Genomic DNA, 72,089 nt, shown 5'->3' on the forward strand with positions numbered 1-72,089 from the left:
ATAAGCCGCGGTTTATACAATGACGCGGCTAATTTGTGGATTTTTCCCACTTTCACAAGATTCATGCCGCCAAAAAACTGAGCACCATCACACAATGTGACGTAAATCGAGCGCGCTCAAACTTCCCATCATTCTGATTACAGGAGTCATTTTGTCACCCTCATCATAGCAAAGACACGGAGAAATGCATATGATGCAGCTTTCAAGTTGAAGGCGATCGATCTGGCTGTTGGAAAAGGAAATAGAGCTGCTGACAGCGTGGAGCATTGTCAAAAAATCCACTATCATCAACGGGTTTCGAAAGGCTGGACTGCTGTGTGTTGAAGAGGGCAGCGATCCAACATCGGATGAAGCAATTCTGAGGCTAGTCAACTCCGACACCGAAGGAGATGACTTCAGTGGTTTCAGTGCAGAGGAGGAGGAAGATAGTGACCAATGACTTTCTTGGTAGGCTACTGTTTACTGCTATTTAAAAAAAAGAATTGTTACAAGCCGTGTTTCGTTAAAGCCTATTTATTTTTGTTACAAGCCGTGTTTCGTTTAAAGGCTGTGTAAAGTTCATTTGTTTCAATGTACCGGTAGGCACCTGCGGCTTATAGACATGTGCGGCTTATTTATGTACAGAATACATATTTCTTTTAAAATTCAGTGGGTGCGGTTTATATTCAGGTGCGCTTAATAGTCCAGAAATTACGGTATTTACATGTTGAATGCACCGAGCTGTCTGTCTAAACTATTTGCACAAGGCTCGAACACCCATGCATACCCCACAAGACATACCACAAGAGGTCTCTTCACAGTCCCCAAGTACAGAACAGACTATGGGAGGCACACAGTACCACATAGAGCCATGACTACATGGACCTCTATTCCACATCAAGTAACTGACACAGGCAGTAAAATTTGATTTAAAAAACAGATACAAAAAACACCTTATGGACCAGCGGGGACTGTGAAGCAACACAAACATTGGCACAGACACATGCAGACACACTCACACACACGATAACATACGCACTATACATACACATGGATGTATGTAGATATGTGGTAGTGGTGGAGTAGGGGCCTGAGGGCACACAGTGAAATCTGTGAATGTATTGTAATGTTTTAAAATTGTATAAACTGCCTTAGTTTTGCTGGATCCCAGGAAGAGTAGCTGCTGCTTTGGCATCCATGATAAATACAAATACAAAAGCCAGAACTGGACAAGAACCTGTCACTCTTAGCAAACAGGGGGACAGACACCTACCTGGAGGTGACAGCATTTCCCCCCCCTTAGACACAACTATGACAAAACACCCACAAAAACAAGTCACAGCTCCTCCAGTTCTGTCGCGCGCTGGGTCTGTACATAGTCAATGGCAGGTTTCGAGGGGACTCTTATGGTATGTACACCTACAGCTCATCCCTTGGCAGTAGTACTGTACATTCACTGACCTCAACCCAGAGTCTCTCAGAGCGTTTAGTCAGCCCACTGACACACCTCAGATCACAGCAAAATCATAGTCTACTTGAACAGAGCAATACTCAATCATGAGGCATCAAAGCTAAAGGAACTGCATATTATTCAGAAATGCTATACATGGAAGGAAAGTAGTGTAGAAACCTACCAAAAAACATTTAACTTCTTCGGGCTAGGGGGCAGTATTTGGAAGTTTGGATGAATGAGGTGCCCAAAGTGAACTGCCTGTTACTCAGGCCCAGAAGCTTGGATATGCATATAATTGGTAGTATTGGATAGAAAACACTAGAACGTTTCCAAAACTGTTAAAATAATGTCAAAAATTCTGCTCACCCTTGATTACTATGGCTGTCAATGGGAATATAAAAGGAAGACATCTCCGATTGCAGTTCCTAGGGCTTCCACTAGATGTCAACAGTCTTTAGAAAGAGTTTCAGGCTTGTTTTTTGAAAAATTAGCTCGAATTTGTAGTTTTTCTAAGTGGCTCCCATTTTGGCTGTAGTGTTTGTAGCGCGTTCCGGTGAGTGCGCGTACTTCGTTATTTATCTCCGGTAATGGTCTCCGGTAATTCTCTGTCTTAAATGTAATCGATTATTTACTTATTAGGGTACCTGAGGATTGATTAGGAATGTTGTTTCATATGTTTGGAAGATGTTTATTGGTAACTTACGATATTCTTTTGTATGCGTTTTGAACGAGGGAAACCGGTGGATTACTGAGTCTGGCACCCCACTGAAACAGACTTTTTTTGACATATAAAGGACTTTATCGAACAAAGGGACCATTTGCTATGTAGCTGGGACCCTTGTGATTGCAACCAGATGAAGATCTTCAAAGGTAAGTGATTTATTTTATCGCTATTTCTGATTTCCGTGACGTCTCTGCTTGGTTGGAAAATGTATGTAATGCTTTTGTGTGCGGGGCGCTGTCCTCAGATAATCGCATGGTGTGCTTTCGCCGTAAAGCCTTTTTCAAATCTGACAACGCGGCTGGATTAACAAAACTTTAAACTTTTCAATGATGTATGACACTTGTATTTTCATGAATGTTTAATATTAAAATTTCTGGAATTTGAATTTCGCGCTCTGCAATTTCACCGGATGTTGTCGAGGTGAGATGCTAGCGTCCCAATTAGAGGTCGACCGATTAATCGGAATGGACGATTTAATTAGGGCCGATTTCAAGTTTTCATAACAATCGGAAATCGGCGCCCAAAAATACAGATTTCCGATTGTTATGAAAACTTAAAAATAAATGACATTTATTTAGTATTTTTATACCTTTATTTAACTAGGCAAGTCAGTTAAGAACACATTCTTATTTTCAATGACGGCCTAGGTACGGTGGGTTAACTGCCTTGTTCAGGGGCAGAACGACAGATTTTCACCTTGTCAGCTCAGGGTTCCAATCTTGCAACCTTACAGTTAACTAGTCCAACGCTCTAACCACATGCCTCTCATTGCACTCCACGAGTAGCCTGCCTGTTATGCGAATGCAGTAAAAGCCAAGCTAAATTGCTAGCTAGCATTAAACTTATCTTATAAAAAACAATCATAATCACTAGTTATAACTACTAATCCAGGTTAGCAGGGAATATGAACCAGGTGAAATTGTGTAATTTCTCTTGCGTTCATTGCACGCAGAGTCAGGGTATATGCAACAGTTTGGGCTGCCTGGCTCATTGCGAACTAGTTTGCCTGGAATTTTACGTAATTATGACATAACATTGAATGTTGTGCAATGTAACACAAATATTTAGACTTAGGGATGCCACCCGTTAGATAAAATACCGAACGGTTCCGTATTTCACTGAAAGAATAAACTTTTTTTGTTTTCGAAATTATAGTTTCCGGATTCGACCATATTAATGACCAAAGGCTCGTATTTCTGTGTGTTATTATGTTATAATTAAGTTTGATTTGATAGAGCAGTCTGACTGAACAGCAGTAGGCTCGTAATCATTCATTCGAACCTCACTTTCGTGTGTTTTGCCAGCAGCTCTTCGCAAGCACAGCGCTGTTTATGACTTCAAACCTATAAGCCTAATGGCTGGTGTAACCAATGTGAAATGGCTAGCTAGTTAGCTGGGTCTGCGCTAATAGCGTTTCAAACGTCACTCGCTCTGACACTTGGAGTAGTTATTCCCCTTGCGCTGCAAGGGCCGCTGCATTTGTGGAGCGATGGGTAACGCTGCTTCGAGTGTGGCTGTTGTCAATGTGTTCCTGGTTCGAGCCCAGGTAGGGGCGAGGAGAGGGACGGAAGCTATACTGTTACACTGGCAATACTATAGTGCCATAGTGCCTATAAGAACATCCAATAGTCAAAGGTATATGAAATACAAATGGTATAGAGAGAAATAGTCCTATAAATTCTATATTAACTACAACCTAAAACCTCTTTCCTTGGAATATTGAAGTCTCATGTTAAAAGGAACCACCAACTTTCATATGTTCTCATGTTCTGAGCAAGGAACTTAAATGTTGGCTTTTTTACATGGCACATATTGCACTTTTACTTTCTTCTCCAACACTTTGTTTTTGCATTATTTAAACCAAATTGAACATGTTTCATTATTTATTTGTGTCACGTTCTGACATAATAACAGAACTATCTTTCTTTTAGTATGGTCAGGGCGTGAGTTGGGTGGGCAGTCTGTTTGTTTTTCTATGTTGGTTTTTGAGTTCGTTCTAGTATGGTTCTCAAACCGAGGCAGCTGTCAATTGTTGTCCCTGATTGAGAATCATACTTAGGTAGCCTGAGTTTCACTTTTGGGTTGTGGGTGTTTGTTTTCCGTGTGAGGGTTTGGTCCACACGGTACTGTTTTCGGTTTTGTATATTCACGTCATTGTTTGTTGTTTTGTTTGAGTCTTCTATTGTCTTTATTAAAAAACATTATGGACACTATGGATAGAATCTAACCACTTCTGGGAAAATTGTAACATACTAATCAAACAACAACTATCCAAAACTGAGATGTATGGATAAACCACTTCTCCAAAGGCCACCAGCAAAAACAAGTGCATGATCAAATTACCAATTACATTGAATGGACTACAGAACAAAATACAAACCCTCCAACCCAGAAAGGCCTGTGGTGTTGATGGTATCCTATTTACTGCAAATCTACCATTCCAGTGTTTTACTTGCTATATTGTATTTACTTTGCCACCATGGCCTTTTTTTGCCTTTACCTCCCTTATCTCACCTCATTTGCTCACATCGTATATAGACTTGTTTATACTGTATTATTGACTGTATGTTTGTTTTAATCCATGTGTAACTCTGTGTCGTTGTATGTGTCGAACTGCTTTGCTTTAGCCCACCCTTTTCACCTACCTCATCCCCATACTGTTTTTATTTATTTACTTTTCTGCTCTTCTGCACACCAATATCTCTACCTGTACATGACCATCTGATCTTTTATCACTCCAGTGTTAATCTGCAAAATTGTAATTATTTGCCTACCTCCTCATGCCTTTTGCACACATTGTATATAGACCCCCCCTTTGTTTTCTACTGTGTTATTGACTTGTTAATTGTTTACTCCATGTGTAACTCTTTGTTGTATGCTCACACTGCTATGCTTTATCTTGGCCAGGTCGCAGTTGCAAATGAGAACTTGTTCTCAACTAGCCTACCTGGTTAAATAAAGGTGAAATAAAACAATTAAAAATAAATAAATCTTGGCCAGGTCGCAATTGTAAATGAGAACTTGTTCTCAACTTGCCTACCTGGTTAAATAAAGGTGAAATAAATAAATACAAATCCTAAATTTAAATTATACAAACCACAAATTTCAATTGGGTATACTTTTAACTTTTCAACATCATCCTCAGCTCTGGCATCTTCCCCAATATTTGGAACCAAGGACTGGTCACCCCAATCCACAAAGGTGGAGACAAATTTGACCCCAATGACTACTGTGGGATGTGCGTCAACAGCAACCTTGGGAAAATCCTCTGCATTAACAGCAGACTTGTACATTTCCTCAGTGAAAACAATGTACTGAGCAAATGTAAAATTGGCTTCTTATTGGACGACCGATTTTCAAATGTCTATTATTTACTGAATATCTGGTGCTTTTGGCCCCAACCAAGGAGGGCCTACAGCAGCTCCTTGATCTTCTGCACAGATTCTGTCAGACCTGGTTCCTGATAGTAACTCTCAGTAAGACAAAATTAATGGTGTTACGAAAAAGGTCCAGTTGCCAGGACCACAAATACAAATTCCATCTAGACACCATTGCCCTAGAGCACACAAACTTATACGTACCTCGGCATCATCACTAAACATCACTACAGATAACTTCCACAAAGCCGTGAACGATCTGAGAGGCAATTCAAGAAAGGCTGTCTACGCCATTAGAATTCGACATGCCTGCTACTCATCCCCAGAAGATAAGATATGCATATTAGTAGTAGATCTGGATAGAAGACACTCTGAAGTTTCTAAAACTTTCATGTCTGTGAGTATAACAGAACTTATTTAGCAGGCGAAACCCAGAGGAAAAACCATTTAGATTTTTTGTTTTTGTTGAGGTCACTCTCTTTTAAATGGGTTTTCATTAGGAATCCAGATTTCTAAGGGACCTTCTTGCAGTTCCTATCGCTTCCACTGGATGTCAACAGTCTTCAGAAATTGAGGTTATTCCTTTGTGTAATGAAGAAGTATGGCCATCTTGAACGAGGGTCACTTGAAGTGTACTGTTACATAGAGGCGCGTGACCAGAAAGCTAACTTCAGTTTGTTTTCTTCCACAGATCATCCCGTCTTCAATTTTATCGATTGTTTACGGTTAAACATACCTAAAGTTGTATTACAAAAGTAGTTTGAAATGTTTTGGCAAAGTTTACAGGTGACTTTTGAGATATTTTGTAGTCACGTTGAGCAAGTTGGAACCAGTGTTTTTCTGGATCAAACGCGCCAAATAAATGGACATTTTGGATATATATCGATGGAATTAATCGAACAAAAGGACCATTTGTGATGTTTATGGGACATATTGGAGTGCCAACAAAAGAAGCTCGTCAAAGGTAAGGCGTGATTTATATGTTTATTTCTGCGTGTTGTGTCGCGCCTGCAGGGTTGAAATATGCTTTTCTCTCTTTGTTTACGGAGGTGCTATCCTCAGATAATAGCATTGTTTGCTTTTGCCGAAAAGCCTTTTTGAAATCTGACATGTTGGCTGGATTCACAACAAGTGTAGCTTTAATTTGGTATCTTGCATGTGTGATTTCATGAAAGTTTGATGTTTATAGTAATTTATTTGAATTTGGCGCTCTGCATTTTCCCTGGCTTTTGGCCAGGTGGGCGTCCCACATATCCCAGAGACGTTAAGGGACACATCAACAGAATTAGACTCAGACCAAAAAATTGTGACTTGACAAATTGGAAAGAATTCACACAAAAACAGTAAACTAGAATGCTATTTGGCCCTAAACAGAGAGTACACAGTGGCAGAATACCTGACCACTGTTACTGAAAGGAAATCTTTGACTATGTGCAGACTCAGTGATCATAGCCTTGCTATTGAGAAAGGCCACCGTAGGCAGACCTGGCTCTCAAGAGAAGACAGGCTATGTGCACACTGCTAAAAAATGTGGTGGGAACTGAGCTGCACTTCCTAACCTCCTGCCCAATGTATGACCATATTAGAGACATATATTTCCCTCATATTACACAGACCCACAAAGTATTTGAAAACCAATCACATTTTGATAAACTCCCATATCTATTGTGTGAAATACCAGTGTGCCATCGCAAGCAGCAAGATTTGTGACCTGTTGCCATAAGAAAAGGTCAACCAGTGAAGAACAAACCCATATTTGTCTATTTTCCCTTTTGTACTTTTTGCACATTGTTATAAAACTGCACATAGCAATAACATGACATTTGAAATGTCTCGATTCCTTTGGAACTTTTGTCAGTGTAATGTTTACTGTTAATGTATTATTGTTCATTTCGCTTTTGTTTATTATCTATTTGACTTGCTTTGGCAATCTAAACATATGTTTACCGTGCCAATAAAGCCCTTTGTATTGAGAGAGAATGCTGACCCAGCCTCTCCCTCAACCATGGTTTCCTCTGCTGTGTTTGTTGTGTGTCATGGCCAGTGTGTCTGTGTGCGTGCATGTGTGTGAGGTCATATTATGGGTTAAACATGCACATGGGGGGGGGGTAAAGAAACTAGGCTGTGATTCTACTGAGCTGCAGTTGCCTGTCTGAACCAGACAGGTCTGTTCGAGGAATAATATGTTAATCTTCTTTACATAAGACTTGTCCTATATAATACATTTTGTTCCTTTAATGATGGTTTATAAACTGTTCCTGCAGCCCTTTAAAGCTGTGATATGTAACTTTCTGACTGACCTGACCAAATTCACATAGAAATCTGTTATAGGTCTATCATTCTCATTGAAAGCACGTCTAAGAAGCAGTAGATCTGTTCTGTGTACACCATTTCTATGCTTCTCATGCTTAAGTTTGTTTTTGCGTTTTTTAACTTTTGGTTTTGGACATCAGGTTCAAACAGCTGAAAATGCAATATTTTTACATTTGGAAAATATATTTCACAGCGGTTTAGATTGTACAATGATTCTCTACACTGTTCCTTCTTCTTTTGTCACATAAACTGAAATTAGGCAAACTGTTTTGAATTTTAGCAACCAGGAAATGTCGGAGCAATATCTGCGTAGTGCATCTTTAATGTTACAGAGAAAATTGAAGATTAAATTAAAGGGGGTGGGTAATAGCTGTGGAATACACATTGAACTGAGAGCATTTGGCGTCTTTGGCAGAAGAGAAACATATCCCTCGTTCTTCCTTTGACTTTAATTACTTTTTTTATTACTCTTTCTGATAATCTCTCTCTCTCTCTCTCTCTCTCTCTCTCCACAGAGCGTATTCTGAGCCCAATGTCTCTTCTCTGGAAGCCCTAGCACCGGTGTCTTCCTCTCCTGTCAGTGGTGGCGTCCCCTGTAGGAGCATGTCGGCAGCACAATCTCAGAAGGATAGCGAGGGTCCCTGGGGACTGGACTCCCTGGGCTTGAGCCAGAGAGAGCTGGTACTGGCTGAAGCCCTACAGATGGAGTATGATGCCCTGTCCAGACTCAAACAGGACAAGGGGGGGGACAACCAGGGGACCAGCAGCCAGGGTGGTGGGAAGGTACCTACCCTACCCCCCTGGGAGGGCCAGAGGCAGGTCGATCGCCCCCTCCCACCCCGCCCCAGCCTTAGTCCTCCTGGAAGGAGTTTGCTAAGAGGATTATCTGGCTCAGACCTCTCCCTCCACCACCTCCAGCCTGGGGGGTCCCACTCCCCACAGCTCTCCCCAGCCAGGGCCAGGGAGCCCATCTATATCCTGGAGAGTCCAGGGAAGGGAGACTACTTGAGTTCCAGCTATGGGGAGTCAGGGTCTAGCTTTGATTCTTCTCTGACTCTGCCTAAAGGCTTCCCCCCTCGTCCTGATGACCCTCCTCCTGCTGTACCCCCCAGGACCCATCTACTCCCTTCCTCTGAGCCCTGCCTGCCCCCCCGACCCACTACGACTCCCCGAGATGTCAACCTGTTCACCCCCGAGGTGGACCAGCCCAAACTGTCGTCAGGGGAGACGCTAAACTACGAGAGCCTCAACGACGCTCTCTCCAAGCTCAATGGGGATTTGCCATCGCCAAGGGGTAGGCGGGCCAACGGGGACCAATCAGGGAAGCCGTTGGCTCGGAGCAAGACGCTCCCCCCTCAGGTGCCCCCCCGCACCTACTTACCTATCCAAAAGAGCAACAGGAACCAGCACAGAGTGTCGGCCGACCCGGTAACTACTCACCCTGTGACAGGGTTACAACAGGTTCATGACAGCTTCATTACGTGACTTAGCATGACATAGCATTAATCCCCATCTAACGTTGTTACCTCATACCCTCATTCCATTTTTCCACAGGGAAACCTAGAAACAAATAAAGAGGCCTTGAAATGTCTAGTTTTGTTTTATCCCCAGTTTACTTCAATCCAGTCAAGTCCAGCACAGCTGTTTTCCATTACTTTGAGTTCTGTTACTCTGAATGCTCCATTACCTTCAGTTGTGACTCTGATCGTTCCTGTGTCTCTGTGTGTGATTGACAGGTGTCTCTGTGTGTGATTGACAGGTGTCCCTGGGCACCAGGCTCAATGGTTTTGGCTATGAGCTCTTCCAGGTGTCAGAGGAGAGAGACGAGGAGGTGGCCGCCTTCTGCCACATGCTCGATGTGTAAGTGTTTGGCCCAATCCCAAATCGAATCCTATGTACTTGTGTAGGATTTGATTGATATAAGCCACATGGTGAAACTTCCACCCACAGTATTAGAATGCAAGATGGAGCTATTGCCATATTGCCTACACCTGTCAAATCCTCTCAGAACTCCACATAGGGCGTATTGTTTAGGGGTTGATTTGGGATTGGGCCCAAATGTTACCCTCTCCCTCAGTCAGGCTGTTTAGAAACATTCCTGTGTCGTGGTTTTGTTGTGGTTGTATTGTGGTCAGGTTGTGGTCAGGCTGTCTACATGCAATTATCACCATGACTTTGATTTGTCAGGCTATTTATTACCTGTTAATAATCATGACTGTGTGTTGTCAGGCTATTTATTACCTGTTAATAATCATGACTGTGTGTTGTGTTCAGATTGCGGTCAGCATATCCGTGCAGTGACCAGTCTAAGAACACAGGGTTTGTGTGGACACCCTCAGTGGGGCCTGAAGAGCTGCAACAGGGGTTAGGGGTCAGCGTCAAGGTTACGGTCATCAGCGACCACTTTAGAGAACCACTCACCTTCACCTGCGATGGTAAGACACACACACACACACACATACACACACAATGCTGACACCACAGGTTCAACAGCACAGAGATCTCACCCCTATTCTCATACACACCCTTAGTGAATGTAATGTGTGCTGGCCTCAGTCCTGTCCAGACCACTGTGGTTCTCCAAGATCAGGGATCCGGGATAAGGGATTAGGAAAAACCTGTTGTTGGAGATCCCTTGATGTAATTATGCTGACCTCTCAATTAAACATGACTGACTCATTCATCTGTCTGAGAGGGAGAGAGAGATTTAAGGGATGTTTTTCTCTCTGTTTCTCTCTCCAGCTCACCCTTTCTCCATTAGTGTGTAAGACTATGTGCTGTGGGTACCGTCAGGTCATGACTCATGATGAGGGCAGAGAGTATGTTTTCTCTCACTCAGAGAGATCAAACTGGCCAAATGAACAGTCACTCTATTGCCTCATTCTTCGGTCTCTCTCTCTTTCTTTCTTTCTCTCTCAGGGTCGTCTACAGTAGACCTGTTAATCTACCAGACGTTGTGTTACGCTAATGAAGACCTCGACCACATTGATGTCGACCACTACCTCCTCAAAATCTGCGGTCAGGCCGAGTTCCTACAGAAGTAAAGACAACCATCTAGACTTTGGCTACACACTCCTAGACTTTGGCTACGCACTCCTAGACTTTGGCTACGCACTCCTAGACTTTGGCTACGCACTCCTAGACTTTGGCTACGCACTCCTAGACTTTGGCTACGCACTCGTAGACTTTGGCTACGCACTCGTAGACATTGGCTACGCACTCGTAGACATTGGCTACGCACTCGTAGACATTGGCTACACACTCGTAGACCTTGGCTACACACTCCTAGACCTTGGCTACACACTCCTAGACCTTGGCTACACACTCCTAGACCTTGGCTACACACTCCTAGACCTTGGCTACACACTCCTAGACCTTGGCTACACACTCCTAGACCTTGGCTACACACTCCTAGACCTTGGCTACACACTCCTAGACCTTGGCTATACACTCAAATTTTATTGGTCACATACACATGGTTAGCAGATGTTAATGCGAGTGTAGAGAAATGCTTGTGCTTCTAGTTCCCACCATGCAGTAATATCTAACAAGTAATCTAACAGTTTCACAACAACTACCTTATACACACAAGTGTAAAGGAATTAATAGGAATATGTACATATAAATATATGGATGAGCGAAAGCCGAGCGGCATAGGCAAGATGCAGTAGATGGTATAGAGTACAGTATATACATATGAGATGAGTAATGTAGGGTATGTAAACATTATGTAAAGTGGCATTGTTTAAAGTGACTAGTGATACATTTTAGTGATACATTTGAATTATTAAAGTGGCTAGAGATAGAGTCGGTGTTGGCAGCAGCCACTCAATGTTAGTGATGGCTGTTTAACAGTCTGATGGCCTTTGATACACCTGTACTGACCTCAGCTCATAGTCTCAGCCCTGTGTTTGTGTGTGTGTATGCATGTCTCAACCTTACGTTTCTGTGTTTGTATTTCAGAGGCCCAGACTATAGGAATGTGTGTGTTTAGGTTTTGTCATGAATGACAGGGCAGTGAGTTGGGGGTAGACTGTGGGAGGGAGAGAGCTGGAGTGTGTGTGTTTGTGGTCCAGATATACACACACATTTAACTGAAGGACTCAGTTGTGGTAGTTTTTAACAAGCGCTGCTGATGTCTGTGGGCCGACTTAAACCGCCCCTAAAACACAGACTCTTCTAGACCCTTTTCCCACACATACACACACTCACAAACTCACGGACAGAAACGGTATGTCTGTGGGCCAGCTTAGCCACAGTGGGTTTCCCCTAAAACATGACCTTTCCCCCCGCACCACACACATACCCTGACACACACAACCTGACGTGCACACACCCTCCCTCTCACTCCCCTATGAAGTCTTCTTTCAGAGGAATGCAGCCAGACAGGGTTGAAATGTATTGTACAGCAAGCTTCATTCCCGTCGTGTGTGTGTGTGTGTGTGTGTGTGTGTGTGTGTGTGTGTGTGTGTGTGTGTGTGTGTGTGTGTGTGTGTGTGTGTGTGTGTGTGTGTGTGCGCGCGCGCATGTTTTCTGGCTCTGTGCACCTGTGTGTTTCATTTCTGTCTCAGAGCAGCGGCACATATACAGTCGTGGCCAAAAGTTTTGAGAATGACACAAATATACATTTTCACAAAGTCTGCTGCCTCAGTTTGTATGATGGCAATTTCCATATACTCCAGAATGTTATGAAGAGTGATCCAATGAATTGCAAAGTCCCTCTTTACCATGCAAATGAACTGAATCCCCCAAAAACATTTCCACTGTATTTCAGCCCTGCCACAAAAGGACCAGCTGACATCATGTCAGTGATTCTCTCATTAACACAGGTGTGAGTGTTGACGTGGACAAGGCTGGAGATCACTCTATCATGCTGATTGAGTTCGAATAACAGACTGTAAGCTTCAAAAGGAGGGTGGTGCTTGGAATCATTGTTCTTCCTCTGTCAGCCATGGTTACCTGCAAGGAAACACGTGCCGTCATCATTGCTTTGCACAAAAAGGGCTTCACAGGCAAGGATATTGCTGCCAGTAAGATTGCACCTAAATCAACCATTTATCGGATCATCCAGAACTTCAAGGAGAGGGGTTCAATTGTTTTGAAGAAGGCTTCAGGGCACCCAAGAAATTCCAGCAAGCGCCAGGACCGTCTCCTAAAATTGATTCAGCTGCGGTATCGGGGCACCACCAGTACAGAGCTTGCTCAGGAATGGCAGCAGGCAGGTGTGAGTGCATCTGCACGCACAGTGAGGCAAAGACTTTTGGACGGTGGCCTGGTGTCAAGAAGGGCAGCAAAGAAGCCACTTCTCTCCAGGAAAAACATCAGGGACATACTGATATTCTGCAAAAGGTACAGGGATTGGACTGCTGAGGATTGGGGTAAAGTATTTTTCTATGATGAATCCCCTTTCCGATTGTTTGGGGCACCCGGAAAAAAGCTTGTCCGGAGAAGACAAGGTGAGCGCTACCATCAGTCCTGTGTCATGCCAACAGTAAAGCATCCTGAGAACATTCATGTGTGGGGTTTCTACTCAGCCAAGGGAGTGGGCTCACTCACAATTTTGCATAAGAACACAGCCATGAATAAAGAATGGTACCAACACATCCTCCAAGAGCAACTTCTCCCAAACATCCAGGAACAGTTTGGTGACAAACAATGCCTTTTCCAGCATGATGGAGCACCTTGCCATAAGGCAAAAGTGATAACTAAGTGGCTCAGGGAACAAAACATCGATATTTTGGGTCCATGTCCAGGAAACTCCCCAGACCTTAATCCCATTGAGAACTTGGCGGGTGGACAAACAAAACCCACAAATTCTGACAAACTCCAAGCATTGATTATGCAAGAATGGGCTGCCATCAGTCAGGATGTGGCCCAGAAGTTAGTTGACAGCATGCCAGGACGGATTGCAGAGGTCTTGAAAAAGAAGGGTCAACACTGCAAATATTGACTTTTTGCATCAACTTCATGTAATTGTCAATAAAAGCCTTTGACACTTATGAAATGCTTGTAATTATACTTCAGTTTTCCATAGTAACATCCGACACAAATATCTACAGATGCTGAGGCAGCAGACTTTTTGGAGATTAATATTTGTGTCATTCTCAACTTTTGGCCACGACTGTTCATGTAAGAGTGTGTGTCTCATTCTTTCCGTTTGTTTGTTTTTCAGGCCCAGAGCAGCTGTGTTTCTCTCTCTCTCTCTCTCTGTGTGTGTGTGTGTGTGTGTGTGTGTGTGTGTGTGTGTGTGTGTGTGTGTGTGTGTGTGTTTCCGGCCTGCAGCAGAAAGTGTGTTTTCCCCTGATAATCTGCGGCTGTTAAAAGTTGGGACTTGCTCTGTGTGTTGAGGTCATTGCTTGTTACACAGCTGTCAATCACAGGGCTGGACAGTAGTAGGGTTTTATCTCTCTCTCTCTCTCTTTATTTGCCCTCCCTTCTCTCGCTCTTATTTATGTAGCAAAACAATCACCTCACAATGAACCCCCAGGCCCATATTGTAGTGGGTTTTCCCCTGTGTGTGTTCACTAAGTACTGCTGCATCACATCATTGTGTAGGGACATGGCTTATCCACTTGAATGGCATACTTGTCCTACAAATGTTTTTATTTTTATGAATAATGTCTTTGTTTTTCAATGCTTTGTTATTTGTATTGTTGCTGGAGGGAAACTTTACAATAACATTTCTGTCTCTCTGTCTCACTCTCTCTGTCTGTCTCTCTGTTTCTGTTTGTCTCTCTGGCTGTCTCTCTATCTCTGTTTGTCTCTCTGTCTGTCTCTCTGGCTGTCTCTCTGTTTCTGTTTGTCTCTCTGGCTGTCTCTCTATCTCTGTTTGTCTCTCTGTCTGTCTCTCTGGCTGTCTCTCTGTTTCTGTTTGTCTCTCTGGCTGTCTCTCTATCTCTGTTTGTCTCTCTGTCTGTCTCTCTGGCTGTCTCTCTGTTTCTGTTTGTCTCTCTGGCTGTCTCTCTATCTCTGTTTGTCTCTCTGTCTGTCTCTCTGGCTGTCTCTCTGTTTCTGTTTGTCTCTCTGGCTGTCTCTCTATCTCTGTTTGTCTCTCTGTCTGTCTCTCTGGCTGTCTCTCTGTTTCTGTTTGTCTCTCTGGCTGTCTCTCTATCTCTGTTTGTCTCTCTGTCTGTCTCTCTGGCTGTCTCTCTGTTTCTGTTTGTCTCTCTGTCTGTCTCTCTCTATCTCTGTTTGTCTCTCTGTCTGTCTCTCTGTTTCTGTTTGTCTCTCTGGCTGTCTCTCTCTTTCTGTCTGTCTCTCTGTTTCTGTTTGTCTCTCTGTTTCTGTTTGTCTCTCTGTCTGTCTCTCTGTTTCTGTTTGTCTCTCTGTCTGTCTCTCTGTTTCTGTTTGTCTCTCTGTCTGTCTCTCTGTTTCTGTTTGTCTCTCTGTCTGTCTCTCTGTTTCTGTTTGTCTCTCTGTCTGTCTCTCTGTTTCTGTTTGTCTCTCTGTCTGTCTCTCTGTTTCTGTTTGTCTCTCTGTCTGTCTCTCTGTTTCTGTTTGTCTCTCTGTCTGTCTCTCTATCTCTGTTTGTCTCTCTCTGGCTGTCTCTCTGTTTCTGTTTGTCTCTCTGTCTGTCTCTCTGTTTCTGTTTGTCTCTCTGTCTGTCTCTCTGTTTCTGTTTGTCTCTCTCTGGCTGTCTCTCTGTTTCTGTTTGTCTCTCTGTTTCTGTTTGTCTCTCTCTGTCTGTCTCTCTGTTTCTGTTTGTCTCTCTCTGTCTGTCTCTGTTTCTGTTTGTCTCTCTGTCTGTCTCTCTGTTTCTGTTTGTCTCTCTGTCTCTCTGTTTCTGTTTGTCTCTCTGTCTGTCTCTCTATCTCTGTTTGTCTCTCTGTCTCTCTATCTCTGTTTGTCTCTCTGTCTGTCTCTCTGTCTGTCTCTCTATCTCTGTTTGTCTCTCTGTCTCTCTGTTTCTGTTTGTCTCTCTGTCTGTCTCTCTATCTCTGTTTGTCTCTCTGTCTCTCTATCTCTGTTTGTCTCTCTGTCTGTCTCTCTGTTTCTGTTTGTCTCTCTGTTTCTGTTTGTCTCTCTGTCTCTCTATCTCTGTTTGTCTCTCTGTTTCTGTTTGTCTCTCTGTTTCTGTTTGTCTCTCTGTCTCTCTCTCTGTTTGTCTCTCTCTGGCTGTCTCTCTGTTTCTGTCTGTCTCTCTGTTTCTGTTTGTCTCTCTGTCTCTCTGTTTCTGTTTGTCTCTCTGTTTCTGTTTGTCTCTCTGTCTGTCTCTCTCTGTTTCTGTTTGTCTCTCTGTCTGTCTCTCTCTGTTTCTGTTTGTCTCTCTGTCTCTCTATCTCTGTTTGTCTCTCTGTCTGTCTCTCTATCTCTGTTTGTCTCTGTCTGTCTCTCTGTTTCTGTTTGTCTCTCTGTCTCTCTCTGTTTCTGTTTGTCTCTCTCTGTTTCTGTTTGTCTCTCTGTTTCTGTCTGTCTGTCTCTCTGTTTCTGTTTGTCTCTCTGTTTCTGTTTGTCTGTCTGTCTCTCTCTGTTTCTGTTTGTCTCTCTCTGTCTGTCTCTCTGTTTCTGTCTGTCTCTCTCTGTTTCTGTTTGTCTCTCTGTCTGTCTCTCTCTGTTTCTGTTTGTCTCTCTATGGCTGTCTCTCTATCTCTGTTTGTCTCTCTATGGCTGTCTCTCTATCTCTGTTTGTCTCTCTCTGTCTGTCTCTCTGTTTCTGTTTGTCTCTCTCTGTCTGTCTCTCTATCTCTGTTTGTCTCTCTCTCTCTGTCTGTCTCTCTATCTCTGTTTGTCTCTCTGGCTGTCTCTCTGTTTCTGTTTGTCTCTCTGTCTGTCTCTCTGGCTGTCTCTCTGTTTCTGTCTGTCTCTCTGGCTGTCTCTCTGTTTATGTCTGTCTCTCTGGCTGTCTCTCTGTTTCTGTCTGTCTCTCTGGCTGTCTCTCTGTTTCTGTTTGTCTCTCTGGCTGTCTCTCTGTTTCTGTTTGTCTCTCTGGCTGTCTCTCTGTTTCTGTTTGTCTCTCTGTCTGTCTCTCTGTTTCTGTTTGTCTCTCTGTTTGTCTCTCTGTCTGTCTCTCTATCTCTGTTTGTCTCTCTGTTTGTCTCTCCCTGTGTGTGTCTCTCTCTCTGTGTCTCTCTCTCTGTGTGTCTCTCTCTGTCTCTCTGTGTGTGTGTCTCTCTGTCTCTCTGTGTGTGTGTCTCTCTGTGTGTGTGTCTCTCTGTCTGTGTCTCTCGCTCTCTGTCTCTCTTTCTCTCTCTCTCTCTCTCTCTCTCTCTCTCTCTCCCTCTGTTAGTTCCCAGACGTTGACAGGGTTGGAGCATATCCAGCTGTGTGTGAAGTTTGACTGGGACATTCGTCTCTTCCTCACCAAGAGAGGCTCTGTCAACACAGAACTGGGCCGCACGGTGAAAACACACACACACACACACACACACACACACACACACACACACACACACACACACACACACACACACACACATGCATGCAGTAGCAGAGACGCACACACTCTTGTTTGATTATATGGTTGTGTTTTGCTTGACAGGAGGAGGATGATGAGACGGCCTCTACGATGAACCACAGCATCCTGCTGCAGGAGCGACCAATCAAACAGACAGTTACTAGGTGAGGGTAGGGGCCTACAGCTCTCACGCCACTGAACACATTAGAGATGCAACCTTTATCAAGGTGATTCCTAATCTGATTGGATAACTTGGATGATTGGAAGTAAAATAAATGTGATCTGGCTACCAAATTGGATGGATTAGTCAAGTCTTTTTGGAATATGTGAAAACTTCTTTAAAAAGCAATAGAAGGCCTTAGGCTGGGACTTTGATATCAGTGTTGTTGATATTTCCTTGTTTGAACAGGGAGGCTTTGACTCTGCTCCTGGACAACTTTCACAACGAGGCTGAGTCCTTTCTTCTATCAGAGGTAACCTTATACATACACACACATAAAAACACACAAGAAGGAACACAAACATTTTTATTCTTAAAATTGATGTGTAAGGTTGAATTCTCAATGTTTTTTCCCTCCTGCCCTCTGTAGGTGGAGCTTGTGTTGCACGTGGAACGGCTCGTCCAATCAGTGAAGGCTCTCTGCAGCTCGCTGGCTGCTGTGGAAACGCCTGACATCACTTCCGCCCTCAACCAGCTTCCAGCATGCCCCTGTCGTCTGCAGCCCAGAGTCCAGAAGGTAACACACACACTCACAATCACATCTACCATGCTTCAGATACACAGATCTAGGATCAGTTTACCCTCCCCAATCATAGCCATAAACATTATGTTCTAAGTACTAAACTGATCTTAGACCGGTACACAAGGATAACTTCATGAATTACTGTACTCCTGTAACTCCAGAACCAAAGGTTGGTTGATTGGATTCTGTAACTATGTGTGTCTCTTCACAGGATTCATCAGTGCTGGCCATCAGAGAGAACAGAGGTAAGTTCCTCACTAATTGAATGTCCTACAATAGCACTGAATAATCCACACAGAAATACTGGCTGGTAGGGGATGACAGAGAGGACAGACAGAAGCGGGGAAGGAGGATAGGAGACAGACAGGGGGATAGGAGACAGACAGGGGGATAGGAGACAGACAGGGGGATAGGAGACAGACAGGGGGATAGGAGACAGACAGGGGGATAGGAGACAGACAGAGACGGGACAGAAGAGGAACTGAGGATAGAAAAAGAGGAGTGATGAGATACTGTAGATGGAAGAGAGGAGCGGTGGTAGAGATGGAGAGAAGTGAGAGAGGAGGGACAGCTTGGTTATGGGGTCCAGGTCAGGTCTGTACAGTAGTGTAATGCAATAAAGATCGTACCGTAAGCTCCACAGCTGAGTTGCTAGTATGTTGTAAAGCGGGCGGTCACGTGTGTTTGTGATGCAGAGGAATCTGGGTTGAGCCATTGTACAGACAGTGTACCCAGATAGGGAAGAAGCTGTACTGCTAAGCAGGCACACTGGTCCGTCACAGTAGCACTACCTCATGTCAGAGCGGAAGTGTCCTTGACTTGTTGTGATGCACATCCGTGATGTATGATATCCCCACTCTCTACCTCCCACTCACACTCAAACAAACAGGAAGGATGGCTAGCTTCGTACAGGATACACCAAGCACCACCTCCATCCATTCGCCAAGCTCTATCTGTCTGTCTGCCCTTGAAAAGAGAGGGATAACATTTCAGAGAGTTGGGATGTTGTTTCCCGTGTAGAGCTGAGCTGCTGCTCCAATGGATGTATAAAGAGACACAATGTAAACAGTGGAGCCCAGTCAGCTGAGCTGTGTTGACATGGCGCAGCCATGTTCTGTGTCCCAAATGGCACCCCTAAGAGCCTTGGTCAAAAGTAGTGCACTATATAGGGAATAGGGTGCTATTTGGGGCACAACCAAGGAATGATGACAATAACTGATGTTTGACATTCCTCTGCTTTGAGAAACAGACGTCTCACAAGTCCTCAACTGGCAGCTTCATTAAATAGTAACCGCAAAACACCAGTCTCAACGTCAACAGTGAAGAGGCGACTCCGGGATGCTGACCTTCTAGGCAGAGTTCCTCTGTTCAGTCTCAACGTCAACAGTGAAGAGGCGACTCTGGGATACTGGCCTTCTAGGCAGAGTTCCTCTGTTCAGTCTGTTCTTTTGCCCATCCTAATATTTTCTTTTTATTGGCCAGTCTGAGATATGTATTTTTCTTTGCAACTCTGCCGTATCCCAGCATCCCGGAGTCGCCTCTTCACTGTTAACGTTGAGACTGGTGTTTTGCGGGTACTATTTAATGAAGCTGAGGACTTGTGAGGCATCTGTTTCTCAAACTAGACACACTAATGTACTTGTGCTCTTGCTCAGTTGTGCACCAGGGCCTCCCACTCCTCTTTCTATTCTGGTTACAGACAGTTTGCGCTGTTCTGTGAAGGGAGTAGTACACCTCGTTGTACAAGAGCTTCAGTTTCTTGAAAATTTCTCGCGTGGAATAGCCTTTATTTCTCAGAACAAGAATAGACTGACGAGTTTCAGAAAAAAGTTATTTATTTCTAGCCATTTTGAGCCTGTAATCGAACCCACAAATGCGGATGCTCCAGATACTCAACTAGTTAGTTAGCCAGTTTTATTGCCTCTTTAATCAGCACAACAGTTTTCAGCTGTGCTAACATAATTGCAAAAGGGTTTTCTAATCATAAATTAGCCTTTTAAAATGATAAACTTGGATTAGCTAACACAATGTGCCATTGGAACACAGGAGTGATGGTTGCTGGTAGTGGGCCCCTGTACGCCTATGTAAATATTCCATAAAACATCTGCCATTTCCAGCTACAATAGTCATTTACAACATTAACAATGTCTACACTGTATTTCTGATCAATTTGATGTTATTTTAATGGACAAAAAATTTTAGCTTTTCTTTCAAAAACAAGGAAGTTTCTAAGTGACCCCAAACTTTTGAACAGTAGTGTATGTAAATAGGGCAGCAGCCTCTAAGGTGCAGGGTTGTGTAACCGGGTGGAAGCCGGCTAGTGATGGCTATTTAAGTCTGATGGCCTTGCAATACAAAACAATACATACATAATCCAAAAAACAGGTTTGATATAGGATGAACCATGACTAGAATACTGTATATATAATGAGTTGACGTTGAGGGAGAGGTTATTTTCCTGGCACCACTCTGTTGTCATCAGCAAACTTGATGAATGATTTGGAGACGTGCGTGACCACTCGGTCATGGATGCTCAATTCTGCACCCTGATTATTATTAACATTCAGAAAGTTAAACTTCTAATGCTTGTGTTAAGTTGTTGTTTAGCCCTCCTTAATTGAATGCACTTAGTGTAAGTCTGTCTGGATAAGAGCGTCTGCTAAATGAAGGTGAATCTAAATGGTTTCTGAAAATGTTGCAGAGAAAGTGGTGGAGAAGCTGACGGTGGCCATTTTAGATCTGGTGGAGCTGTACTGCAGCACATTCAACGCTAACTTCCACACCACGGTGCAGAGCAACCGGCACACTGCGCCCACACAGGAAGCAGGCCTGGTCACCAACGTCCTATCCTTCAGCGTTTACGCTGCTCACCGCATCCCCATCACATGGGCGGCCAGGTAACACACACACACAGGCAGCTGTTCAGGCTGGATTTCCCTAGCATAATCTATGAGGATGACATTGTGTTATCCCTCTCCCTCCCCCTCCTTCTCCCTCCCTCTCCTTCTCCCTCCCTCTCCTTTTCCATCCCTCTCCTTTTCCATCCCTCTCCCTCCCTCTCCTTCTCCCTCACTCTCCTTCTCCCTCACTCTCCTTCTCCCTCCCTCTCCTTCTCCCTCCCTAGATTTAACAAGTGACATCACTAAAATGATCATAGCTTTTACCTGGATTCACCTTGTCATTGAATTGGCTGATCTCCTCTCTGTTATCCCATTGGCTGATTTCCACTTCCTCTTCCTATCAGCTACGAGGGCTTCTTCCTGTCGTGCTCTCTGACCCATGGAGGGGCGGAGATTTGTGCCCCCCAGCACACCAGCAAACAGCAGGTCAGCAAGTACCTGTTTCACCTGGTAGTCTGGGACCAGAGGTACGTACCCAATCACAGCCTGTCACAACAGACCTTATAGGCACCTCAAGCAACCTCACAGAGATGTTCACCAATCAGAGTCTATGTAACCTAATATTACATGATGCTTATCATTTAAAAGCAATATAGATATTTGCAATCCAAACTACCACTTCTAACAACATGTACTCACAACGTACACAACATACACAACGTACACAACGTACACATTGGCTTCCTAAAGCATGTTAGGGTTCAAGCCATCCCACTCTAGTACCAGGTGTACTGTTTGTTCACCTACTGTCCTCTATATGTATCCACTGGAAAGAGCTGTTGGTCGTGCATGTGGGTGTGTTTATGTGTGGGAGGACATGTGGGTGTGTTTATGTGTGGGAGTACATGTGGGTGTGTTTATGTGTGGGAGAACATGTGGGTGTGTTTATGTGTGGGAGGATATGTGGGTGTGTTTATGTGTGGGAGGACATGTGGCTGTGTTTATGTGTGGGAGGACATGTGGCTGTGTTTATGTGTGGGAGGACATGTGGCTGTGTTTATGTGTGGGAGGACATGTGGGTGTGTATGTGTGGGAGGACATGTGGGTGTGTTTATGTGTGGGAGGACATGTGGGTGTGTTTATGTGTGGGAGACAATGTGGCTGTGTTTATGTGTGGGAGGACATGTGGCTGTGTTTATGTTTAGGAGGACATGTGGGTGTGTTTATGATTATGAGGACATGTGGGTGTGTTTATGTGTGGGAGGACATGTGGGTGTGTTTATGTGTGGGAGGACATGTGGGTGTGTTTATGTGTTTGAGGACATCTGGGTGTGTTTATGTGTGGGAGGACATGTGGCTGTGTTTATGTGTGGGAGGACATGTGGCTGTGTTTATGTGTGGGAGGACATGTGGCTGTGTTTATGTGTGGGAGGACATGTAGTGTGTTTATGTGTGGGAGGACATGTGGGTGTGTTTATGATTATGAGGACATGTGGGTGTGTTTATGTGTGGGAGGACATGTGGCTGTGTTTATGTGTGGGAGGACATGTGGCTGTGTTTATGTATGGGAGGACATGTGGGTGTGTTTGTGTGGGAGGACATGTGGCTGTGTTTATGTGTGGGAGGACATGTGGCTGTGTTTATGTGTGGGAGGACATGTGGCTGTGTTTATGTGTGGGAGGACATGTGGCTATGTTTATGTGTGGGAGGACATGTGGCTGTGTTTATGTGTGGGAGGACATGTGGCTGTGTTTATGTGTGGGAGGACATGTGGCTGTGTTTATGTGTGGGAGGACATGTGGGTGTGTTTGTGTGGGAGGACATGTGGGTGTGTTTATGTGTGGGAGGACATGTGGCTGTGTTTATGTATGGGAGGACATGTGGGTGTGTTTGTGTGGGAGGACATGTGGGTGTGTTTATGTGTGGGAGGACATGTGGGTGTGTTTATGTGTGGGAGAACATGTGGGTGTGTTTATGTGTGGGAGGACATGTGGGTGTGTTTATGTGTGGGAGGACATGTGGGTGTGTTTATGTGTGGGAGGACATGTGGGTGTGTTTATGTGTGGGAGGACATGTGGGTGTGTATGTGTGGGAGGACATGTGGCTGTGTGTATGTGTGGGAGGACATGTGGCTGTGTTTATGTGTGGGAGGACATGTGGCTGTGTTTATGTGTGGGAGGACATGTGGCTGTGTTTATGTGTGGGAGGACATGTGGCTGTGTTTATGTGTGGGAGGACATGTGGCTGTGTTTATGTGTGGGAGGACATGTGGCTGTGTTTATGTGTGGGAGGACATGTGGGTTCTTATTGAAGCAGATGGAAGTGTTTACAGTGGGTTGTTATTTGTGGGTTGTAACTAGTCTCCTTGGCTATGTATGCATATCTATCTTCTGATCTCTGTACCTCCTGACCTTGATGCGTGGTCCCTGGGGTTATTTTAAAGATACTATTGTTGCAATATTATTTTTGCCTCTATTGTAATAATATTTTTAGTCCTCCGGTATCCGGGTGGATTTATAAACATGTTTTGGCAACCCGTGTAGGCCTGCCTAATGGTTCCTTCAGAAGTGACAACAATTTTGCAAAACCTTGACCCTAAAACAACACTTACCGAGAAGACTGCTTGACAGTGTCCAGCTTGTTGAAGCCTCTTGAGATGGAATAAACACACATAGGCCTGGCACAAATACCAAATAGGTCATGTTTCATTATGGCTGGAGTACATTGGAGTTTGGACAGGGAGTGCAGCAGGCTACAGCCTTGTAAGGTAGCCTTCCTTAAACTGTTCATGGTTTGTTGGTTGTGTGTAAGTCTTCAATGTACATTTTTGTCTTTCTGGCTGGACGACTCATCTTAAAGTCCTACTCCATTCTCCTTTTCACCTCATTTATCACCTAATTTCTTTAACAAAAAATAATTTGTTCTTAACTGACTTGCCTAGTTAAATGAAGGTTAAAAAAAATGACATGGCACAAGTTGGGGGGTGGGCCATTCCTTTTTTGTTCTCTATTGTTCTTCAAGGATCTATTCCGGGACTCCCGCCCATAGTGTAGAAACAGACCCCATAACTGAACATGTTGTCTTAGTTAGCGAAGCATGCTAGCAGGTCCACCAGTGGGTTTAGCTCAGAACCAATGTTGTTTGTTCATCACACTACTATTTTTAGTTGACTCGATGCTAGCTTCTTTCATGCTAACGAGTCTTTGAAGTTTTAGGATTCCAACAGAGTTCTTAATGTGTTATTCTCTTTCATGTGGGAGACGTGTTGAAAGCACACGGGTCCCATGTGGATGACAGAGGGCTAAATATAAATGGAGGGATTGTTTACTAGCTCTATAACGTTACTCTGTTGTTCAGTTACAGTGAAGGATCGTTTACTAGCTCTATAACATTACTCTGTTGTTCAGTTACAGTGAAGGATCGTTTACTAGCTCTATAACGTTACTCTGTTGTTCAGTTACAGTGAGGGATCGTTTACTAGCTCTATATCGTTACTCTGTTGTTCAGTTACAGTGAGGGATCATTTACTAGCTCTATAACGTTACTCTGTTGTTCAGTTACAGTGAGGGATCGTTTACTAGCTCTATAACGTTACTCTGCAGTTCAGTAACAGTTACAGTGAGGGATCGTTTACTAGCTCTATAACGTTACTCTGCTGTTCAGTAATAGTTACAGTGAGGGATCGTTTACTAGCTCTATAACGTTACTCTGCTGTTCAGTAGCAGTTACAGTGAGGGATCGTTTACTAGCTCTATAACGTTACTCTGCTGTTCAGTAATAGTTACAGTGAGGGATCGTTTACTAGCTCTATAACGTTACTCTGCTGTTCAGTAACAGTTACAGTGAGGGATCGTTTACTAGCTCTATAACGTTACTCTGCTGTTCAGTAGCAGTTACAGTGAGGGATCGTTTACTAGCTCTATAACGTTACTCTGCTGTTCAGTAGCAGTTACAGTGAGGGATCGTTTACTAGCTCTATAACGTTACTCTGCTGTTCAGTAGCAGTTACAGTGAGGGATCGTTTACTAGCTCTATAACGTTACTCTGCTGTTCAGTAGCAGTTACAGTGAGGGATCGTTTACTAGCTCTATAACGTTACTCTGCTGTTCAGTAGCAGTTACAGTGAGGGATCGTTTACTAGCTCTATAACGTTACTCTGCTGTTCAGTAGCAGTTACAGTGAGGGATCGTTTACTAGCTCTATAACGTTACTCTGCTGTTCAGTAGCAGTTACAGTGAGGGATCGTTTACTAGCTCTATAACGTTACTCTGCTGTTCAGTAGCAGTTACAGTGAGGGATCGTTTACTAGCTCTATAACGTTACTCTGCTGTTCAGTAGCAGTTACAGTGAGGGATCGTTTACTAGCTCTATAACGTTACTCTGCTGTTCAGTAGCAGTTACAGTGAGGGATCGTTTACTAGCTCTATAACGTTACTCTGCTGTTCAGTAACAGTTACAGTGAGGGATCGTTTACTAGCTCTATAACGTTACTCTGCTGTTCAGTAGCAGTTACAGTGAGGGATCGTTTACTAGCTCTATAACGTTACTCTGCTGTTCAGTAACAGTTACAGTGAGGGATCGTTTACTAGCTCTATAACGTTACTCTGCTGTTCAGTAACAGTTACAGTGAGGGATCGTTTACTAGCTCTATAACGTTACTCTGCTGTTCAGTAGCAGTTACAGTGAGGGATCGTTTACTAGCTCTATAACGTTACTCTGCTGTTCAGTAGCAGTTACAGTGAGGGATCGTTTACTAGCTCTATAACGTTACTCTGCTGTTCAGTAGCAGTTACAGTGAGGGATCGTTTACTAGCTCTATAACGTTACTCTGCTGTTCAGTAGCAGTTACAGTGCCACTCCCAGACTACTCTCTTCTAAGACAATGTTTATTTATATTATAGCTACTGCATTTCACAATTCAACTACAACTGAATCTCTCTCTCCCACTCTCTCAACCCCCCACGCTTTCTGTCCTTCTCTATTCCTCTCTTCCCCTTCAATCCTTCTCTATATCCTCCTCTCTCATTGCATTTCCCTCCCTCCCTCCACCCCGCAGGGTGTGTTTCCCAGTGCAGATCAACCAGTTGCCAAGGGAGACCCAGCTGACAGTGACTCTGTATGCCAATGCTCTGCCACCCCCTGGAGGAGTGGAAGAGAAGGGTAATAAGCAGCGCCGCAGCATCGAATCCCTGGGCTGGGTCACCATGCCCCTCTTCAACTTCAGACAGTGAGTATTAGTCCACAGGAGGGTGGGTGGGTGTGTGCGTCTGAGATTATAACCATCACCCTCTCCCTCAGCATCCTGACATGTGGGAGGAAGCTACTGGGTCTGTGGCCTTCCACCCCAGGAAGTAACGCTCGCTCCAGCTTCCCCAACTTCAGCCAGCCTGACAGCGTCATCCTGCAGGTAACTGACCTAGTCTCACACACACACACACACACACACACACACACACACACACACACACACACACACACACACACACACACGGCATATGTGCGCACGCACACACTTTTTTCCTCCTCTTCCTTCCTCTCTTTCTCTTATTTCCCTCTATTTATTTTTCAAGGTGTAGTTCCCTATTACCTAGTGTCCTCCTCTTCCTTCAAGGTGTAGTTCCCTATTACCTAGTGTCCTCCTCTTCCTTCAAGGTGTAGTTCCCTATTACCTAGTGTCCTCCTCTTCCTTCAAGGTGTAGTTCCCTATTACCTAGTGTCCTCCTCTTCCTTCAAGGTGTAGTTCCCTATTACCTAGTGTCCTCCTTTTTCACTCCCTCTCTTTTTCTCTATATCCATCTGTTACAGATTTCCTTCCTTTCCTCTCCGCCCTCCCTCTTCCTCACTCTCTCCGCCCTCCCTCTTCCTCACTCTCTCCGCCCTCTTTCCTCTCCAGACTGGCCTGTTTCAATAAACATACACCGTTGCTCCTGGTTAAAAGAACAGCCTATAAAAGGCTTATTCTCATGCTACAGGTACAGTAGGTTTCCTGCCTCCGTGTCTAACATGAACGTTGTCTGTCTTTAGACCCGTTTTACAGCTGTGGCGCAGATGGGGGACTTCCAAAGTGCTCGGTCTGTCTCTATGACCAGAATACTCTCCACACATGTTAAAGCATAGGCAGAGGGACTCTCACACACATTGGTAGTCATGCATGTAGTACACACACTACAACTGCTATCTGCAGAAGGGACCTGAAAGTAGGTCAGTTGGATCTGCTCCGTCCAAAAAACTCACCCTGGATATTAGAGTGCCCTGCTGTCTGTCTGCCCTCCCTTCTGACACACACGTCCTCCTCGCTCTCACTCACTCATTCTCTCTCTCACGCACGTAGACACAGGGTTTCTTCTCAGCAGTTTTGTATTGTAAACCCAGTCCCTCATGCAGTGCCAGCCCAGTGTGTGGCAGTGCCAGCTGGCCCGTGGCGCTGGTTCCCAGTTGCTCTTTGTCTCAGTGCTGTGGGCTGCGTTAAAATGGGATCTGTGTGTGTGTTCTAGTGCAGTCGGTCTCCTCGTTAACGTGGCGACATCATTTGAGGCTTCATACTTCATCACTGATGGCAGAACAACATATGCTTACACACACACACTCCCCCAGCATCGCATAATACACATCTGGGGCCTGGCATACATCTGTCACTCATTAATCTGAATCTCTCTCTCACTCTCTCACTCACTCACTCACTCTCACCCACACACACTGCCCCAACATCGCATAGGACACATCTGGGGCCTGGCATACATCTGTCACTCATTAATCCAAATCTCTCTCTCACTCTCTCACTCACTCACTCACTCTCACCCACACACACTGCCCCAACATTGCATAGGACACATCTGGGGCCTGGCATACATCTGTCACTCATTAATTATGAATGTAACCCCCTCTCTCTCTCACACACATTTTCTTCTGCACACCGTCAAACATTTCATTGCCAAAACAAACTGACTGGATGACACATAAGAATTGATTTTCTATCTGACCTAGTTTTGGTTATATTCCTCTCGGCCTTCCTTCTTCCTAAAGGCTTTCCCTCGGTGGCCTGCCATGACTTTACATTTCTTCTCTCTTGGCTTTTCATGTTATTTTTCCCCTCCTACTAAACTTGTTAATTCCTCACTTCATTCTGTTCCTCCCCTCTCCCCAAATCCCCCCTTCCATTTATCCCATACACCTTGTCCAGTTTCTATTATTACTCTCCATACACACGTTACCTTGTCCAGTTTCTATTATTACTCTCCATACACACGTTACCTTGTCCAGTTTCTATTATTACTCTCCATACACACGTTACCTTGTCCAGTTTCTATTATTACTCTCCATACACACGTTACCTTGTCCAGTTTCTATTATTACTCTCCATACACACGTTACCTTGTCCAGTTTCTATTATTACTCTCCATACACACGTTACCTTGTCCAGTTTCTATTATTACTCTCCATACACACGTTACCTTGTCCAGTTTCTATTATTACTCTCCATACACACGTTACCTTGTCCAGTTTCTATTATTACTCTCCATACACACGTTACCTTGTCCAGTTTCTATTATTACTCTCCATACACACGTTACCTTGTCCAGTTTCTATTATTACTCTCCATACACACGTTACCTTGTCCAGTTTCTATTATTACTCTCCATACACACGTTACCTTGTCCAGTTTCTATTATTACTCTCCATACACACGTTACCTTGTCCAGTTTCTATTATTACTCTCCATACACACGTTACCTTGTCCAGTTTCTATTATTACTCTCCATACACACGTTACCTTGTCCAGTTTCTATTATTACTCTCCATACACACGTTACCTTGTCCAGTTTCTATTATTACTCTCCATACACACGTTACCTTGTCCAGTTTCTATTATTACTCTCCATACACACGTTACCTTGTCCAGTTTCTATTATTACTCTCCATACACACGTTACCTTGTCCAGTTTCTATTATTACTCTCCATACACACGTTACCTTGTCCAGTTTCTATTATTACTCTCCATACACACGTTACCTTGTCCAGTTTCTATTATTACTCTCCATACACACGTTACCTTGTCCAGTTTCTATTATTACTCTCCATACACACGTTACCTTGTCCAGTTTCTATTATTACTCTCCATACACACGTTACCTTGTCCAGTTTCTATTATTACTCTCCATACACACGTTACCTTGTCCAGTTTCTATTATTACTCTCCATACACACGTTACCTTGTCCAGTTTCTATTATTACTCTCCATACACACGTTACCTTGTCCAGTTTCTATTATTACTCTCCATACACACGTTACCTTGTCCAGTTTCTATTATTACTCTCCATACACACGTTACCTTGTCCAGTTTCTATTATTACTCTCCATACACACGTTACCTTGTCCAGTTTCTATTATTACTCTCCATACACACGTTACCTTGTCCAGCTGCTCTATAACAGTGTTGGGAAAATTATGATTAAATGACAGAACAAATAATTTTAAATGGAACTGTAACTAAGTAAACTTATACTCTGTTTTATTATATCTGATTAACAATATGAGGTCATACGATGGGATTGTGTGACACAGACAAGGAGTAATTAAAGTTAATGAACACCATTCCAACTAGGATGAAAGAAGTGGACTGTGTAAACAGATAAGGTCGTTAACCTATGGTTGAACCGACGAAACTGAGCTCTGGGGTTTTTAGATAAGACAGTGAGTGCATTCCTAGGTTTTCTGTTAATTAGAACTGTCAGCTAAGTGGTGATCGATAATGTTGAGGGGTCAAAAGTTACCTGGGAGTGTGTTAGTAAGTTAGAATTAACTTTTCACCTCACTTTGTCCCTGTCGAGAGGAGGGGTTTCTGTTAAGCAATGAAATGACGTCATGTTTTGTATATAAACTGTTGCTCGTGGTGAAGTGGCAGCGGGCTCCGAGAATAAATTCTGTTACCTATTATTGAAAAGACTAGTCTCCGTCTATTTTATGCAAACAAGAATCTTACAAATTCTCATAAAATAGATTCAATTAATAAAAACACATCGGCGTAATTAAATTACAGTAACAAACAGTCAGTATTGTTACTCTCCATACACACATTACCTTGTCCAGCTGCTCTATAACAGTCAGTATTGTTACTCTCCATACACACATTACCTTGTCCAGCTGCTCTATAATAGTCAGTATTGTTACTCTCCATACACACATTACCTTGTCCAGCTGCTCTATAACAGTCAGTATTATTACTCTCCATACACACATTACCTTGTCCAGCTGCTCTATAACAGTCAGTACTGTTACTCTCCATACACACATTACCTTGTCCAGCTGCTCTATAACAGTCAGTATTATTACTCTCCATACATACATTACCTTGTCCAGCTGCTCTATAACAGTCAGTATTGTTACTCTCCATACATACATTACCTTGTCCAGCTGCTCTATAACAGTCAGTATTGTTACTCTCCATACACACATTACCTTGTCCAGCTGCTCTATAACAGTCAGTATTATTACTCTCCATACACACATTACCTTGTCCAGCTGCTCTATAACAGTCAGTATTGTTACTCTCCATACACACATTACCTTGTCCAGCTGCTCTATAACAGTCAGTATTGTTACTCTCCATACACACATTACCTTGTCCAGCTGCTCTATAACAGTCAGTATTGTTACTCTCCATACACACATTACCTTGTCCAGCTGCTCTATAACAGTCAGTATTGTTACTCTCCATACACACGTTACCTTGTCCAGCTGCTCTATAACAGTCAGTATTGTTACTCTCCATACACACGTTACCTTGTCCAGCTGCTCTATAACAGTCAGTATTATTACTCTCCATACACACATTACCTTGTCCAGCTGCTCTATAACAGTCAGTATTGTTACTCTCCATACATACATTACCTTGTCCAGCTGCTCTATAACAGTCAGTATTGTTACTCTCCATACACACATTACCTTGTCCAGCTGCTCTATAACAGTCAGTATTGTTACTCTCCATACACACATTACCTTGTCCAGCTGCTCTATAACAGTCAGTATTGTTACTCTCCATACACACATTACCTTGTCCAGCTGCTCTATAACAGTCAGTATTATTACTCTCCATACACACATTACCTTGTCCAGCTGCTCTATAACAGTCAGTATTGTTACTCTCCATACACACATTACCTTGTCCAGCTGCTCTATAACAGTCAGTATTGTTACTCTCCATACACACATTACCTTGTCCAGCTGCTCTATAACAGTCAGTATTGTTACTCTCCATACACACATTACCTTGTCCAGCTGCTCTATAACAGTCAGTATTGTTACTCTCCATACACACATTACCATGTCCAGCTGCTCTATAACAGTCAGTATTGTTACTCTCCATACACACATTACCTTGTCCAGCTGCTCTATAACAGTCAGTATTGTTACTCTCCATACACACATTACCTTGTCCAGCTGCTCTATAACAGTCAGTATTGTTACTCTCCATACACACATTACCTTGTCCAGCTGCTCTATAACAGTCAGTATTGTTACTCTCCATACACACATTACCTTGTCCAGCTGCTCTATAACAGTCAGTATTATTACTCTCCATACACACATTACCTTGTCCAGCTGCTCTATAACAGTCAGTATTGTTACTCTCCATACACACATTACCTTGTCCAGCTGCTCTATAACAGTCAGTATTGTTACTCTCCATACACACATTACCTTGTCCAGCTGCTCTATAACAGTCAGTATTATTACTCTCCATACTCGATGTGTATTGCGTGTATACATATCTGTGAGAGTAACAGTGATTATAAATCAAAACATATTTAGTTATTGAAGTATGTTTGCCTCATCACAGCACTTCATGCAGAATATTGGTGTTGTTGTTAGAGTGACCTCTGACCTCTTTCTCTAGGTGGACTTCCCAATGTCGTCATTTGAGGTGCGCTTCAGTACCCCCCCTCCTGCAGAGTTCAGTCCCCAGTATGACTTCTCCAGACTGGACCAGCACAGCCAGAGACAACTACAGGACGTTCTGCACAAGAAGTCACTTTTCTGGTGAGACAATTATTCTGGCTGGCCGTCTGGCTGGCTGTCTGTCTGGCTGTCTGTTTGGCTGACTTGCCGTCTGTCCATCAGTCTCGCTCTCTATCACGCTACCTTTCTACTCTCTTTCCATGAGATGACAGAACAGTCCTGTTAGACTAACATAGTCATCCACTTCATCACTTCAAGTCACTCTTACACTGCATTAGAACAGTAAGAGTTGTTGTGTACTGTATGTTCCTGTGCAAGTGTGCAAACCTAACATCGAAGCATTCAGCTCTATAAGTTCTTTAAGGGTGTTAATGGGTTCGTAGTGGACAGAACAGGAAGAGAGACAGGATATGTGGGCAGTGTGGTGCTCTGGGGATGGTATTGGGAGGGGGGATGGGGAAAGAGGAGTGGGTTTTAGTTGATGTCATAGCAGCAGCTGGTGGTGAATCTGCCCCAGATTATATTATACACCCATCCTTTCTCCTCTCCCCTCTATTCTCCCCATCCCCCTTTCTCTCCCCCCTTCTCTCCTCTCTTGTCCCCTATGTGTGTGTGTGTGTGTGGGGGGGGGGTTACTTTCCTTGTGGGTATCAGAAGTCCTCAAAAGGATAGTAAAACAAGGGAAAACCAGACAAGTGAGGACATTTCGCCAGTCCCCAAAAGGAAAAAAGCTATTTTAGCGTTACAATTAGAGTTAGGAGTTATGTTTAAGTTATGGGTTTAAGGTTAAGGGGTGGGTTTAAGGTTAGGAAAACAGGACTTTGAATGAGAATCAATTTTTTGGTCCCCACAGTGTAGTGTTTAGTCCATTAGACGTTGTCATAGTTTATGATCTTTCTTGTGTGTTGTAAGAGAGATAAACGAACCATGTTTATCTTGGACCAGTGTTTTGACTTCCAAGCATGATTCTGTAAATGGGCTTTGGAGCGTGCCTTTGAAAGATGGAAGGGAATGTGCTGTTTGTGTTTTGATGTTTGTTCAATGTTTGCTTTGTGTCTTTCCCTCCACTCTCTTGACCTCTAAATAACCAGGAATGTCTTAATGTCAACCTATGAGGCTTTTGACTAGAATGTGCACTAGGGCTGGACGATATGGCCAAAATATCATATCACAGTATTTTTCAAATTTATGACGGTATTTCATGTTTTGAATAATACAAGTTTTAAATGTGCTTGTGTGTGACCCAAGGGTGGTAACACATACATTGTAAGTGATATCGATGGGTCTCTCTCCATTCTGGTTGTTTTATACTGTTCAATTAAACTTCAACCAACTTTTTTCAGCATTTTCATCCATTTCTGCATTTCCTGCGCTAATTTAAGGTCATTAATTTAAGGTCATTTCCCCACGTAGGGCTGTGTGATATGGGCAAAAAATCTAGGCCTTATTTTATACCGAATGTTGCAGTTTAACAAAAACTTGCTTAGATAAGACAAACTAACTGTTTTCACTAATAGTGTTAGTCTGTGGGGCGGGACTAGGTCTGTGGGGCGGGACTAGGTCTGTGGGGCGGGACTAGGTCTGTGGGGCGGGACTAGGTCTGTGGGCGTGACTAGGTCTGTGGGGCGGGACTAGGTCTGTGGGGCGGGACTAGGTCTGTGTGGAAAGCCGCATGGAGCGAGAGCAGAGAGAGGTGACTCAAGTAGCGGAGTAACCTATAAAAATGGACATTCCACACAGCGTATCACATTTAACAAGTGAAACATTCAAATACCGTTATAGAAGGCAAACTATGTGTCTATGAAGGAAAATACAGTATACCTCCCAGACCCAATGTGCACACATTCAAAAACATCAACAATTGATGATTAATGGTCAGGATCAGTTTAATATTATATTGAAAAACACTAGATTTATCATTGCTGATGAATAATTCATTAAAGAAAAGTATTTCCATCCAATATCAGGCTCCAAGCAGGAAGTTGATCAGATGAGCTCATCCAATAGCAACAACTGTTGTCCAGCTGGATAAACCAATCCCAACAATGACACAGTATATTCAGCCAATGGAAACAACCGTACCAAGGATAACCCATCCAATAGTAACAAAGACAAGTATTTTTCCAGCCCTCTGCTCTGTGTTTCTGCTAGAGCTTTTGGAGAACAGAAACCTGTGTCTGTTGATTGAGACAAGGATACAAACATACACATATGAACCTGTGTCTGTTGATTGAGACAGGGATACAAACATACACATATGAACCTGTGTCTGTTGATTGAGACAGGGATACAAACATACACATATGAACCTGTGTCTGTTGATTGAGACAGGGATACAAACATACACATATGAACCTGTGTCTGTTGATTGAGACAGGGATACAAATATGCACATATGAACCTGTGTCTGTTGATTGAGACAGGGATACAAATATACACATATGAACCTGTGTCTGTTGATTGAGACTGGGATACAAATATACACATAGGAACCTGTGTCTGTTGATTGAGACAGGGATACAAACATACACATATGAACCTGTGTCTGTTGATTGAGACAGGGATACAAACATACACATATGAACCTGTGTCTGTTGATTGAGACAAGGATACAAACATACACATATGAACCTGTGTCTGTTGATTGAGACAGGGATACAAACATACACATATGAACCTGTGTCTGTTGATTGAGACAAGGATACAAACATACACATATTCCACTAGATTCCACAGCCACAAAGTCAAAATAGGCTGAAATTCCTGAAAACAGAATCTTTGGCCATGATAAACACGGGTGAAATTAGCGGAACAGAGAGGTTTGTCCGATAGTTTCCATTTACGAGAGAGGAGACTTCACTTCCTTTCTTCACACAAAGGTAATCACAATTGTTAACGGCATTCCCCCAGAAGTAAAATAGGAAGTGACAAACTTTCGCAAAATTATTTTACTTCTGGGTAACCAAGATTATCTATCTCTTTATTACGGTGGAGAGAGGCCATCTAATGCTGCTGAGAGCAACACCAAAATATACAGTATTTCCCCCTTTATTTCCAACTGTTTCACTCTCTCTTTTTACCCCTCCCTTCTCTCTATATCCCCCTCTCTTTCCCCCACTCTCAAGCTCAATATTAATGTCAGCTTAAATGTATTCTCTCTCTCTCTCTCTCTCTCTCTGTCTCTCTCTCTCTCTCTCTCTCTCTCTCTGTCTCTCTCTCTCTCTCTGTCTCTCTCTCTCTCTCTCTCTCTCTCTCTCTCTCTCTGTCTCTCTCTCTCTGTCTCTCTTTCTCTCTCTCTGTCTCTCTCTCTCTCTGTGTCTCTCTCTCTCTCTCTCTCTCTGTGTCTCTCTCTCTCTCTCTGTGTCTCTCTCTCTCTCTCTGTGTCTCTCTCTCTCTCTCTCTGTGTCTCTCTCTCTCTCTCTCTCTCTGTGTCTCTCTCTCTCTCTCTCTCTCTCTGTGTCTCTCTCTCTCTCTCTGTGTCTCTCTCTCTCTCTCTCTGTGTCTCTCTCTCTGTGTCTCTCTCTCTCTCTCTCTCTCTCTCTCTCTCTCTCTCTCTCTCTCTCTCTCTCTCTCTCTCTGTGTCTCTCTCTGTGTGTGTCTCTCTCTCTGTGTCTCTGTGTCTCTCTCTCTCTCTCTCTCTGTGTCTCTCTGTCTGTCCAGGTTGACTCCAGAGGACAAGCGTCTGTTGTGGGAGAAGCGTTCGTTCTGCCAGTCAGAGAGTGGTGCCCTGCCCCTGGTGCTGGCTAGTGCCCCCCGCTGGGAGTGGGCATGTCTGTCAGATATTTATGCCCTGCTCCGCCAGTGGGCATGTCTCAACCACCACCACGCACTGGGCCTGCTGCATGCCACGTAAGGGGACTATGTGTTTGCATGTGTGCATGTGGTTGCCAGGCAATGGTTTGGGAAACGGTCACTGGGCAATTGTCGCCAGAAGACCTGTGGTCACAATTCAACCTTGTCATGATATGTCCAGGCTGGAGGTGTTCGTGTGGACCACAGACATGCTGGCAGTTTGGGGTCATGGTCAGAGATGGGAGTGGACCTGACAGGCTTAGAATCCTGTTCTGGAACATAAATACCATGAGTTCACAACCAGCATGGCAACATACATGACATCACATGCATCATCCTGTTACGGTTTTCTTCCATCGAAAGAGAGTCAGACCAAAATGCAACGTGGTTAATACGATACATCTTTAATGAAGATGACACACATTAATACAAAACAACAAACGGACCGTGAAAACCTATACAGCCTATCTTGTGACAATAAACACAGAGACAGGAACAATCACCCACGAAACACTCAAAGAATATGGCTGCCTAAATATGGTTCCCAATCAGAGACAACGAGAATCACCTGCCTCTGATTGAGAACCGCCTCAGGCAACCATAGACTTTGCTAGAAAACCCCACTAAGCCACAATCCCAAAATAAACCCATGTCACACCCTGGCCTGACCAAATAAAGAAAGAAAACACAAAATACTAAGACCAGGGCGTGACACATCCTCTTTTAAAAATGACAGTTCAGTGATTAATGAGGTCCATTTGTTTGATCTCTCAAATATTTATTTATTTTGGATTGAAACAATGTAATAATATAATGCCAAATGTATTGAATGTGTATTAGGTTCCCTGATCAGGAGCTGAGGCATACTGCAGTACAGTGGATGGACTCTATCTCTGACCCTGAGCTGCTGGACTTCCTACCACAGCTGGTGCAGGTAACACTGTACCAATGCCTTATGATTACCATACAAACACCTCATTAGAGGGCTATGTGGAGCCTAACCAACTCTCTCAATCGGTCTCTCTCACCCTCACGCTCTCTCGCAGGCTCTGAAATATGAGTGTTACCTGGACAGCCCGTTGGTGCGTTTCCTGCTACGGAGAGCCATAGGGGACATGCGCATCGCACACTATCTCTTCTGGTGAGACTTACACACATATCAGCTCATGCATCAAGACACACTCAGCCTTCCTTTTGTCTTCACACACAACCTGATGTAGGCTCACAGACACACACAACCTGATGTAGGCTCACAGACACACACAACCTGATGTAGGCTCACAGACACACACAACCTGATGTAGGCTCACAGACACACACAACCTGATGTAGGCTCACAGACACACACACAACCTGATGTAGGCTCACAGACACACACAACCTGATGTAGGCTCACAGACACACACAACCTGATGTAGGCTCACAGACACACACAACCTGATGTAGGCTCACAGACACACACAACCTGATGTAGGCTCACAGACACACACAACCTGATGTAGGCTCACAGACACACACAACCTGATGTAGGCTCACAGACACACACAACCTGATGTAGGCACACACAACCTGATGTAGGCTCACAGACACACACAACCTGATGTAGGCTCACAGACACACACAACCTGATGTAGGCTCACAGACACACACAACCTGATGTAGGCTCACAGACACACACAACCTGATGTAGGCTCACAGACACACACAACCTGATGTAGGCTCACAGACACACACACAACCTGATGTAGGCTCACAGACACACACACAACCTGATGTAGGCTCACAGACACACACAACCTGATGTAGGCTCACAGACACACACAACCTGATGTAGGCTCACAGACACACACAACCGGATGTAGGCTCACAGACACACACAACCGGATGTAGGCTCACAGACACACACAACCGGATGTAGGCTCACAGACACACACAACCTGATGTAGGCTCACAGACACACACAACCTGATGTAGGCTCACAGACACACACAACCTGATGTAGGCTCACAGACACACACAACCTGATGTAGGCTCACAGACACACACAACCTGATGTAGGCTCACAGACACACACAACCTGATGTAGGCTCACAGACACACACAACCGGATGTAGGCTCACAGACACACACAACCGGATGTAGGCTCACAGACACACACAACCGGATGTAGGCTCACAGACACACACAACCGGATGTAGGCTCACAGACACACACAACCTGATGTAGGCTCACAGACACACACAACCTGATGTAGGCTCACAGACACACACAACCTGATGTAGGCTCACAGACACACACAACCTGATGTAGGCTCACAGACACACACAACCTGATGTAGGCTCACAGACACACACAACCGGATGTAGGCTCACAGACACACACAACCGGATGTAGGCTCACAGACACACACAACCGGATGTAGGCTCAGAGACACACACACACACAACCTGATGTAGGCTCACACACACACACAACCGGATGTAGGCTCACAGACACAGACACACACAACCGGATGTAGGCTCACAGACACAGACACACACAACCGGATGTAGGCTCACAGACACAGACACACACAACCGGATGTAGGCTCACAGACACAGACCCACACAACCGGATATAGGCTCACAGACACACACAACCGGATGTAGGCTCACAGACACACACAACCTGATGTAGGCTCACAGACACACACAACCTGATGTAGGCTCACAGACACACACAACTAAAAAGTTAAGTACAGCATTCCATACATGACACTGCTATAATGTAGGACAATGTCATTGATGCTTTGTCTTCAGTAGGGCAAACATGTTTCCACCTGCTGGACAGATTGGGATATACTTAAACAAACTCACTGGATGATGAATAAAAAATATTCTTAAAAATGAGTTAACACGATTACATCAGGGCCCATATTCATAAGAAGTAAGATTGCTGATCTAGGATCAGGTCCACCCTGTTAACCATTATGATTTAAAGGCTAAACTGATGCTAGAGGAGCACTCAGAGATGCTTCATGAATACTGGGCCTGAACACAAAGTACACATTTGTTAAATACTCACATGAATAAATGTACACAGTAATGCACAGTGGACCACATGAACAATAGTCAGATACATTTCCTCTCTCTCCCAGGTTGTTGAAGGACACTCTGCAGGACAGTCAGTTCAGTGGGAGGTACCAGCACCTGTTAGCAGGCCTGCTGTGCTGTGTGGGTCGGGGCCTCAGGGAGGAGTTTGATAGGCAGTGCTGGCTGGTCACCATCCTGGCTAAAGTAGCCCAACGTGTCCGGGACACCTCTCCCTCCAGCAGACAGGCCATCCTTCGAGAGGGACTGGAGGAGGTCAGGCAGTTCTTCTCAGTCAGTAGCAGCTGCCGTCTCCCCCTCAACCCTGGCATGCTGGTCAAAGCCATCAACATGCAGGTACTTGCTTGTGTTAGTGTACGTGCGTGTGTACGTGCGTGTGTACGTGCGTGTGTGCGTGTGTGTGTGTGCGTGCGTGTGTGTACGTGCGTGTGTGCGTGCGTGTGTGTGTGTGTGTTTGCTCCTGTGTGTTTGCTCCTGTGTGTTTGCTCCTGTGTGTTTGCTCCTGTGTGTTTGCTCCTGTGTGTTTGCTCCTGTGTGTTTTACTGTGTGTGTGTGTGTGTTTGCTCCTGTGTGTTTTACTGTGTGTGTGTGTGTGTGTTTGCTCCTGTGTGTTTGCTCCTGCGTGTTTGTGTGTGTGTTTGCTCCTGCGTGTTTGTGTGTGTGTTTGCTCCTGCGTGTTTGTGTGTGTGTGTTTGCTCCTGCGTGTTTGTGTGTGTGTGTTTGCTCCTGCGTGTTTGTGTGTGTGTGTTTGCTCCTGCGTGTTTGTGTGTGTGTGTTTGCTCCTGTGTGTTTGCTCCTGCGTGTTTGCTCCTGCGTGTTTGCTCCTGTGTGTTTGCTCCTGTGTGTTTGCTCCTGTGTGTTTGCTCCTGTGTGTTTGTGTGTGTGTGTTTGCTCCTGTGTGTTTGCTCCTGTGTGTTTGTGTGTGTGTGTTTGCTCCTGCGTGTTTGTGTGTGTGTGTTTGCTCCTGCGTGTTTGTGTGTGTGTGTTTGCTCCTGTGTGTTTGCTCCTGTGTGTTTGTGTGTGTGTGTTTGCTCCTGCGTGTTTGTGTGTGTGTGTTTGCTCCTGCGTGTTTGTGTGTGTGTGTTTGCTCCTGCGTGTTTGCTCCTGTGTGTTTGCTCCTGCGTGTTTGTGTGTGTGTGTTTGCTCCTGCGTGTTTGTGTGTGTGTGTTTGCTCCTGCGTGTTTGTGTGTGTGTGTTTGCTCCTGTGTGTTTGCTCCTGCGTGTTTGCTCCTGCGTGTTTGCTCCTGTGTGTTTGCTCCTGTGTGTTTGCTCCTGTGTGTTTGTGTGTGTGTGTTTGCTCCTGCGTGTTTGTGTGTGTGTGTTTGCTCCTGCGTGTTTGCTCCTGTGTGTTTGCTCCTGCGTGTTTGTGTGTGTGTGTTTGCTCCTGCGTGTTTGTGTGTGTGTGTTTGCTCCTGCGTGTTTGTGTGTGTGTGTTTGCTCCTGCGTGTTTGTGTGTGTGTGTTTGCTCCTGTGTGTTTGCTCCTGCGTGTTTGCTCCTGCGTGTTTGCTCCTGCGTGTTTGCTCCTGCGTGTTTGCTCCTGTGTGTTTGCTCCTGCGTGTTTGCTCCTGTGTGTTTGCTCCTGCGTGTTTGCTCCTGCGTGTTTGCTCCTGTGTGTTTGCTCCTGCGTGTTTGCTCCTGTGTGTTTGCTCCTGCGTGTTTGCTCCTGTGTGTTTGCTCCTGCGTGTTTGCTCCTGTGTGTTTGCTCCTGTGTGTTTGCTCCTGCGTGTTTGCTCCTGTGTGTTTTACTGTGTGTGTGTGTGTGTGTTTGCTCCTGTGTGTTTACTGTGTGTGTGTGTGTGTTTGCTCCTGTGTGTTTTACTGTGTGTGTGTGTGTGTTTGCTCCTGTGTGTTTGCTCCTGTGTGTTTTACTGTGTGTGTGCTCCTGTGTGTTTGCTCCTGTGTGTTTTACTGTGTGTGTGTGTGTGTGTTTGCTCCTGTGTGTTTGCTCCTGTGTGTTTGCTCCTGTGTGTTTGCTCCTGCGTGTTTGTGTGTGTGTGTGTGTTTTACTCCCATCTGTATGTGAGTTCGTGTCTGTGTGTGATCTCTGTCTCCAGTTGTGTTCCTACTTCAACTCCAACGCCGTGCCCCTCAAACTGTCCTTCCAGAACCTGGATCCTCTGGGAGACAACATCAATGTCATCTTCAAGGTAAACATTTCAAACACCACTGAATCAGAGAGCCACTTAAGACTAATGAGATGCAACCACTGTTGTTTAACTCTACTGAATCAACAAACCATTTAAATGTGCCTTTCTGAACCCCTGTTGACCTTCGACCTCTGTGACCGCTGTATCTTCTGACCTCTGCTCTCAAGTCAGGTGACGACCTGCGCCAGGACATGCTGACCCTGCAGATCATCCGCATCATGAACAAAATCTGGATCCAGGAGGGGCTGGACATGAGGATGGTCATCTTCAGATGTTTTTCTACCGGACGAGGCAGAGGTAAGGAGGGAGGGGGAGAGAACGAGAGGTTCCTGTTTTGATTGATTTAATAAAGTCAGTTAGGTCTGCTCTATACCAAATTAGCCTCTTCCCAGTTTTACTTCTGGTAGTTGGGTGGATGGGACTACCAGCTCTCTGTAACTTAGAGGGCAACCAGTGGGTCCATCTCCTCTTTACCATGTTTCTTGTAGGTTGACAATGTCTATAGGATGACAATGTGTGTATTTCTGATTTCTTTGGGGAAAGTAGAAGAAGCTTTTTCAGGCACTCCATTGAGTGCTGTGACCTGCCTTCCCTGCTGTGCTCTCATGTCATTTTTGCCTGTGTGTATTATTATCAAATCAAATGTTATTTGTCACATGCGTCGAATACAACAAGTGTCGACTTCACCGTGAAATGTTTACTTACAAGCCCTTAACCAACAGTGCAGTTCAAGAAGAAAATATTTACAATTTTGACTAAAATTAAAAAGTAGCACAATAAGAATAACGAGGCTAAATACAGGGGGCACCGGTACCAAGTCAGTGTGTGGGGTACAGGCTAGTTGAGGTAATCTGTATGTAGGTGGGGGCGAATTGACTATGCATAGGTAACAAACAAATAGCAAGTGTGCAAAAGGGAGGGGGGTCAATGTAAATTTTCCGGTGGCGATTTTATTAATTGCTCAGCAGTCTTATGGCTTGGTGGTAGAAGTTGGTGAGGAGCCTTTTGGTCCTAGACTTGGCGCTCCGTTACAGCTTGCCGTGCGGTAGCAGAGAAAACAGTCGATAACTTGGGTGACTGGAGTCTCTGATAATTTTATGGGCTTTCCTCTGACACCGCCTATTATATACAGTTGAAGTCGGAAGTTTACATACACCTTAGCCAAATACATTTATACATTTATATTAATACATTTATTTACAATTCCTGAAACTTTAATCCTAGGAAAAATTCCCTGTCTTAGGTCAGTTAGGATCACCACTTTTATTTTAAGAATGTGAAATGTCAGAATAATAGTAGAGAGAATGATTTATTTCAGCTGTAATTTCTTTCATCACATCCCCAGTAGGTCAGACGTTTACATACACTCAAATAGTATTTGGTAGCATTGACTTTACATTGATTAATTTGGGTCAAACGTTTCGGGTAGCCTTCCACAAGCTTCCCACAATAAGTTGGGTGAATTTTGGCCCATTCCTCCTGACAGAGCTGGTGTAACTGAGTCAGGTTTATAGGCCTCCTTGCTCGCACACGCTTTTTCAGTTCTGCCCACACATTTTCTATAGGATTGAGATCAGGGCTTTGTGATGGCCACTCCAATACCTTGACTTTGTTGTCCTTAAGCCACTTTGCCACAACTTTGGAAGTATGCTTGGAGTCATTGTCCATGTGGAAGACCCATTTGCGACTAAGCTTTTACTTCCTGACTGATGTCTTGAGATGTTGCTTCAATATATCCACATCATTTTCCTTTCTCATGAAGCCATCTATTTTGTGAAGTGCAACAGTCCCTCCTGCAGCAAAGCACCCCCACAACATGATGCTGCCACCCCTGTGCTTCACGGTTGGGATGGTGTTCTTCGGCTTGCAAGCCTCCCCCTTTTCCTCCTAACATAACGATGGTCATTATGGCCAAACAGTTCTGTTTTTGTTTCATCAAACCAGAGGAAATTTCTCCAAAAAGTACAATCTTTGTCTCCATGTGCAGTAGTCTGGCTTTTTTATGGTGTTTTGGAGTAGTGGCTTCTTCCTTGCTGAGGGGCCTTTCAGGTTATGTCGATATAGGACTCATTTTACTGTGGATATAGATACTTTTGTAACTGTTTCCTCCAGCATCTTCACAAGGTCCTTTGCTGTTGTTCTGGGATTGATTTCCACTTTTCGCACCAAGGTACGTTCATCTCTAGGAGACAGAACGCGTCTCCTTCCTGAGGGGTATGACGGCTGCGTGGTCCCAAAGTGTTTATACTTTCGTACTATTGTTTGTACAGGTGAACGTGGTACCGTCTGGCATTTGGAAATTGCTCCCAAGGATGTACCAGAATTGTGGAGGTCAACAATTTTTTTCTGAGGTCTTGGCTGATTTCTTTTGATTTTCCCATTATGTCAAGCAAAGAGGCACTGAGTTTGAAGGTAGGCCTTGAAATACATCCACAGGTACACCTCCAATTGACTCAAATGATGTCAATTAGCCTCAGCAGAAGCTTCTAAAGCCATGACATAATTTTCTGGAATTTTCCAAGCTGTTTAAATGCACAGTCAACTTAGGGTATGTAAACTTCTGACCCACTGGAATTGTGATACAGTGAAATAGTCTGTCTGTAAACAATTGTTGAAAAAATGACTTGTGTCATGCACAAAGTAGATGTCCTAACTGACTTGCCAAAACTATAGTTTGTTAACAAGACATTTGTGGAGTGGTTGAAAAACACGTTTTAATGACTCCAACCTAAGTGTATGTAAACTTCCGACTTCAACTGTAGGTCCTGGATGACAGGAAGCTTGGCCCCAGTAGCGCCTTACTGCCAGATGCCAAGCAGTTGCCATTGTTGGGGTTCGTTTCCTTGTTCCTTGTCAATCATTGGTGAAATTAGCATTATGACAATATCTTTAATTAAATTATTCAAAAACCTTTATTAATGCATTTGCAGACAGAAGTTGAAAACAGGAAAATAACGCATGTTTCCCAGTAAGTTCTGCATCAAAGAAAGATCCCATGATATTTTATCAAACCCGAACTCCAGCCCTCGTGATGTCACTGCCTACGTCATTGTATTTTACTCATGAGACCAAAACCATACCTACAAAGCTATATAAACACGGCTTTTAGTGTGTTATCTAAAAGCTAAGCAGTAAATGTCCAAGTTGATTTATAGTGGAATGTCTAAGTAGTCTTATCTCCTACACTCCCCTGCAGAGTTCTGTCTCAGTGACACATTTCTCAGAGGGGTCTCTTTATAAGAGAGAGAGAACTGGAAAACAACTGTGGAACAATATTAAAACCTCAAAATGTATATATATTGTTCATCTGTAGTCTAGGTCTTATAACCCCTCCCCTTCTATTAATACAACATAAGCATAATCATTTATTCTAATACATTAATCATTTGGTACAGCCCCAATCATGACCCCTAGGTCCACTTCTAACACCATACCAGGCAGTGATGCAACCGGTCAGGATGCTCTTAATGGTGCAGCTGTAGAACCTTTTGAGGATCTGAGGACCCATGCCAAATCTTTTCAGTCTCCTGAGGGGGAAAAGGTTTTGTCGGGCCCTCTTCATGACTGTCTTGGTATGTTTTGACCATGATAGTTTGTTGGTGATATGGACACCAAGAAACTTGAAACTCTCGACCTGCTCCACTACAGCCCCGTAGATGTTAATGGGGGCCTGTTTGGCCCCCCTTTGTCTTGCTCACATTGAGGGAGACGTTGTTGTCCTGGCACCACACTGCAAGGTCTCTGACCTCCTCCATATAGGCCATCTCATCGTTGTCGGTGATCAGGCCTACCACTGTTGTGTCGTCAGCAAACTTAATGATGGTGCTGGAGTCGTGTTTGGCCACACAGTCGTGGGTGAACAGGGATTACAAGAGGGGACTAAGTACACACCCCTGAGGGGCCCCAGTGTTAAGGATCAGCGTGGCAGACGTGTTGTTGCCTACTCTTACCACCTGGTGGCGGCCCGTCAGGAAGTCCAGGATCCAGTTGCAGAGGGAGGTGTTTAGTCCCAGCATAGTGAACAGCATTCTCACATAGGTGTTCCTTTTGTCCAGGTGAGAAAGAGTGCGATTTGAGATTATTTGGCTGGTTGACCAGAGTTGGTGCTCAGATTTATTTTTGTATAATTTATTTATAATTTATTTTTCTTCTTGGCTTTAAAAGTATTTTCAGACTAAATATTATTTTCAGGTTTCTGTTGTTCTTCTTTTGCTGGTCATTAGTTTGCCAGAGCATTTGCTGTATAGTCCTTGGGATAAGAATCTTTGGTTGTAATTTTGTCCAAAATCAGATTGTAGGCTTGGAGTTTTTATTTGGAGTGAAGGTTATGTTGTGGAGGGTAGTGTTCTGTTTATGTCCTTGTGGAAAAAATCCAAGTTTATCCAACTCTAAATCTATCTTTTTGTTAAAAAAAAACATGCAGAAAAATTCAGGAGCTCATCTGCTCATGACCGATCTCTCTCTCTCTCTCTCTCTCTCAATTCAAAGGGCTTTATTGGCATGGGAAACATGTTTACATTGCCAAAGCAAATGAAATAGACAATAAACAAAGGGAAACATTACACTCACAAAGGTTTTTTGACATTTCAAATGTTGTATTATTGGCTATGTACAGTGTTGTAATGTACAAGTAGTTGAAGTATGAAAGGGAAAATAAATAAACAGATAAATAAGGTTGTATTTACAATGTTTGTGCTCCTCTGGTTGCCCTTTGCTCATGGCAACGGGCCACAAATCTAGCTGATGTGACTGCACACCGCCCAATTTTTCAGTTTTTGATATGTTAAAAAAGTTTGAAATATCCAATAAATGTCATTCCACTTCATGATTGTGTCCCACTTGTTGTTGATTCTTCACAAAAAAATACAGTTTTATATCTTTATGTTTGAAGCCTGAAATGGGGCAAAAGGTCGCAAAGTTCAAGGGGGCCGAATACTTTCGCAAGGCACTGTATATACAAAGGTATGTGGACACACCTTCAAATTAGTGGATTCGGCTATTTCAGGTACACCCGTTGCTGACAGGTGTATAAAATTGAGCACACAGCCATGCAATCTCAATAGACAAACATTGACAGTAGAATGGCCTTACTGAAGAACTCAGTGACGTTCAACGTGGCACCGTCATAGGATGTCACCTTTCCAACAAGTCAGTTCGTCAAATTTCTACCTGGCTATAGCTGCTCCGGTCAACTGTAAGTGCTGTTATTGGGAAGTGGAAACACCTAGGAGCAGCAATAGCTCAGCCATGAAGTGGTAGGCCACACAAGCTCACAGAATGGGAGTCCCGAGTGCTGAAGCGCATAGCGTTTAAAAATCGTCTGTCCTCGTTTGCAACACTCACTACCAAGTCAGCACAATAACTGTTCGTTGGGAGCTTCATAAAATGTGTTTTCATGGCCAAACAGCCGCACACAAGCCTAAGATCACCTTGCGCAATGCCAAGCGTTGGCTGGAGTGGTGTAAAGCTTGCCCCCATTCGACTCTGTAGCAGTGGAAACACGTTCTCTGGAGTGATGAATGACCATTTGGCAGTCCGACGGACGAATCTGGGTTTGTCGGATGCCAGGAGAACGTTATCTGCACCAATGCATGGGGCCAACGGTAAAGTTTGGTGGGAGGAGGAATAACCCTTTGTTCCAGTTAAGGGAAATCCTAACGCTAGGCGATTCTGTGCTTCCAACTTTGTGTCAACTTTGTGTCAAAAGTTTGGGGAAGGCCCTTTCTTGCTTCAGCATGACAATGCCCCTTTTGCACAAAGCGAGGTCCATGGAGAAATGGTTTTTCGGTGTAGAAGAACTTGATTGGCCTGCACTGAGCTCTGACCTCAACCCCATCGATCACTTTTGGGATGAATTGGAACAACGACTGCGAGCCAGAATTACTCGGCCAACATCAGTCCCCGACATCACTAGTGGCTGAATGGAAGTAAGTCCCCGCAGCAATATTCCAACATCTAGTGGAAAGCCTTCCCAGAAGAGGGGAGGCTGTTATAGCAGCAAAGAGGAGAACCAACTCCATATCAATGCCCATGATTTTGGAATGAGAAGTTTGACGAGCAGGTGTCCACATACTTTTTAGTTATGTGGTGTGGTGTATGTGTCTCTCTCTCCTCTCTTTCTCCTCTCTCGCTCTCCTCCCTCTCTCTTTCTCGTCTCTCTCACTCACTCTCAGGTATGGTGGAGATGATTCCCCAGGCTGAGACTCTGAGGAAGATCCAGGGGGAACATGGAGTGACTGGTTCCTTTAAGGACCGCCCCCTGGCTGACTGGCTACAGAAACACAACCCCACAGAGGACGAGTATGAGAAGGTACAGTCAGACACATGTGCACGCATGCACAAACTATCACTCACTCAAGCACACACACCCACTCGCACACTCTCTCAACCTCACACCAACACTCTATCGTCGTACACACGATGACCTATAACCTCTGACCCTGTGATGTGTCCTGCTAGGCTGTGGAGAACTTTATCTACTCTTGCGCAGGCTGCTGCGTGGCCACCTACATCCTGGGTATCTGTGACCGTCACAACGACAATATCATGCTAAAGACCAGCGGTCACATGTTCCACATCGACTTTGGCAAGTTTTTAGGACACGCCCAGATGTTTGGCAACATCAAACGGTGAGCCCGGGAGGGCACTGTGAAATGTATACCCAACTTCAATTTCAAATCTCGATGTAGTCCCTATTGCGAGGACAGAGGAACGCAACTTTTACCACTGTCTTTGTTTTTGGTTTAGTCTTTTTCTGATTGGCAGGCAGACCGATGGTTCTGTTCCTGTTGGTAAAGACCAATGGCCCTGTGTTCTGATCGGTATTTATCTGTGTGTATTTGTGATTGGCAGGGACCGTGCTCCATTTGTGTTCACCTCTGACATGGCCTATGTTATCAACGGAGGAGACAAACCTTCCAGTCGTTTCCATGACTTTGTGGACCTGTGCTGTGAGGCCTACAACCTCATTCGCAAACACACACACCTCTTCCTCAACCTACTGGGACTGGTACGTATACGTACACACGTGTGTGCGCGTGTGTGGGGGTGTACGAACGCACACACACTGATGTCTTCCTTTGTGTCCTGTATAGATGTTGTCGTGTGGCATTCCTGAGCTGTCAGACCTGGATGATCTGAAGTATGTCTACGACGCCTTGAGACCTCACGAGTCTGAGGCTGACGCTACAATGTACTTCACCAGGTACACGCACACAGTATATTCTATATATTTTTTATTTAACTAGGCAAGTCAGTTAAGAACAAATTCTTAGTTATAATGACGGCCTAGGAAAAGTGGGTTAACTGCCTTGTTCAGCTGCAAAACGACAGATTTTTACCTTGTCAGCTCTGGGATTCAATCTAGCAATCTTTCGGTTACTGGCCCAATGCTCTAACCACTAGGCTACCCGCTGCCCCTATATAGACTTACAGTATAAACAGGCATAGACTGTGTGGTCTCTTGTCTGACTCCTCTAGCTTTCTCTCTCTTTGTCCCTCCTCTCTCTGTCCCTCTCTAGGTTGATAGAGTCCAGTCTGGGCAGTGTTGCAACTAAGTTGAACTTCTTCATCCATAACTTGGCCCAGATGAAGTTTGCCTCATCCGAGGAGCATCCTGTCCTCTCCTTTGCCCCTCGGGTTTACACCCTCAAGACTGATGGACTCATCCGCAACCTCTTTGTCTGCCGACACATACGAACGTACAGCTCCAGCAAAGGATACGTACGTCTACACCTACAGGCCTCGTAAATTAAACCTATGTGTAAATCTACAGTTGCATGTTCATATAGGCCCAGCAAGGGATATGTCCACTATACTACATACGCACATACAGCTCCAGCAAATGATTCAAGAATACGTAAGGCCACAGTCACACAATATACTACGTATACACACACAGCCCCAGAAAATGAATGCTATGTAAGTCTACAGTTAGCTACACACACATGCACCTACACTTTAGTATAAGCCCAGCAACAAATACAAAAGACAATCTGTCTCTCCCTAACCCTAACCCACAGCCTTCGTAAAGAATGTATCAAGTAAGGCTGGAGTCATGTAAGATCAACTGTATAGTGTGTGTGTGTCTCTCCCCACAGGCATTTGTGGTGAAGGTGGAGCGAGAGGGCCAGCAGGGGTCAGTGTTGGTCCAGAGGAGCTTTGAGGAGTTCTATGAACTACACAGTAAACTACGCCTCGTCTTCCCCTCATCCAAACTACCCAGGTAACACACACACACTGATCATTTACAAAACATCACCCTTCTCTTGAAACAACAACAGTAAACTACGCCTCGTCTTCCCCTCATCCAAACTACCCAGGTAACACACACACACTGATCATTTACAAAACATCACCCTTCTCTTGAAACAACAACAGTAAACTACGCCTCGTCTTCCCCTCATCCAAACTACCCAGGTAACACACACACACTGATCATTTACAGAACATCACCCTTCTCTTGAAACAACAACAGTAACTACAACTAGTAATAGAGGAATAGTAATATTAGTGATAAATAACTGTGATATTCATTGGAGACTAAATAACTGTAGGAAAATGTGTCTGGACCTTGTAAACTGCAGTGAATAAACCCATAACTGATCCAAAAGGTTTTTCCAATCAGGCAGGCTAGATGGAGTTATTTCTAAATGAACATACATTCTATGGTAGAAAATGGCAAGATTATGTTTTAATACTGTTTATGCATCGAATAAGATTTCTCAGTACTGTATCATCTGTGTCTGTGGGACTGAGTTGGGATTCTGGGGCTTGGCGCTAGCAATTGATTTATGATGGCTTGGTGATAGAGCCTGCAGTCCATTGAATGATTAGTGTCTGTGTAATGCTGGCCTGTGTGCCTGTGAACCGTCCCTCCAGTTTCTCACATGCAGATGAACACTGGACTTGTTGTATTAGTATCTGTGTGTTAAGGTGAAACTGAGAAAATAATCCAGTATAAACAAGCAGTAAATGACCTAGAGACAGAAACCTGGCGCAATGTAAATCTTGCTGTCTGTTGCTTGTTAGCACATTGTACCTTTGTATAATTCCATACATCTGTTGTTTGTCATGAACATTCAGGAGGATGTACTTTGCTATAAAGAGCTGTCACCCAAATCTGCTCGTTGGGCTCTCAACGATTATCTATGGGTGGCCGTTGACCAGCTCAATTGTCTTAATTCTTAATCGATAATAAAGATTGATTGTTTGAAGAAATAACAAAGTCTCTCTCACTTGGTTAGAATTTCCACCACAATTACGCACCACGCTTTTGAGCAGTTATTCAAATGACAGGCTTTTCACTGCAGTTTACAGCCTAGACTAGAGTTTTGTTACTCACTTAAAAACAATAACAACATTCTTCATTACATTGTGTTGTAGCCTAGGTAGAATACATTTCTTGTCCCTAAAAACTGAAACAATAGGGTGTGTTTTCTAGCTGTTAGCTGGGGACTGGGAAGGAGCGCTCAGCACAGCCTCAGGAGCACACATAGTGTAGGCAGCTACCTAGGATTTCTTTATCTGATAAACATTTTTTACTTTCACTGTGTAAATTGACTGGATATATTCACTTGCAGTGTGAAGCCTAACATTGAGCTAATGAATTATTGGCTAATATGCATCCACTTCTAAGTTAGTCTACACCCTGTCTGTCTTCACTGTTCTGTTGCGCAATGATGCACCTGGCCTTTTCACTGCCAAAGCTATTCCTTTTAATTATTGTAGAGTCCCAGGGAAGCCAGACTACAAAAGCTTGTTGGACACATTTCAACATGTTTTCTTTAGCCTACTAATAGTCTATTGGAGGGGAGATGCACGCTTGTTCTTGCTGGCTGAATATAAAATAGGCTACAGCATTCACGGGCAGGGAGTTGGAGAGGAGAAATATTTTACTACAGTAGGCCTGTCTTAACACCAGGCTACATCCTGACAAAATACACCATATGAGTCACCTGCTAATGTACCTTTCTAGACCTTCTAAACTGTCAAGAATAGACCCAAATAGTTGCATACTCAGGCCTAGGCTGTTGGCCTATGCAGTTATTTCGGCATGAGCAGTTATTCAAATTAGCCTACATCACATCAGTTTACAGCCTATGGACAATACCTGTGTATTTACTTGATAACAATAATACATTCCTCATTGCACTGTGTTGTTGTAGCCCAGGTATAATAATTGTCTTGTCTAAAAACGTAGACCACAGAGCACAGCCTGGAGGAACCCACTACAGAACTGCCATTTCCTAATCTGTCAAATGATTTGTCTTGCACTTTGACAGGTAAATATTTAGCCTATAGCCCTAATATTTAGCTAATTATTAGCCTAATATCGAGCTAATATTTAGCTTCTTACTTTGGCTACACATCACTAGACTCTATTACAGCTGTTTCCTTGTGCAACAGGCTAAGCAAGCCTCTCCACAATAGGCCATTACTCTTCTCGTAAAATCTCAGGAAAAGCTACAAAAGATAGTAGGACATTTATTTTCATTTTTATACTAGGCCTAATAGTTTATTCAGGGAAAGAAGCAGGCTTGGTCTGGCTAATTTCTGAATGTAGAACAAGCCTACAGCATAGAAAATGCATGTCGGGGAAAGTTGAGGAGAGAGTGCTTATGTGATCACTTTTGGCCAGTTATGATTACATTGTTGCACTGATACATTGCAAATAATTGCACAGGACATACAGAGATGAGCACAGTGAAAAGGAAGAACCAAAGGAATTGACAACTATTAGAAAAATGGAAATCACTTCAAACCACTTGAGCAACAAGGTAATGACATGCTGTAAAATATGCACAGGCTAAACAGTTTGTTGAATTCCTACATTTCAATACAAGTTAGTATATTATTTTTCATTAGACCTCCATGTACATTGAAGTATTGTTTGCAGTTTTCACTATGACAATGAACACACCCTGAAAGCACTGAATTGTCTGTTACCACCTTATTATAAGCAGTGGAATGTGTTGATCAGTTGATTGACAGGTGTAGGACTGTGGAATGATCAACTATAAAATTTCCTCTTGAGTGGATGCTCACCAGTGTTTTATAGTTATGTAGCCTATAGTTTATCATTACAATTATGATTATAGTTATTGGCTTGGTGTATGGCCCGGGCCTTAACTCTGACAAGAAACATTATTATCACAACAGAACTAGCCTACCAGTAGGACTAGCGAACGATAGCGAACTTAAATTAAATCAAATTACACTTTACTTTTATATTATTTTTTTTATACTCTCTGGGCTCGGCAGGCGAAGGTCGCGTCATGGGTCTTCCTGAAACATGACCCGCCAAACCGCACTTGCTTAACCCGGAAACAGGAAACACTGTTCACCTGACAAACAAGGTCAGCCTACAGGCGCCTGGCCCGCCACAAGGAGTCGCTAGAGCACGATGAGCCAAGTAAAGCTCCTCCAGCCAAGCCCTCTCCTAACCTGGACGATGCCGGGCCAGTTGCACTCCGCCCTATAGGACTCCTGATCACGGCCGGTTGTGATACAGCCCGAGAAGGAACCAGGATCTGTAGTGCCTTAGACCGCTGCGCCACCCGGGAGCCCCTCTTGTATTTTTTTTACATTTACTGATAGCCAGGGCACACTCCAACACTCAGAAATCATTTACAAATGAAGCATGTGTGTTTAGTAAATCCGCTTCATCATTGGAAGTAGGGATGACCAGAGATGTTTTCTTGATAAGTATGTAACTTTGACCATTTTCCTGTCCTGGTAAGCATTCAAAAAACTAACGAGTACTTTTGGGTGTTAGGGGAAATTTATGGAGTAAAAAGTACATTATTATTTTCTTTAGCAATGCAGTGAAGTAAAAGTTTGGAAAATATAAATAGTTGAGTAAAAATGACTTAAGTGGTACTTTAAAGTATTTTCCTTACTTTACACCACTGCCTTTGATGCCCCTCCCAGTTTCCCCAGCCGGTTTTTGATTGGGCGGTCTCGAGGAGAGGCGATGGCTGATAGGAGGAAAGACGAGCTCAACGGATACGTCTGGCATCTGGTGCACGCTGCGCCCGAGGTCGCCCAGGTAAACAGTCACCTCCGACCTTTGGTTCAGGCACTCAGTGACCCCTGTTGTGTGTCTGCCATTCTATTTAAAGGTCAATTTAAAGCACTGTGTTATCACTATATTCACTAGACCAGTGGTTCTCAATCCTCTTGGTTCAGGTGTTGACTCTGTTCAATCAGGTGTGCTAACTCTGGAATAGATCAAATACATGGAATGACTGGGTGTCCCAGAGTACAGGTTTGAAAACCACTAGACTGACCATGAATGTCATCCTAATTCTATATTAACAGTTCATTTTTAATGCAAATGACTATAGTTGAAATCTGAAGTTTACATACACTCTGGTTGGAGTCATTAAAACTTGTTTTTCAACCACTCTACAAACTTCTTGTTAACAAACTATAGTTTTGGCAAGTCAGTTAGGACATCTACTTTGTGCATGCAAGTAATTTTTCCAACAATTGTTTACAGACAGATTATTTCACTTATAACTCACTGTTTCACAATTCCAGTGGGTCAGAAGTTTACATACACTAAGTTGACTGTGCCTTTTAAACAGCTTGTAAAATTCCAGAAAACGATGTCATGGCTTTAGAAGCTTCTGATAATTGACATCATGCTAATTGACATCATTTGAGTCAATTGGAGGTGTACCTGTGGATGTATTTCAAGGCCTACCTTCAAACTCAGTGCCTCTTTGCTTGACATAATGGGAAAATCAAAGGAAACCATCCAAGACCTCGGGAAATAAAATGGTAGACGTCCACAAGTCTGGATCATCCATCCAAACGCCTGAAGGTACCACGTTCATCTGTACAAACAATATTGCGCAAGTATAAACACAATGTGACCACGCAGCCGTCATACCGCTCAGGAAGGAGACGCGTTCTGTCTCCTAGAGATGAACGTACCTTGGTGTGAAAAGTCAATCCCAGAACAACAGCAAAGGACCTTGTGAAGATGCTGGAGGAAACGGGTACAAAAGTATCTATATCCACAATAAAACGAGTCCTATATCAACATAACCTGAAAGGCCACTCTGCAAGGAAGAAGCCACTGCTCCAAAACCTCCATTAAAAAGACAGACTACGGTTTGCAACTGCAAATGGGGACAAAGATCATACATTTTGGAGAAATGTCCTCTGGTCTGATGAAACAAAAATAGAACTGTTTGACCATAATGACCATCATTATATTTGGAGGACACGGAGGCTTGCAAGCCGAAGAATACCATCCCAACCTTAAAGCACGGGGGTGGTAGCATCCTGTTGTAGGGGTGCTTGCTGCAGGAGGGACTGTTGCACTTCACAAAATAGATGGCATCATGAGGCAGAAAAAATATGTGGATATATTGAAGCAACATCTCGAGACATCATCACCAAGTTGAAGCTTGGTCGCAAATGGGTCTTCCAAATGGACAATGACCCCAAGCAGGCTTCCAAAGTTGTGGCAAAATGGCTTAAGGACAACAAAGTCAAGGTATTGGAGTGGCCATTACAAAGCCCTGACCTCAATCCTATAGAAAATGTGTTGGCAGAACTGAAAAGGCGTGTGCGAGCAAGGAGGCCTACAAACCTGACTCAATTACCCCAGCTCTGTCATGAAGAATGGGCCAAAATTCACCCAACTTGTTGTGGAAGGCCACCCGTAACGTTTGACCCAAGTTAAACAATTTAAAGGCAATGCTACCAAATACTAACTGAGTGTACATAAACTTCTGACCCACTGGGAATGTGATGAAAGAAATAAAAGCTGAAATAAATAATTCTCTCTACTATTATTCTGACATTTCACATTCTTAAAATAAAGTGGTGATCCTAACTGGCCTAAAACAGGGAACTTTTCCTAGGATTAAATGTCAGGAATTGTGAAACTGTGATTAAATATATTTGGCTAAGGTGTATGTAAACTTTTAAACTGAGTTGTTACTGTATTATTTATTTAACTGCCAGTTTTTTATGTGCACGGACACAGGCTCATTAAAGTGGAGGCAGAATGATGTACAGTGCCTTGCGAAGGTATTCGGCCCCCTTGAACTTTGCGACCTTTTGCCACATTTCAGGCTTCAAACATAAAGATATAAAACTGTATTTTTTTGTGAAGAATCAACAACAAGTGGGACACAATCATGAAGTGGAACGACATTTATTGGATATTTCAAACTTTTTTTAAATCAAAAACTGAAAAATTGGGCGTGCAAAATTATTCAGCCCCCTTAAGTTAATACTTTGTAGCGCCACCTTTTGCCGCGATTACAGCTGTAAGTCGCTTGGGGTATGTCTCTATCAGTTTTGCACATCGAGAGACTGAATTTTTTTCCCATTCCTCCTTGCAAAACAGCTCGAGCTCAGTGAGGTTGGATTTAGAGCATTTGTGAACAGCAGTTTTCAGTTCTTTACACAGATTCTCAATTGGATTCAGGTCTGGACTTGGCCATTCTAACACCTGGATATGTTTATTTTTGAACCATTCCATTGTAGATTTTGCTTTATGTTTTGGATCATTGTCTTGTTGGAAGACAAATCTCCGTCCCAGTCTCAGGTCTTTTGCAGACTCCATCAGGTTTTCTTCCAGAATGGTCCTGTATTTGGCTCCATCCATCTTCCCATCAATTTTAACCATCTTCCCTGTCCCTTCTGAAGAAAAGCAGGCCCAAACCATGATGCTGCCACCACCATGTTTGACAGTGGGGATGTTGTGTTCAGGGTGATGAGCTGTGTTGCTTTTATGCCAAACATAACGTTTTGCATTGTTGCCAAAAAGTTCCATTTTGGTTTCATCTGACCAGAGCACCTTCTTCCACATGTTTGGTGTGTCTCCCAGGTGGCTTGTGGCAAACTTTAAACAACACTTTTTATGGATATCTTTAAGAAATGGCTTTCTTCTTGCCACTCTTCCATAAAGGCCAGATTTGTGCAATATACGACTGATTGTTGTCCTATGGACAGAGTCTCCCACCTCAGCTGTAGATCTCTGCAGTTCATCCAGAGTGATCATGGGCCTCTTGGCTGCATCTCTGATCAGTCTTCTCCTTGTATGAGCTGAAAGTTTAGAGGGATGGCCAGGTCTTGGTAGATTTGCAGTGGTCTGATACTCCTTCCATTTCAATATTATCGCTTGCACAGTGCTCCTTGGGATGTTTAAAGCTTGGGAAATCTTTTTGTACCCAAATCCGGCTTTAAACTTCTTCACAACAGTATCTCGGACCTGCCTGGTGTGTTCCTTGTTCTTCATGATGCTCTCTGCGCTTTTAACGGACCTCTGAGACTATCACAGTGCAGGTGCATTTATACGGAGACTTGATTACACACAGGTGGATTGTATTTATCATCATTAGTCATTTAGGTCAACATTGGATCATTCAGAGATCCTCACTGAACTTCTGGAGAGAGTTTGCTGCACTGAAAGTAAAGGGGCTGAATAATTTTGCACGCCCAATTTTTCAGTTTTTGATTTGTTAAAAAAGTTTGAAATATCCAATAAATGTCGTTCCACTTCATGAATGTGTCCCACTTGTTGTTGATTCTGCACAAAAAAATACAGTTTTATATCCTTGTTTGAAGCCTGAAATGTGGCAAAAGGTCGCAAAGTTCAAGGGGGCCGAATACTTTCGCAAGGCACTGTATGTGGAGTCAAGTCTGTACGTGGTTGTGGTTTCACTATGACTGGAGAGTTTCTTACAATTCAGCCCTTCCTTTTAGAAGAAGCCGCATATCAGTGTTACAGCCTTTGACATACACACACAATCTGTCAGGGCGGGTACTGTAGTCACTTACCAGAACTTCCCTCTACTGTATCTCTAATAGAACAGTTTGACATCACACACACAGCTCAACTTCCATGTCAAACGTAAACACAAGCTAGAACTGCTAGCACTCCCATTTCTTTTTCTCAGTTTGAAAATAGCGCCCACAGTATTGTTGTGAGCTGATGTTCCACCTAGGAATGAATTAGGTCTCGTGGAGGTGTCATGTTGTTTTTTGTCATTAACTGAATGTACCTCCTCTCTTCCCCTTTCTTTCTGTCTCTTTTTCTCTGTCTCTCTCTTTCTGTCTCTGTGTCTATTTTTGTCTCTGTCTTTCTGTCTCTCTTTATCTCAGTGTGACCTCATCTACACTTTCTTCCATCCTCTGCAAAGAGACGAGAAACCTGGAACAGTGGTGAACACACTGCAGAGCAAACCTGCAGGTACACCCGCCTACCCACCCACCCGCCCACCCACCTGCCCACCCACCCACCCACCCACCTACCCACCCACCCACCCATAGTGTGTGATGCATCAGGTGACTCGCTGAGAGGAGATGGTTATCTATTGGAAGCCTGATTTTAACAAGATGTAATGCACAGCAAATAGCTACAGGGTTAACTTTATCACTTTCTAAAACAAACAGCCACACCAAGCAGAGTCCAGTGTATCGAGCCCGTGACACACTGTGTCCTTGGCCACCGGAATAGTAGCCTATGTGATAACCAATCATAGACATTTGACATTTTAGTCATTTAGCAACTTTCTTGAGTTAGGGGTTAGAGGTTAAATGGAACTCCAGCTTTCAATCTGGCTGACTGGCGTTCTAATGAAGATGTATCTACAGCACATAGGTATACAGTCACCTATCTCTGTAGATCCAGCCCTCCTTGCTCCCTGGGCCATCACACACACAAACACAATACATGTACACACACCTCCTGCCACTATAAACACACACACATACATACACTCATACTGTATAACCGTATTAAAATCCTACATCCTGTTCCGTCTCTGTTTGTCTTTCTCCCCCACATGCAGAGATCTGTTGGGCTCCGGTCTCAGGCAAAGTGGTAGGAGAGGTCAAGCTCTCCATCTCCTACAAGAGTGACAAGCTCTTCATCATGGTCATGCACATACGAGGCCTGGTGAGTGTGTGTGTGTGTGTGTGTGTGTGTGTGTGTACTTTCAGCATACTGATGCTAATTGAGAATGTAATGGTGTTGAAGACTTCTACTGTAGACTGTTATTTTAGATATATACTGACTATCGTTCCTCCTGTGTATTTCCTAGCAACCCTTGCAGGAAGGGACAGACCCTGACCCCTATGTCAAGCTGTACCTCCTCCCAGACCCCCAGAAAACCAGCAAGAGGAAGACCAAGGCCGCGCGCCGCACTTGCAACCCCACCTACAATGAGATGGTGAGACCTAGTTGATGTGTGACTGTGTATGTAAATGTGTGTATTTTTGACTGTTGTATAAACTCTGTTGTACAACTCTGTGTGTCTCTCTCTCTCTCTCTCTCTCTCTCTCCTCTCTGTAGCTGGTGTATAATTCTGTGTGTCTTCTCTCTCTCTCTCTCTCTCTCTCTCTCTACTCTCTCTCCTCTCTCTCTCGCTCTCTCTCTCTATCTCTCTGTAGCTGGTGTATAATTCTGTGCTGTCTTCTCTCTCTCTCCTCTCTTCTCTCTCTCTCTCTCTCTCTCTCTCTCCTCTCTCTCTCTACGCTGTGCTATAATTCTGTGTGTCCTTCTCTCTATCTCTCTTGTTCTCTCTCTCTCTTTCCTCTCTCTCTCTCTCTCTCTCTGTGTTCGTGTATAATTCTGTGTGTATTCTCCTCTCCTCTATCTCTCTCCTCTCTCTCTCTATCTCTCTCTCTCTGTAAGCTGGTGTATAATTCTGTGTGTCTTCTCTCTCTCTCTCTCTCTCTCTCTCTCTGTAGCTGGTGTATAATTCTGTGTGTCTTCTCTCTCTCTCTCTCTCTCTCTCTCTCTCTCTCTCTCTCTCTCTCTCTCTCTCTGTAGCTGGTGTATAATTCTGTGTGTCTTCTCTCTCTCTCTCTCTCTCTCTCTCTCTCTCTCTCTCTCTCTGTAGCTGGGTGTATAATTTCTGTGTGTCTTCTCTCTCTCTCTCTCTCTCTCTCTCTCTCTCTCTCTCTCTCTCTCTCTGTAGCTGGTGTATAATTCTGAGTGTCTTCTCTCTCTCTCTTCTCTCTCTCTCTCTCTGTGTACATGGTGTATAACTCTGTGTGTGTCTTCTCTCTCCCTGTAGTTGGTATATGACCGTATCCCTCGTGGAGACCTGCAGCAGAGGGTTATCCATCTACGGGTACTCGGGGGATGGTGCATTCTGGGAAAACACCCTGCTGGGCGAGGCCTTCATCCCCCTGAATACTCTGACACCCGGACAGTGCTGGGCAGACTGGCACCAACTGGGCACGCCCAGCACCGACTCCACACACTGAGTGAGAGAGAGGGCGAGAAATTACTAATCAGGTTGGCGTGTGTGTGCACGCGCATAGGTCTGCTCAGTTGTGAGAGTTGGTCTGGTTTATTCCCCCAATGGGGGTGTGTGTTGACTCCTATCATGCCCAGTGGGGGTGTGTGTTGACCCCTATCATGTCCAGTGGGGGTGTGTGTTGACCCCTATCATGTCCAGTGGGGGTGTGCGTTGATCCCTATCATGTCCAGTGGGGGTGTGCGTTGACTCCTATCATGCCCAGTGGGGGTGTGTGTTGACTCCTATCATGCCCCGTGGGGGTGTGTGTTGACTCCTATCATGCCCAGTGGGGGTGTGTGTTGACTCCTATCATGCCCAGTGGGGGGGTGTGTGGACTCCTATCATGCCCAGTGGGGGTGTGTGTGGACTCCTATCATGCCCAGTGGGGGTGTGTGTTGACTCCTATCATGTCCAGTGGGGGTGTGTGTGGACTCCTATCATGTCCAGTGGGGGTGTGTGTTGACCCCTATCATGTCCAGTGGGGGTGTGTGTTGACCCCTATCATGTCCAGTGGGGGTGTGCGTTGACCCCTATCATGTCCAGTGGGGGTGTGCGTTGACCCCTATCATGTCCAGTGGGGGTGTGCGTTGACTCCTATCATGCCCAGTGGGGATGTGTGTTGACTCCTATCATGCCCAGTGGGGGTGTGTGTTGACTCCTATCATGTCCAGTGGGGGTGTGTGTTGACTCCTATCATGTCCAGTGGGGGTGTGTGTGGACTCCTATCATGTCCAGTGGGGGTGTGTGTTGACTCATATCATGCCCAGTGGGGGTGTGTGTTGACTCCTATCATGCCCAGTGGGTGGGGGGGGTGTTGACTCCTATCATGCCCAGTGGGGGGTGTGTGTTGACTCCTATCATGCCCAGTGGGGGGGGGGGGGGGTATACTCCTATCATGCCCAGTGGGGGTGTGTGTTGACTCCTATCATGTCCAGTGGGGGTGTGTGTTGACTCCTATCATGTCCAGTGGGGGTGTGTGTTGACTCCTATCATGCCCAGTGGGGGTGTGTGTTGACTCCTATCATGTCCAGTGGGGGTGTGTGTTGACTCCTATCATGTCCAGTGGGGGTGTGTGTTGACTCCTATCATGCCCAGTGGGGGGGGGGGGGGGGTATACTCCTATCATGCCCAGTGGGGGTGAGTGTGGACTCCTATCATGCCCAGTGGGGGTGAGTGTGGACTCCTATCATGCCCAGTGGGGGTGTGTGTTGACTCCTATCATGTCCAGTGGGGGTGTGTGTTGACTCCTATCATGTCCAGTGGGGGTGTGTGTTGACTCCTATCATGTCCAGTGGGGGTGTGTGTGGACTCCTATTATGTCCAGTGGGGGTGTGTGTTGACTCCTATCATGCCCATCATGCCCTGTGGGGGGGGGGGGTATACTCCTATCATGCCCAGTGGGGGTGAGTGTGGACTCCTATCATGCCCAGTGGGGGTGTGTGTTGACTCCTATCATGTCCAGTGGGGGTGTGTGTTGACTCCTATCATGTCCAGTGGGGGTGTGTGTGGACTCCTATCATGCCCAGTGGGAGTGTGTGTTGACTCCTATCATGCCCAGTGGGGGTGTGTGTGTTGACTCCTATCATGTCCAGTGGGGGTGTGTGTGGACTCCTATCATGCCCAGTGGGGGTGTGTGGACTCCTATCATGCCCAGTGGGGGTGTGTGTGGACTCCTATCATGTCCAGTGGGGGTGTGTGTGGACTCCTATCATGTCCAGTGGGGGTGTGTGTTGACTCCTATCATGCCCAGTGGGGGTGAGTGTGGACTCCTATCATGCCCAGTGGGGGTGTGTGTTGACTCCTATCATGTCCAGTGGGGGTGTGTGTGGACTCCTATCATGTCCAGTGGGGGTGTGTGTTGACTCCTATCATGCCCAGTGGGGGTGTGTGTTGACTCCTATCATGCCCAGTGGGGGGGGGGGGGGTTGACTCCTATCATGCCCAGTGGGAGTGTGTGTTGACTCCTATCATGCCCAGTGGGGGTGTGTGTGTTGACTCCTATCATGTCCAGTGGGGGTGTGTGTGGACTCCTATCATGCCCAGTGGGGGTGTGTTGACTCCTATCATGTCCAGTGGGGGTGTGTGTGGACTCCTATCATGTCCAGTGGGGGTGTGTGTGGACTCCTATCATGCCCAGTGGGGTGTGTGTGGACTCCTATCATGTCCAGTGGGGGTGTGTGTAGACTCCTATCATGTCCAGTGGGGGTGTGTGTGGACTCCTATCATGTCCAGTGGGGGTGTGTGTGGACTCCTATCATGCCCAGTGGGGGTGTGTGTGGACTCCTATCATGCCCAGTGGGGGTGTGTGTTGACTCCTATCATGCCCAGTGGGGGTGTGTGTGGACTCCTATCATGTCCAGTGGGGGTGTGTGTGGACTCCTATCATGTCCAGTGAGGGTTTGTGTGGGTGTCTGTAGACTCCCCGACGTTCAATTGTCACTGGACACTGTATCCATGGGACTGTACTATGTGGACCTATTGTTAGCCAGGCTGGCCTCTGACCACCATAAAAAGGGATAACTACGGACCATGTGACCAGGAGGGAAGATTACCAATCTGTATCTCTGGTGACTCTGACTACCATAATACCTTTCTCTGGTAACAACATGGCCTCCCAAGACCAGATCATGAGGACCTATGGAAGGAAGCAGAAGGCATTGCTACTCATTGATAACAACCAATGGGTTTTGAGAAGGAGGTGAGGAAAGAGGATGCGAGGAGTATGCAATGGATATTCTCCCATGGACCACATCTTTATTTAGGGCCAACAGATAACCGTCCGTCTTATCGCCTGATGTAACAGACTTTGAAACAGTTTTAGTCCCCTTGGAAGTCATGTCTTTTAAAAAAAACAACTAAGTTGTTTATTTTTCAAATGGGACCCTTCTGTTAATGCAGCTCCATGTTGAGCTCTGTTTGGTTGTGTGGTATATGTATATTTTCACTTCTGTGTACCACGGATTTATGTAAATTGTGATATGTGAATTATGTTGGGTCAGTTTTTCTGATTTGAGAGAGGGAATGAATGCTTTTGTACCCTAACACATGCTAACATGCTTCTGTACCCTAACACACTATGGTGTGGGTCTACCCTAACACATTATGGTGTGGGTCTACCCTAACATATTATGGTGTGGGTCTACCCTAACACATTATGATGTGGGTCTACCCTAACACACTATGGTGTGGGTCTACCCTAGCACACTATGGTGTGGGTCTACCCTAACACATTATGGTGTGGGTCTACCCTAACACATTATGGTGTGGGTCTACCCTAACACATTATGGTGTGGGTCTACCCTAACACATTATGGTGTGGGTCTACCCTAACACATTATGGTGTGGGTCTACCCTAACACATTATGGTGTGGGTCTACCCTAACACATTATGGTGTGGTCTACCCTAACACATTATGGTGTGGATCTACCCTAACACACTATGGTGTGGGTCTACCCTAACACATTATGGTGTGGGTCTACCCTAACACATTATGGTGTGGGTCTACCCTAAACACATTATGGTGTGGGTCTACCCTAACAAATTATGGTGTGGGTCTACCCTAACAAATTATGGTGTGGGTCTACCCTAAACACATTATGGTGTGGGTCTACCCTAAACACATTATGGTGTGGGTCTACCCTAACACATTATGGTGTGTGTCTACCCTAAACACACTATGGTGTGGGTCTACCCTAACACACTATGGTGTGGGTCTACCCTAACAAATTATGGTGTGGGTCTACCCTAAACACATTATGGTGTGGGTCTACCCTAAACACACTATGGTGTGGGTCTACCCTAACACACTATGGTGTGGGTCTACCCTAAACACATTATGGTGTGGGTCTACCCTAACACATTATGGTGTGGGTCTACCCTAACACATTATGGTGTGGGTCTATCCTAACACATTAAATACTATTTTTAGTCCACTCAGTCAGTGACTGTAGCTACTCTACTGTAGAACTTGTAGGACTGTGCGCTGTGTGTTTGTGTCTTCCATTGTTTAGTAGCTGTTGTTATCCAAGCTGTACCTACGCTTAATTTGCCTATTTGATCATCGCTATTTGCATTTCAAATGTCTATTTTTTGCTTTTATCAATGCCTTCACAAATATATTTTGAATTAGTGCTTCTACACAACACATGTGTGGATGTTGGGAAAATCTAACTGTTTGCTGGGGCCAGAGATGGACTGTATATCACAAAGAAAATGCTCTTTCAAACACAAACTGAAGCACCATTTAACTGAATCCAGTGGACATATTGCACTTGGATTTATTTCTCATGCATTTTTCACTTACATTGGACTTTCATGTTGTTTCAAACTACAAAGGGATCATGCCTATGTATTATCCAGTACTGTAGCTATAATAGAAAACACAACAGCACACTGACAGGATAAGTGCAAAACAAGGATTGTGTGTGTGATTTTATACATACCAGGAAAACAAACCTCAACTACATGTACCAACTACATGTACCTACTACATGTACCAACTACATGTACAGTGCCTTGCGAAAGTATTCGGCCCCCTTGAACTTTGCGACCTTTTGCCACATTTCAGGCTTCAAACATAAAGATATAAAACTGTATTTTTTTGTGAAGAATCAACAACAAGTGGGACACAATCATGAAGTGGAACGACATTTATTGGATATTTCAAACTTTATTAACAATTCAAAAACTGAAAAATTGGGCATGCAATTTACTTTCAGTGCAGCAAACTCTCTCCAGAAGTTCAGTGAGGATCTCTGAATGATCCAATGTTGACCTAAATGACTAATGATGATAAATACAATCCACCTGTGTGTAATCAAGTCTCCGTATAAATGCACCTGCACTGTGATAGTCTCAGAGGTCCGTTAAAAGCGCAGAGAGCATCATGAAGAACAAGGAACACACCAGGCAGGTCCGAGATACTGTTGTGAAGAAGTTTAAAGCCGGATTTGGATACAAAAAGATTTCCCAAGCTTTAAACATCCCAAGGACACTGTGCAAGCGATAATATTGAAATGGAAGGAGTGTCAGACCACTGCAAATCTACCAAGACCTGGCCGTCCCTCTAAACTTTCAGCTCATACAAGGAGAAGACTGATCAGAGATGCAGCCAAGAGGCCCATGATCACTCTGGATGAACTGCAGAGATCTACAGCTGAGGTGGGAGACTGTCCATAGGACAACAATCAGTCATATATTGCACAAATCTGGCCTTTATGGAAGAGTGGCAAGAAGAAAGCCATTTCTTAAAGATATCCATAAAAAGTGTTGTTTAAAGTTTGCCACAAGCCACCTGGGAGACACACCAAACATGTGGAAGAAGGTGCTCTGGTCAGATGAAACCAAAATTGAACTTTTTGGCAACAATGCAAAACGTTATGTTTGGTGTAAAAGCAACACAGCTCATCACCCTGAACACACCATCCCCACTGTCAAACATGGTGGTGGCAGCATCATGGTTTGGGCCTGCTTTTCTTCAGCAGGGACAGGGAAGGTGGTTAAAATTGATGGGAAGATGGATGGAGCCAAATACAGGACCATTCTGGAAGAACCTGATGGAGTCTGCAAAAGACCTGAGACTGGGATGGAGATTTGTCTTCCAACAAGACAATGATCCAAAACATAAAGCAAAATCTACAATGGAATGGTTCAAAAATAAACATATCCAGGTGTTAGAATGGCCAAGTCAAAGTCCAGACCTGAATCCAATCGAGAATATTTGGAAAGAACTGAAAACTGCTGTTCACAAATGCTCTCCATCCAACCTCACTGAGCTCGAGCTGTTTTGCAAGGAGGAATGGGAAAAAATGTCAGTCTCTCGATGTGCAAAACTGATAGAGACATACCCCAAACGACTTACAGCTGTAATCACAGCAAAAGGTGGCGCTACAAAGTATTAACTTAAGGGGGCTGAATAATTTTGCACACCCAATTTTTCTGTTTTCGATTTGTTAAAAAAGTTTGAAATATCCAATAAATGTCGTTCCACTTCATGATTGTGTCCCACTTGTTGTTGATTCTTCACAAAAAAATACAGTTTTATATCTTTATGTTTGAATCCTGAAATGTGGCAAAAGGTCGCAAAGTTCAAGGGGGCCGAATACTTTCGCAAGGCACTGTACCTACAGCAGCATTGCTCTACTCATTTGTATCTTGTCTTTGGGAAGTTCTGGGGTGTTGCACTGCAGTCTTTTTTTGGAAGTGATTTCGCATTTTCTTCTGTAAGAGGCTTACACACTGGCCCTGTTTCACTCTGGCAGACAGACACTGTGACCTCTATGAATGTAAAAAGTCCATTTTCATTGGAGTAAAATGCTCGTGGGCAGTGTACTATATCCACACAGAATCAATGTCTTAATTCACAGGTGGGTGAGAGGGAAAGGTCAAGATTAACTCATGAATTAGGCCTAGGAGTTTTGACCTGACCAAGAAATGACCTGACCATGAACAATTGCCAATACCTAGGACCAGATTTATTCCTGGTCAAAGTCACTTGGTCTGGGAAAAAAACAACTTATGGCTGTGAAGGAAGTTTCTCAAATGGAGCAGTTATTGGTAAGATATCATAACATCTTGGTGTCTGATGTTTTCAGTTCACAATACAATTACAGACAGGCTAATACAGGTTAAGGCTGGCTTTCACAGGTGCTGAAATGTAACACGTAAAATGTAATATTTAGATACTATTTGGTATGGTTTCCTTTGACATCACATACTGTTCAGCATACTCTGCCTAGGAGTTACTGACCAGTTCACCAGCCCTGTACAGTTATTTATTCATTTATGTCTGATTTAGCACATGAAGAATTGATATCTCTGAAGATGTTTATTTGCCAGTTCATTCATGATCCATAAAGAGCACAGTTTTAGAAACAGGGATAGGTAGTCTGAACAGGTGTGTGTTGAATGACTAGAGGTTAGCCTCCCTGGGGCTAAAGAGCAGTAATCAAACCGCACTGGTATGCCTAACCCGGAACAACCAGTTTAACCACTGAACTCATTCAAAAACAACACTTTATTTGACTGCCTATTGAATGTGTCTGGTGGATATCTGCTTCTTTCTGTTTGATTTCTAGAACATGAACAACATTTCCTCTGAGTTTCACAGCAGTCTGGATGGCTGCACTGTAGCTTTAGGCTCTGCAGTGTGAAGTTACAAGGAAAACTATATGATTGAAATATTACTTTCTCCATGTTGACAGTGTAGGTGTTTGTTGTGTGCTATAAAGCTGATGACAGACATTGAAGTGAAAGTGTCTGATTTATTTTGTGTGTGTGTCAGTTGTACCACTTTGGGGGAAAGGAGGCTTCCTCCTTGTCTCCTTTCTGGTCTTGATACTGTAGCTAAGAGGAGAGTTGTATAGCTCTGGATCTCTATACAGTATATTACTCTGGGTAAAGGGGATATGATCAAAATATTGCTCTTGCCTCTCATGTTTAAATACAGACCAGTGATTATGAATGGAAGGAGACTGGGACAGGGGTTCATTTGAAGGCATTGGGACTCCCAAACCTAGCCCCAAGCCCTTAGCACCTAGCTGCTATGTACTAAGTGTAGATCTGAAAGGATATGAAGCAATATGGTGATCATTTCACCTAGTTTACCAGGAGGTACCTGTCTAAATATGTTAGATCTATGTGAAGTGCCTATCTGGTAGAGGCTAGTGGTAGGGGTCTATTTGGGATTGGGTACGGGTTTTACCTGGATCCTTCCAGGTCAAGGGACTGAACTCTGACCTCTGTCATCCTGGGAAAATGGGACAGAATGTACATTTTTAAAATGAACTGGATCTTGTGTACTGTAAATACTGAGAATATCATTAATGTGACCTATTTCTTTAATTCAGTATATAGTTCTAGTTGTTGTTTTTTTAATTTTTGACCATGTTATGTAATATAATTTGCACTAAATAACAAAATAAACTTGAATTGAAAAGACGTTTGTGTATTTTTGTGAGCGTAGCCGATGCGTGTTTCATTTGATGAAAGCACCATGTAAGATTAAACAGCCACTGACTCAGAAGCTTTTGTCAGTAACATTCCAAATCATTGCACCATCTTGTTTGTATTGAAATAACATTGAAATATGTCTAATTACAATGGAAACCTAACTATTTGGTTTATCTGTTAATCTCAGTGTAGCTCAATGGCCGAACCCTGATAATTATGTTTACTTTGAGGCAGGGAGGATTTGTCTCAGTCAGTCTGCATACCTCTGTGTCCCATCACACTCATCCACCCAGGCCTCTATGCTGTCCCCATACTGAGGTAACAATTACATTAGATCAGGCTAAGTGTGAATCACCCTGGGTTAACCTCTATGTGGGGAAACAAGACACATCATTGCAGGAGTGTTGCTCAGACAAGATCTGCTGGCTAAAGCGGAGAGACCACAGATGACCACATAGAAACATAAATACAGGATGATGAGAATCTACAGTAGAATTTGAGCTACAGCAGGAAAACATGAATTATGTGGATTATAATTATGTGGATTATAATTATGACATTTTTGTATGGGTTGATATATTTTTGTAATGGAAAATCAAACTTCAGAAGCCTTTTTATTATAAACCTCAAATACACTACAAGTTTAAAATGTTGATAAGTTCTCCTGCAGCAGGGTGGTCAAATTAAGATCCTACATCTGTATGGAATTCGAGCACTAGGAGTCAATGCCCCATACCAGTTTTATACTACATATGGGAAAGATTCAAATTACAGTCTGGTATCTAGGCACGCTTATAACAAACTAGGGCCCCCCAACTGAACCAACCAACCAACTGTCGTGTCTTTGGCATCATTAAAAGTAAAGACTGTTATTTTATGAAATCAATTCTCTGTAATTACTATTACGTGATTAAACTAATCATGTAAATGTAATTAACTAGGAAGTCAGCACCACGGAAAATCTTCAGATTACAAAGTTATAATTTTCAGAATATAACTCTTCAGATATTTTAATATCTGATCAATTTAGGCCTCTATTATTGAATTATTATTTACCTCACGTCAGTCTCCTTCCAAACGTCGTAAATTGTTGGTTATCTGTAAACATTTATTTACTGACTAACTAAATAATCACAGAAATGCATAAACAAAAAGAAAGATATGTTACTAACAAATGATAGGTAAGATTCCCTAGTGGGCTATGATGACTTGGTGGACAAAGGAATGGGGGTTGGACTGAGAGAGCGGGAAAGACAAAAGGGATCACTACATACAGTTGATAATTATATTAGTTGAAATGCTAATCCTCTGCACATGAACTCTCACTCATTTGGGAATAATTGCAATCAATATATATTTACGCTCATGTGTCTTAATCTTTCCTATTGGAATCCGGTCCGTCTGCTGAAGAGTCAGTTCATCTGAGTCTCTCTCTTTCTGTTTCCCCGAAGAGCAAAGTTTTTCGTGGTTAGAATGGATACTTCAGAGTACCATTCAGAAATGTTCTCATAAAATAGATGTTTCAGCAGTTGTCGGTATTCTCGTCTCAGGTTTACATCATTTCTAGCTGCAGACTAGTAATTAGTATCTAAGATTTGCTCTTATTCTGTAGGGATCGATAGCCAATGCTCCACGTGGTATGATTAGGAATTCAATAACTATTTGCAATCACAGCTCACACTGTGGGTATGCTTAGTCTAAACTAAAACCTGTGCTACCTTAGTTTACGCCAAGGTATGCGTGGTCTGAAGAGGATTTCCTCAGGAGGGGCTTTTATTCGTAACAGTAGAAAAGGTGGGTCTATGACGCCTGATCATGTCTGTGCTCACGGGGGCGGGCCAATGGCTTAGTTATACTTTAAAGGGAATACATTTCTCTCACATTAAAGGTTTAACATCACATTAGACCATTTCACAAATAGTTTGATCTTTACTCATCCCTTTTATACAAGAATTAGAAACAAACCCCATAATTGAGAAATGTACCCATTCAGAGATATAGTTATGTGTGTTTCCTGTCCTCTTTGAGGTCACCAAATGAAACACACTCGTTATACCCGTCTCTTAAGTGTTCACGGACCATTCCCACCTTCTTACAAGTGAACATTTTGTTTCATTTTCCCATTTTGGGGATTTAGGAGTTCGGCCATGTGAAATCCTATGTTCACTCTGTGGTCTCTCTGCATGAAAAGGGGCAGAGAGTCTCCTCCAGGAATTTACGACCTGAGATAACAGAACCTGGGTGTAGGAGAGAGTGAGGGGGGGAGCCATTATTTATACCCAGAAAGGACCACATCATGACACAACCTAGCATGAGACACTCTCATAAGTATTAAAAGCTCAATCCAGGCACGAGGCACACACAAAAGCATTGACAATCAAGTTGGTCCAATCTTCTATTCTTAAGACATTCCCATGAGTTGTGCATTTGAACCAGTGGGGGCTACTGAGGGGAAGATGGCTCATAATGGCATCAAACACATGGAAACCATGTGTGTGATGTATTCCATACCATTCCACTGATTTCACTCCAGCCATTACCGCAAGCCTGTCCTCCCCAATTAAGGTGCCACCAATCTCCTTTGATTTGAACCATGCATTATACGATATACAATGCCTTGCAAAAGTATTCATCCCCCTTGGCTTTTTTTCCTATTTTGTTGCATTACAACCTGTAATTTAAATGGATTTTTAGTTGGAATTCATGTAATGGGGCGGCAGCGTAGCCTAGTGGTTAGAGCATTGGACTAGTAACCGGAAGGTTGCGAGTTCAAACCCCCGAGCTGACAAGGTACAAATCTGTCGTTCTGCCCCTGAACAGGCAGTTAACCCACTGTTCCCAGGCCGTCATTGAAAATAAGAATGTGTTCTTAACTGACTTGCCTGGTTAAATAAAGGTAAAAAATAAAAATGGACATACACAAAATAGTGAAATGGGAAAAAAATACTTGTTTCAAAATTATTATTATTTTTTTAACGGAAAAGTGGAGCATGCATGTGTTTTTACTCCCTTTGCTATGAAGCTCCTAATAAGATCTGCAACCAATTACCTTCAGAAGTCACATAATTAGTTAAATAAAGTCCACCTGTGTGCAATCTAATTGTCACATGATCTGTCACATGATTTCAGTATATATATACCTGTTCTGAAAGGCCCCAGTATGCAACACCACTAAGTAAGTGGCACCAAAAAAATATCCAAAACTTTGAACATTCCACAGAAAACCATTAAATCCATTATTAAAAATGGAAAGAATATGGCACCGCAACAAACCTGCCAAGAGAGGGCCGCCCATCAAAACTCACGGACCAGGCAAGGAGGGCATTAATCAGAGAGGCAACAAAGAGACCAAAAATAACCCTGAAGGAGCTGCAAAGCCGCCACAGGGGAGATTGGAGTATCTGTCCATAGGACCACTTTAAGCCGTACACTCCACAGAGCTGGGCTTTACGGAAGAGTGACCAGAAAAAAGCCATTGCTTAAATTAAAAAAATTAGCAAACACGTTTGGTGTTCGCCAAAAGGCATGTGGGAGACTCTCCAAATATATGGAAAAAGGTACTCTGGTCATATGAGACTCAAATTGAGCTTTTTGGCCAGGAAGGACAATGCTATGACTGGCGCAAACCCAACATCTCTCATCACCCCGAGAACACCATCTCCACAGTGAAGCATGGTGGTGGCAGTGTCATGCTGTTGGGTTGTTTTTCATCAGCATGCACTGGGAAACTGGTCAGAATTGAAGGAATGATGGATGGCGCTAAATACAGGCAAATTCTTAGGGGAAACCTGTTTCAGTCTTCCAGAGATTTGAGACTGGGATGTAGGTTCACCTTCCAGCAGGGCAATGACCCTAAGCATACTGATATAGCAACACTTGAGTGGTTTAAGGGGAAACATTTAAATGTCTTGGAATGTCCTAGTCAAAGCCCAGACCTCAATCCAATTGAGAATCTGTGGTATGACTTAAAGATTACTGTACACCACCGGAACCCATCCAACTTGAAGGAGCTGGAGCAGTTTTGCCTTGAAAAATGGGCAAAAATCCCAGTGGCAAAGATGTGCCAGGCTTATAGAGACATACCCCAAGCTGTAATTGCTGTAAAAGGTTGCTCTACAAAGTATTGACTTTGGGGGAGTGAATAGTTATGCACCCTCAAGTTCAGTTTTTTTTGTCTTATTTCTTGTTTGTTTCACCCAAAAATATTTTGCACTTTCGCAAGCCACAGTAGGTAGGCTATTACTATTAGCTATGTTTGGAGACAGTGTGTCTGTGTTATCATATGGACAATATTGCACAGTGAAATTAAAGGATGTCCATACAGTACCTGCTGCATTGTATGTTATACATCATGACTAACAACATAAGTATTTTGGGAATCAGGAGCAAAAGGGACAGTCTCTCACAACAATTTTGCTGTATACAGTGCATTCGGAAAGTATTCAGACCTCTTGACTTTTTCCACATTTTGTTACGTTACAGCCTTTTTCTAATATGGATTAAATAAAACATGTTCCTCATCAATCAACAAACAATACCCCATAATGACAATGCGAAAAACTGGTTTTTAGAAAATTTTGCAAGTGTATTAAAATAAAAAAGCAAACACCTTATTTACATAAGTATTCAGATCCTTTGCTATGAGACTCGTAATTAAGTTGAAATGCATCCTTTTTCCATTAATGAAATTTGTCACATGCGCCGAATACAACAGGTACAAAAATGCTTACTTTACAAGCCCTTAACCAACAATGCAGTTTTAAGAAAATACAAACAAAAAAAAATAAGATGAAAATAACAAATCATTCAAGCAGCAGCAGTAAAATAACAATAGCGGGGCTATATACAGGGGGTACCGGTGTCGAGGTAATTGAGGTAATATGTACATGTAGGTAGAGTTATTAAAGTGACTATGCATAAATAATAACAGAGTAAATAAACAAATAGTGGGTAGCCATTTGATTAGCTGTTCATGAGTCTTATGGCTCGGGTAGAAGCTATTTAGGAACCTCTTATACCTAGACTTGGTGCTCCAGTACCGCTTGCCGTG

At 43.8% G+C, this 72,089-nt stretch overlaps 1 protein-coding gene across 1 annotated transcript; it reads left to right on the forward strand.

Annotated features, from left to right (window-relative positions):
* The first annotated feature begins 6,451 nt into the window (after positions 1-6,451).
* On the forward strand, positions 6,452-59,170 carry LOC109891616 (phosphatidylinositol 4-phosphate 3-kinase C2 domain-containing subunit beta-like). The gene is given in 33 exon segments (XM_031825473.1): positions 6,452-6,497; positions 8,362-9,274; positions 9,606-9,706; positions 10,121-10,281; positions 10,766-10,886; positions 17,073-17,184; positions 17,325-17,404; positions 17,650-17,713; positions 17,831-17,977; positions 18,195-18,228; positions 20,685-20,880; positions 21,228-21,350; positions 25,880-26,050; positions 26,122-26,230; positions 31,720-31,862; positions 35,442-35,630; positions 36,414-36,507; positions 36,620-36,714; positions 38,710-38,998; positions 40,718-40,810; positions 40,978-41,107; positions 46,984-47,120; positions 47,270-47,439; positions 47,663-47,819; positions 47,905-48,014; positions 48,331-48,532; positions 48,910-49,034; positions 52,742-52,859; positions 56,942-57,029; positions 57,631-57,737; positions 57,883-58,011; positions 58,861-58,923; positions 58,925-59,170. Coding segments are annotated over 33 exon segments (4,941 nt in total). The 5' UTR covers positions 6,452-6,456; the 3' UTR covers positions 59,054-59,170.
* Positions 59,171-72,089: the final 12,919 nt, after the last annotated feature.

The sequence above is a fragment of the Oncorhynchus kisutch genome, linkage group LG5 (genome assembly GCF_002021735.2).
Source record: "Oncorhynchus kisutch isolate 150728-3 linkage group LG5, Okis_V2, whole genome shotgun sequence".
NCBI classification, from domain to species: Eukaryota; Metazoa; Chordata; class Actinopteri; order Salmoniformes; family Salmonidae; genus Oncorhynchus; species Oncorhynchus kisutch.